This window comes from Urocitellus parryii, chromosome 11 (genome assembly GCF_045843805.1).
Source record: "Urocitellus parryii isolate mUroPar1 chromosome 11, mUroPar1.hap1, whole genome shotgun sequence".
In the NCBI taxonomy this organism is placed as follows: Eukaryota; Metazoa; Chordata; class Mammalia; order Rodentia; family Sciuridae; genus Urocitellus; species Urocitellus parryii.
The window spans coordinates 113,507,585-113,579,673 of record NC_135541.1 but is presented as its reverse complement, the minus strand read 5'-3'; the positions used below and the strand labels follow the sequence as shown (position 1 = coordinate 113,579,673).

At 38.0% G+C, this 72,089-nt stretch overlaps 2 pseudogenes; one reads left to right on the top strand and one right to left on the bottom strand.

The window, feature by feature from the left end:
* Positions 1-61,723: 61,723 nt before the first annotated feature.
* On the bottom strand, positions 61,724-63,292 carry LOC144249386 (dual specificity protein phosphatase 4 pseudogene; annotated as a pseudogene).
* A 7,073-nt stretch (positions 63,293-70,365) lies between these two features.
* Positions 70,366-71,211, top strand: LOC144249385 (ankyrin repeat domain-containing protein 33B pseudogene; annotated as a pseudogene).
* The last annotated feature ends 878 nt before the right edge of the window (positions 71,212-72,089 follow it).

Genomic DNA, 72,089 nt, shown 5'->3' with positions numbered 1-72,089 from the left:
TGTTAGGTTTCTTGAGTTCTTTTTTTTTTTTTTTTTATTGGTCGTTCATAACATTACATAGTTCTTAATACATCATATTACACGGTTTGATTCACGTGGATTATGAACTCCCCCTTTTACCCCGTATACAAATTGCTGTATCACATCAGTTTCCCTTCCATTGATTGACATATTGCCTTTCTAGTGTCTGATGTATTCTGATGTCTGTCCTATTCTCTACTATCCCCCCTCCCCTCCCCTCCCCTCCCCTCCCCTTTTCTCTCTCTACCCCTTCTACTGTAAATCATTTCTTCCATTTGTATTATCTTGTCTTACCCCTCCTTTCCTCTTGTATGACATTTTGTATATCTTTTTTTTTTTTAAGAGAGAGTGAGAAGAGAGAGAGAGAGAGAGAGAATTTTTAATATTTATTTTTTAGTTCTCGGCGGACACAACATCTTTGTTGGTATGTGGTGCTGAGGATCGAACCCGGGCCGCACGCATGCCAGGCCAGCGCGCTACCGCTTGAGCCACATCCCCAGCCCTCTTGAGTTCTTAATGTATTCTGGAGAATAAGGCTTGATCTAAGGTACATGTGGTAAAGATTTTTTCCCGTTGTGTAGGCTCTCTCTTCATGTTCTTGATTGTGTCCTTTGCTGTGAAGAAGCTTTGTAGTTTGAATCCATCCCATTTATCCATTCTTGGTTTCACTTCTTGTACTTTAGGAGTCCCAGTAACAAAGTGCGTTCCTAAGTCGACATGGTGGAAATATGGGCCTACATGTACTAGGATCAGGCCCAGGATCTCTGACCTAGTGCCTCCACCTTTGATCCACTTTGAGTTGATTTTTATGCATGATGAGAGAGAGGCTTTTTATTTCTTTTTGGTAGGTATGGATTTCCAATTTTCCCAGCACCACTTGTTTATGGGGCTGTCTTTTCTCCAATGTATATTTTGGGTGCCTTTTTCTAGTGTGAGATAACTGTATTTTTGTCAGATTGTCTCTGTGTCCTCTCTTGTGTACCATTGGTCTCTGTATGTGTTTTGCTGCCAATATCATGCCTTTTTCATTCTGTGCACCTCACCTGGAAAAAGACTGTACCTTGCTCCTTAGTCAGTGCATACTTTGCAGACAGTGACAGGCCCAAAGGGTCCCCACTCTGTGTTCCTAAATGCTAGCTGAGCGGGAGCTGGTCCTACATTGAGGGTATAGGTCAAAATCAGGGCACCATCCACATCTATAGAAGCTGGCATCCTTCATCAGCCAGAGCAGCCACCTCAGCAGTCACTTCAGCAGTGTTAGCTGGGCCTCTCAGGATTCATGATTCTCAGATTTTCTTTATCCATTCATCTATTGAAGGACATCTTGCTATTGTGAATTGAGCTTCTGTAAACCTTGATGTGGCTGCATTACTGCAGTATGCTGATTATATGTCCTTTGGGTATAAAGCGAGGAGTGGGATAGCTGGGTCAAAAGGTGGTTCCATTCCATGTTTTCAGAATACTCTCCATACTGCTTTCCATAGTGGTCATACAGTTTATAGTCCCAACAGCAATGTATGATTGTACCTTTCCCCCCACATGGAATCTTAGTGTAGTTTTGATTTGCATTTCTTTAATTGCTAGAGATATTGAACACTTTTTCTTACATTTGTTGATCGATTGTATTTCTTCTTCTGTTAGGTGTATATTCATTTCCTTAGCTCCTTTATTGATTGGGTTATATGTGTTCTTGGCGTTAAGTTTTTTTAGTTCTTTTTGTATCTTAGAGATCAATGCTTTGTGAGAGGTACATGTGATAAAGATTTTCTCCCAGTCTCTAGGCTCTCTTCTCACATTATTGATTGCTTCCTTAGCTGATAAGAATCTTTTTTATTTTAATCCATCCCATTTATTGATCCTTAATTTTACTTCTTGCACTTCAGGGGTTTTGTTACGGAAGTCTGATCCTAGGCTGACATGGTGAAGATTTGTTTCTACTTTTTCTTCTGTTAGGTACAGGGTCTCTGTTCTAGTGGCTAAGTCTTAGATGCACTTTGGGTTGATTTTGGGGCATGGTGTGAGAGAGAGAGGTTTAATTTCATTTTCCTGCATGTGAATTCCCAGTTTTGCCAGCACTGTTGGTTGAATCGGCTATTTTTTCCTCCAATGAAAGTTTTTGGCACCTTTGTCTAGTGTGAAATAATGTATTTATGTGGGTTTGTCTCTGTGTCCTCTTGTAGGGCATGACTTGTGAACTTGCTCCAACCCTCTGACCTTTATCCTGATTGGCTCCTGCACATTATATTAGCTGTGTGTACTTCCTCTATAAAGGAGATTCTGCTTTGACTGGTCTTCCTGGTGCTTCTGATTGTCCTCCAGTGGGGAGGGCTGGGTGGGCCTCGGGCCGACCCTCACCTTTCTTGATCCTTCCAGTTTGGGGCGTGCTCTCCTAAGCCTCTCTGTGGGACGGAGTGGATAGAAGAAGCTAAAAACCCCAACATCCTCTATTCTGTACCGTTGATCTACAAGTCTGTTTTGGTGCCAATACCATGTTGTTTTTGTTACTATAGCTCTGTGGTATGGTTTTACGTCTGGTATGGTGATGCCTCCTGCTTTTCTTTTCATGCTAAAGATTGCTTTGCCTATTCTGTGTCTCTTATTTTTCCAAATAAATTTCATGATTGCTTTTTATATTTCTGTGAAGAATGTCATTGTGATTTTAATAGAAATTGCATTAAATCTATATAATGCTTTTGGTAGTAGAGCACATTTGACAATAATAATTCTGCCTATCCAGGATCATGGGAGATCTTTCCATCTTATGAGTTTTCTTGACTTTCTTTAATGTTCTCTACCTTTCATTATAGAGCCATTTCACCTCTTCTGTTTGATTGATTCCCAGGTATTTTGTTTTATTTTATTTTGAGGCTGTTGTGAATGGGGTAGTTTTCCTAATTTCTCATTCAGTGGATTCATCACTGGTGTATCAGAATGCATTTGATTTATGGGTGGTGATTTTACATCCTCCGACTTTGCTGAATTTATCTGGTAGTTTCAGAAGTTTTTTGGTAGAATTTTTTGGATCTTTTAGATACAGAATCGTGTCATCAGCAAATAGGGATAGTTTGCGTTCTTCTATACCTACTTGTATTCCTTTAACTTCTTTCTTGTAATTGCTCTGGCTAGAGTTTCAAGGATGATGTTGAATAGAAGTGGTGAAAGAGGACATCCTTATTGTTCCAGTATTTAGAGGGGATGCTTTCAATTTTTCTCCATTTAGAATGATGCTGGTCTTGGGTTTAGTATAGATAGCTTTTACAATGTTGAGGTATGTTCCTACTATTCCTAATTTTTCTTGTGTTTTAAACATGAGAGTGTGCCGTATTTTGTCAAATGCATCTATTGAGATCATATTATTTTTGTTTTCAAGTCTATTCATATGATGATTTACATTTATTGATTTCTCCATGTTAAATCAACCTTGGGTCCTTGGGATGAACCCTACTTGATCATGGTGAACTATGTTTTTAATATTTTTTGTATGCAATTTTTCAGAATTTTATTGAGAATTTTTTCATGTATGTTCATCAGGGATATTGGTCTGAAGTTTTCTTTTCTTAAAGGGTCTTTGTCTGGTTTTGGTATCAGGGTGATGTTAGTCTCATAGAATGAGTTTAGAAGGCTTCCCACTTTTCCTGTTTCATGGAATACTATGAGAAGTACGGTATTAATTCTTCTTTGAAAGTCTCGTTGAATTTAGAAGAGAATCTGTCTGGTCCTGGACTTTTCTTGGTTGGTAGGCTTTTTAAAATATAGTTTTAGATGGGCACAATGCCTTTAGTTTATTTTTTATGTGATGCTGATAATCAAACCCAGTGCCTCACACATGCCAGGCAAGCACTCTACCACACAACCCCAGACTGATTGGTAGGCTTTAGATGGTGTTTTCTATTTCATTACTTGCAATTAATCTATTTAAATTGTGTATGACCTCCTCATTCAGTTTGAGTAGGTCTTATGACTCTAGGAATTTGTTTATGTATTCTATATTTTCTATTTTTTTTTAGAGTACAAATTGTCAAAGTAGTTTCTAATTTCCTTCTGCATTTTAGACATGTCCGTTGTGATATTACTTGCTTCATTTTCTTTTTCAGTAATCTTAGTTTTCTTTTTCTCTTCCTTAGCATGGCCAAGGGTTTATGTATTTTATTTATTGTTTCAAAGAACCGACTTTTTGTTTTGTCAATTTTTCAATTTTTTTCCTTTAAAGTTCATTGATTTCAGCTCTGGTTTTATTTTATTTTTTTATTGGTTGTTCAAAACACTACAATGATCTTGACATATCATATTTCATATATTTGATTCAAGTGGGTTATGAATTCTTATTTTTACCACGTGTACAGATTGCAGGATCACATTGGTTATACATCCACGTTTATAGTGTCTGTTGTATTCTGCTGCCTTTCCTGATTTTAATTAATTTCTGTCTTCTATTGCTTTTGGTATTGATTTGTTCTTCTTTTTCTCAGGCTTTGAGATGTAGTCTTAGGTCCTTTATTCGTGCACAGTGCAGTAAACTTTCCTCTTAGTACTGCCTTCCTAGTGTCCCAGAGATTTTGATATGTCATATCAGTGTTCTCATTTATCTCTAACATTTTTTTTTATTTCATCCTTGATTTATTTGACTATCCATTCCTCATTAATTAATGTATAATGTAGTCTCCCTTTGGTAGAGTAGCTTCTGTTTTTTACTTGAGCGCTGATTTCTAATTTCTTCCATTTTAATATGATAGAATGCATGGTAATTTCTTTGCTTTTTTAGTGTTTTCTAAGAATTGCTTTGCGGTGTAAGATATGGTCTAATTTAGAGAAGAAGACAAGTGCTGCTGAAAAAAAAGTATATTTACTCACTAATGGATGAAATATTTTATATATTTCTATTAAGTATAAATCATTGATTGTATTATTGTATAGTTTCTTTTTAAAAAATATTTATTTTACTTCTTAGAACTTTATTTTATTTATTTTATTTTATATGCTGTGCTGAGAATTGATCCCAGTGCCTCATACATGCTAGGCAAGTGCTCTACCATGGAGCCACAACCCAAGCCCCTCTATAGTTTTTTCATTTAGTTTTTCTTTAGAACAACTGTCTAGTAGTGAGAGAGGTGTGTTAAAGTCACCCAGTATTATTGTGTTATGGTCTATTTTACTATTGAAATTGAGAAGGATTTGTTTGATACATGCAGACATCCATTGTTTGGGACACAAATGTTTATAATTGTTATGTCCTCCTCATGCATACTTCCCTTAAGAAGTATGAAATATCCTTCTTTGTCTCTTCCAATTAAATTTGACTTGAAGTCTACTTTATCTGAGATGAGCATGGAAACCCCAGCTTGTTTATACAATTAATATGATGTTTTTTCCCATCCTTTCACCCTCAGCGTGTGGATGTCTTTCCCCATGAAATGAATCTGCCAGTCTGCATATTCTGATTGATGAGTTCAGGCTGTTAATATTCAAGTTTATTATTGAGATATGATCTGGGTTCCCACTCATTTTGACTTATATCTGCTTATTAATGTGACTTAGTTTCTAGTTTGGTTGACTATTTATGTAGTGTAGATCCTCCCTTTCCTGTTTTTTTAAAATTCATCCTCATGAAATATTTTGTTGAGAATGTTGTTAGGTGTGGGCATTCTAGTTGTAAATTATTTAGTTTTTGTTTATCATGGGGAACATATATCTGGCAGGGCTCTGAATGACACTTGTTGATGTACATCTCCCAGCAAGGTGCCCTATGGCCCTCAGGACCCTCGCAGTGGAAGCTGATGTCCGTGTTCACACACATGCCTGCGTGCTCACAAGGATTGCTGTTGGCATCAAGACACGAGCACCTGTGACCAGGACCCATGCACCAGCCAGAATTTCCACACATGCAGACAGCAGAGGAGCATCTGCTACTTACAGCAGCCCCAGAACTTTGGTAAGCTTGCTTTCTGCTTTTTCATTTGTTCAAATATATTCTTCATTTGTTCTGATCAGTTACACATGACAGTGGAATGCTCTTTGACACATCCCAAATCAGTGAAGTGTAATTTCTCCTTCGTCTGGTTGTCCAGGAAGTAGATTTACACAAATCACGTAATCATGTGGGCCCATGCATTAGTAATGGCCAAATCATTCTACCATTGTTTCTTTTTCTTTTTTTGTAAATATTTATTTTTTTGGTTATACTTGGACACAATATCTTTATTTAATTAATTTATTTATATGTGGTGCTGAGGATCGAACCCAGAGCTTCACACATGCAAGGCGAGTGCTCTATCACTGTGCCACAACCCCAGTCCCTCTACCATCGTTTCTAACCCCATAGTGTCGTTTTTTCAATTTTTTTTAAAGCTGTGTTTTTCTTTCTTCCTAATCAGGTATTAAACTTTTACTTAATCATTCACGTATACTATTGTAACACCAGTGTATTGAAAAGGTAATCTGCAGCTTTAACAAAGCATGCTTTGAACAAACAAAATCCAAGTAACTTTTTATTTTTCCATTTCTAAGTTATAATGACTGATGATATGCTTTGGAAGCTCCAGACACTACAAACAGTACAAGGCTGTGGTATATTCTTTGTTTCTAATTGTGTCTTACTCTTACTTTTTATGTAAAAGCTTAATATTTTGTTACTATTTTGTTTATTAAATTGGCCTCCTTTGTAAAGACAAATTTAATGTTAAGTGGTCTAGTTTGAAGTAAAGCTTTAATAACCATAGAAGTAATAATTAACAGTTTTATGAAAAATATTTTTATGTTAAGTTGTTTGTTTTTGATTTGGGAGTACCTGTTTTAAGTGCATAGTGGGTAAATTTTCAGGCATATCCAATTTACTTGCCTTTAAGACTTCTTCTACTTTAATACTTAATTTAGAAATGTCATTTAAAATGGTTCTTAAAGATCAAATGCACTCATACTGGAAAAAAAAGTCCCAGATTCTGTTAATTGAGTGCCATACTCTAACACCGATTGGTCCCATTATTAGAAACTCTAGGTTTGAATATAGAACTCCTCACTTTACTAGCTGTGACAAGAGGGATTTAAATTATCTGGATCTTGATTGTTTATTTGGTAAACTCAACTTTAAACTACCTGTTCTACTCATTTTATAAGACTTTTGTGAGACTAAAATGAAAATAAAGTATATGCAAACTAAAAAAAGGTCAAATGCACTCAGTATTTTGGTAGCTGTGACATTTTAAGAATCCTCCTATGTATTTGTTGCTAAGAGTATCAATTAGCTAATGTTCAATAGTGATCATTAGTGTCAGAGAGTGTGTTTGTCAACATTTCATTTTTACCATAAGGATTTCTTTAAATCAGTAGCTACTGTGGAAGATGTCTGGCAGAATATATGTGCTTAATAAATCTAGGAGTTAAATGAGCTTTTAAGACCTTAAAACTAAAACTGTAAGTGCTACAGTACTTTGAAATAGAACTTTAATTGAGTTTGATTAAACACAATTAAGCCTTCTCCCAAGCTCAGAAAACAATCTTTAAAAATATTAGCAGTCCTCAGGCAACATAGAGGCCTCTTATTTAAGGAATAAAAAGTGAGGTTGAGAATAAAATTTCAACAGTTACCAAGTCTGTTAATTTGCTGATTATTATGGACACTGACTGCATATGCCTTTTTGTAATTGACATATGCTATGGGTTTAATTAAATAACATGTACAGAATTAATTCTAATTAAATCTCTTATTTTCAAAATTAATCTTTTTATGTTAAACTTTCTAATTGAACTTCTGATTTTAATACCTTTTATTTTTTTTGCTTCCAGAGCCTTTAATGTAATTAACGGTTGGATTCTGATAATAGGTTTTGATGTTGAAATAGATAACATGTATACCTGTTTTAGAAAATGGAGAAATAAAAATGCATGTTCTCAAGGAGTAATTGGAGGTTACATTGCTATGTTCCATATTTCATCAGATTTTATCTGTTATGGAAGTTGTTTTTCATTCACACAAAAAGGCAGTTTATTCCTGAAATTCTTTTAGCAAATATGGGCTAAATTTGCTTTGGCATCCTGATAAAGGGTAATACCTCCTATATTTCTTAGGATACAAGACCTCTTGTGTTTATCAGTAAATCAATGTGGATCTAAAGTGGAAGTATCTATGTTATAGACTGAAGTGGCTCTGAAATGAGACTAAAAGTTGTGGTAGAAGAAAAATGCTGGATAAATTGTGTACTCTTACCAGAAGGAAATGCCTAGGCAAATTATAGTAAAAGATTTGTAGTAGAGATATTCTCCTTGCCTATAAGGACTCTAATAATTATCTGTCTGTATATCACTGAACCTTTCCTTTAGCCCCTAAATTTATAGAAAAAGGAAACTCTTTGTAAACATGCAAGTTCAAGGAAGAGTGTAATAAATGATTGGCACCATTGACACTTTCAGGTAGGATTATGTCATACAAGTTTCTTCTTGAAAACAAAGACCCTTAAGTAGAGCCTAACCTTACAGTAGTATTTTCTTTTTTTTTTATACTTTCACATTCTTTAAAACATATTTTTGAATTTTAATTTGTTTATATGACAGCAGAATTCATTATGATTCATATTCTACATATACAGAGCACATTTTTCATTTCTCTGGTTGTATAGAAAGAAAAGTCACACCATTCATGTCTTCATACATGTACTTAGGGTAATGATGTCCATCTTATTCCACCCTCTTTATGTTTGACCACCTCTTCATAATATTAATCACATGATGGCAAATGTAGAAGAAAAACTGACTATGTTTTCTCAAGCTTTGAAAGATTGTACTCTTCAAGTTCTGAGGATATATATTTTTAGTTGGTAAATATCTACAACAATGGAAGTATTATTACTTGTTTGGAAGAAAAAAATAGATGACAATTTCCACATGTAATTTCAAATTAATGAAATTTCTTTCTCTTCCTCTTTTCCTCCATTCTTTCTTATTATCTATGTTATGTCTATTTTACCTACATAGCAATGTATCCTACAGTAGGAAAGAAGAAAAAAATCCTGTATTAATTTACATATCAAAGTAAAACCAAAAGCTTGGGTAATTTTTCAAGTGAATTGTCAAGTTGTTTGTACATGTACATCTTGCTTTCTTCTATTCTCCATTTTCTGCATTTGATAATGATTGGAAATTGCAAAAGAAGGTACACAGAGCTTTATTGTTTTCTACCTATGAAAACAATTTAAAGTCAATTAAATATAGAATGATCAAAGAATGGGCTAACTGAAAAAGAAAAAAAATTTGGTCATTTTTCGGAAATAAATTTTGGATAAGTGAATCAGTTATTTATTCAAACTTGTATGTTGAGTATTTTTGTTACATTGAGCCATGCAATATATATCCTTTATATTACTAAATTTGGGATTTGAGCTTTCCTAAGTATAATATTGAAAAGCTAAAAAAGCCAGTGATACCTGTGTATCTACTTGTTTCCTTTATGACTGTGTTCTTTTGTTTCTTTGTTTAAGAATTAAAACTAGGTGAGCTAACCATGACTGGCAACACACAGGCTAGTAGCATCACCAACAATAATGACCTCAGGTCCATCAATTCCGGTGTTTTCATTGGCAATTTAAACTTAGCCATTGTCAAGAAATTTTGCATTGAAGTCATTTTTTTCAAAGTATGGGAAAATAGTTGGATGCTCAGTTCACAGAGGTTATGCATTTGTACAGTACATGAGGAGGGTGCAGCATGCAAGAGCTGCAGTGGATGGGGAAAATGCCAGGATCATCCAGGGTCAACTGCTCAGTAAGCCATGTTCACTTTCAGATTGCACAGCAGGTTTTTTTCTGCACACATCTTCATACACTTTCCTCTTTGAAAACCCAGAACCACCATAATATCTTTTTTTAACCAATCATGGTGCTTGAATATATACAGTTATGTTGTTTTCTTTTTCTCATTGTTTTGTATGTATTTATCATATTTTCTGTGCAAACTTATAAACTCTATATCAAGGCTCCTCTGAAATATGTGTTACTTCTACCAATCTTAGCAGAACCAGTCAAATAAGAAATTTGCATTACATGTAACATTATTTTCCTTAAAATGGTATTTTCCAGGAAACTATACACTAAGTAAAATAACTTTTAATATTATAATATTTGCTCAGAGTAGCTATTTTTTTTTTTAATCTCGAGTTTTTATTTTTTGGGAAGGAAGAAGTAGAATATAGTAAAAGGAAGCAAACTTTGTGGAACAGGAAAAGGCATGTTGTTACTTATTCAATTCTCTATATGTAGAAATGTTATATATCACAAGTGTTCAATCATGTACAATAATCAGATATGTGCCTTATGTCCAAGGAATAAAATTGTATTTTTTCAGAGCGAATAATATAGTCTGAAGTCAAATTGCAAGACAGGAGAAAATATTTCATAAATAATGTACGAGCAAGAATAAAAATTAGATAATCCTTAGATGTTTTCTCCCATATGGAAAAATACAATCAATATATCAGTGAGTCCCAAACATCTCTTGCTGTCCAGATTCACATCTCAAACTGATTATTACACAACATCTACTCTTGATATCCAGCAGGCATGTTAGAGCAAAATTCTCAATTTTCCACACCCCCACCCTGTTTTACCCCAAACTTCTCTCTCATTATATTTGGGATCCCTTTTACTTCACTGTTATTATAAAATCTTCACTTTCAACCCTGATTCTTCCCTTCCCCCTGCATTCCAAACACAATTCATCATCAAGTTTGTTTGCCAATATATCTCTAGTCACCTTCTAAGTCTGCATTGCAGGCCAGCTCATGCAGGCCTTCATCTTACATCAGTGGACTACTGGGAGAATCTCCTAGCTTTTCTCTCTCCATTCTTACCATGTGTCTTTTAAAAACATCAATTAGATTATGCTGTGTACCTACAATGCCCTACCATCACATTCTCAATCTCCTCCTCTCCGCCTTCCTGTTCCATTCTAGTAAAGCTATCTACTTGGATGTGCCTCAAACCTTCCAGAATGTTCCTACTTCAGTGGCTTTCAACTTGCTAGTTCCTCTAGTGTTTTGTTTTGTTTTCTTTTTTTTTTTTTTTTTGCTACCTGATTTACTGTATGCTGTGCTCAATGTTTACCTCTAAAAAGAGGCTGTTTTTGACTAGCTTATTGAAACAAAGTCTCCTTCTGCCCCAGCGCATTCACTATATATGCTGTGATTCAACTTTCATGCATTGTAGCCCTTATTAGTATATGATTATATATGTTTATGTTATCTCTGTCCTGTTCACATACATAAAACCAAAGGGCCATAGGAAACAAACAAAATTATTGAGATATCAAGTTTGAAGACTATTACAGTATAATGTGAGCAATATGAAATTTTATAAAGTACTTAAGAAAAATGTTTGAGAATTCATGGAATTCATAAAAATATGAATTAAGTCTAAGAAATAGTTTTTCAGAAAAAAAATCAAAAGATGCTTTACAAAAGTGGTTGTGATTACAAATCCAAAATTAATCATTGCAGGAATATGTTTTTTATTTACCTTATTCTTGTTCAGTTTTCCATATCTTAAAAAAGTTAACGCTTTTCATCTGTTAGTTTTACATTTTTCTCTTTGTTTTTCTTAATGTCTCCGTTTTGTTTATTTACCTTGATATTCTGACCTTTTTATTTTTTGTATGCTGAAATTTGTATTTCAAAGCCACATTCAGACCAGTTTCAGTGAAAACTCCACTTATTGCCTGTACCCTGATGGGTATCAACTAGCAGGTCCTTTTGATATGCATTTAGCTCTTTCTGATTTTTTTTTAAAAAAACAATGATTGCAAATGTAAGGCCAATTAAAAGTCTGGTTAACTTTTAAATGAAGAATTTAGCTAAATTTCTAGAGTTCTATTCCCTATACCACTCAACTGATCATTACCTTTTTCTAGAATAATGCAATGGATAAAGAGAAACATCCAGAGCAAAAATTTAGTTTCTTAATTTAATTCCTGAAAAAAATGCTAATACCACATCACTTTGCTTTGAGCAGCAGCAAGTTAAAATGCTCCATTAATAAAATGCATTTCTCATGTGCCCTCACTCCTCTTGGAGCCTCTTAGTTCTATGCTCAGAACAGTGTCTGGAACATATGTCTAAATCAGCCATAATCACACTTTGTGCCCAAATGCAAGTTAAATACTTTATTTTTGGTGGGGAGGAGTTACTAGGGATTGGATTTAGTCAGGGGAACTCCACTTACAATAGCCTCTAAAACAATAAAATACCTGGGAATCAACCTAATGAAAGACGAAAAAGATCTATATAATAAAAATTGCAGAACCCTAAAGAAAGAAATCAAAGACTTAGAATATAAAAAGATCTACCTTGCTCTTGGATAGGCAGAATTAATATTATCAACATCACCATGCAACCAAAAGCACTATAAAGATTTAATGCAATTCTAACGACATTCCTCATAGAAACAGATAGCAGTCATGAAATTCATCTGGAAAAATAAGAGACCCAGAATAGCTAAAGCAATCCTTAGCAGGAAGAGTAAAGCAGGTGGAATCAGTGTACCAGACCACTTAAACTATACTGCAGAGCAATAGTTAAAAAAACAACAACATGGTATTGGCACCAAAACAGGCTGGTAGACCAATGGTACAGAATAGAGGACACAGAAACTAACCCACACAATTATAATTTTTATCTTAGACAAAGGTGCCAAAAACATGCATTGGAGAAAAGCTAGCCTCTTCAACAAATGGTGCTGGGAAAACTGGAACTCCATATGCAACAAAGTGAAATTAAACCCCTATCTCTCACCATGCACAAAACACAACTCAAAATGGATCAAGGACCTAGGAATTAAACCAGAGACCCTGCATCTAAAAGAAGAAAAAGTGGGCCCTAAAGCTCTCTTCTCTACATTCTGTTTTCACCCCTCATCCAGGCTTGCCTCTGCTGCTAAGTTTTATTATTCCCTAAATCAATTTTGCATCATCTAAAGGAACAAATTCTATATTTCTCTACAGATTAGTAGCTATCCATCTCAGCAGTAACTCAATGATTGCATTTTTTTTTCAAACCTCCACATCAGAAAGACTTAGATGGGAAAGAATAATTTGAGTCAAGTCCAGGTTGTACCCCTCGAACTAAGAAAGTTAGGATTTCATGCCATATAAAGGAAATCTTTGTCATTAATTTATTAAACCACTTTTGAATTGACAGATATAATTGGAATGATCATATAAAGAAATTTTAATTCCCACTTTCTGATTCTGCTCCTTCTTTGTTCTTTCCATATTATTGCTTCTCAGTATTGTTATCAACTAGAAATTCTTAAATTATGACTGAAAGTGACCTCATTTCTAAAGCATTTAAAGTTATCACAGGTGAAATCTTTCTCAAGAGCTTTCAGTCTTTCAAATACATGGATATACAATCTATGTCACTAATGAATGCTGAACATTAAATTGACCTGAATGATTGGAGCCCAAACTTTTTTCTCAATTTTGTCAAATTTCTGACATAAACTTAGAATGTTGAAAAACTTAGAGTTGAAAAAAACTTAGAGTTGAAAAAAGCTATTAGAATAATGTACAGACTCTGAAAGGATTTCCAGGTAGCTACATTTTTTTTCTTTTCTAAATATAATGGAAATTTCCAATAATTTTTACTGAAAAATAATTTGGCTTTCTAAATTTCATAGTTTAAACAAAAGATAAAATTGTTAGACAAGCTGTAATTAATTCAATATAGGACTGAAGGCAAAATATCATGTACTTGATAAATGTATGTAAAGTTTCTTCTCTGAGTTCAACCAGCACTAAGATAAAATAGCTAGGATCATAGGATTGTGTTCTTTGTGATTCAGGGAGTTTACTTTGACTCTCTTCCTGACAAACATTGGACTAATCCTGCCTAGATATCCTGAACATCTCAATACAACAGTGAATGAAAGATGAAAGACAGATCAGAGCCAGTGCAGAGCCATCACAGGTACAATATCTATAAGTGAATGTATTACTAGTGTGATAATATAGGTACATATTTATATATGCCTACATGCATGGATATATATACACACACACACACACACTCACATATACATATTGTCACACATATACACATCTATTTACATAGTAAAACAATTCTTTACAAAAAGGAGCATATCTCTGTCTGAATGACAATTATTTGTTTTCATTTTAGTATTTAAAGCAGTAAAATTAAACCAGATTAACATTCTATTTGATCAATCATCAAGTTACACAATTTTACTTTTACAGGACTATAAAAATATTTGTTTCAGAGGGAGCAAAAGTTTTTGGCAGTTTCCTAAAATGCGCAACAGTTAAGCCTAAACTCTTCTTACTGTTTGGCAACTTAAGGTGTATTCTAAATTCATAATTTAAAAACTTTATGCTATTTATGTCTTAGTAACAACAGAAGTGACAGGTTTTCTGTCTGAAATATAAATCATTTACCATCATTAATTCTCCTCTTTTTACTCCTATGCATAATGCCCTGCCCAAAGCATTTATAGCAAACTGTTTGTTAAGGATATCTAATTAATTGTGTGTGGCAGAAGAAAAATGTTCCAAACTCTTGACCTACAATTACAATTTCTGGCAAACTTAAAAAATCATCTTTGACATTTATTTAGCATTTATGTCCCTGATTTCTATTGGCTCAGAGTCACAAGCATTGATTGAGAACTTGTAAAGCAATTTGTTTTGACCTCTGCTCTACTATTTGCCAAATTATTTTAAATTGAGCCAAAAAATTTCTATATATTTTATCAGTGCAATAACCCAAATTCTCAATTAGCCCATTAGATTTTATTTCACCATTTCTCCCACATTGTGTACACTAAGTTGTTTAAGATTGTATTGCTAAATTCCTCATTTTCCTGGAGTTTGTACTTGGAAGTTCACCAGGTAAACTTCAAATCAATAATACTTAATTAGAACTAAGTACAGGTGCTCTATATACTTCACAATGCTTAATTAACCTCCCCCAATAAAATAGTTCAATTCTATTTTCACAATGGAAATAGTATTATGAGTCTGTTTCAGTCAATTATTATGATGCTAAACTTCATTCCTATTTCTCCCTTGGGGAGCAATCATATTGCCTACTGTTTATCATGGCCTGAATTTTATGCCATGTAAATTGGTTTTATAAACTATAATTGCATATAGTTCATGAATATTCCATAAGTTTTCTAAGATCTGCCTACGCTATTTTTTAATTATCTTAGTATCCAATTTATTCAAATTGTTATTTTAAAATTGTCTTTTTAACACTCATGAAGTGGCTTAAGCCCAGACTATTTCATTCTAGATATAACATGATTGCTAATGTCATTAAATAATATTCAGAGACTCATTGTCAAGACAAGACCAAAAAAAGAAAAATACAAGAATGGATACAGTCCACACTTTATTCTTTTCACATTACTGTAAAAATTTGATTTGTCATAATGTTAACTGATTATTTGGAACACTGAATCCAATTGATCTAGTCACTTTACCAAGGAAAGAAGATAGTGTTAAACAAAGACTTTGATCAGATTGGTATGGAGCACTAAAATAGATTAATTAGTTTCCGGCACGTTTTAATAAAGCTGGTGCTGTGTACTTTCATAGATAAAATATGCATTCACACATAGAACAATGTTTTGTTGACAAACTGAATTTTCAGTTCTTCATAAAAAATAATCTTTGCATTCAGTGCATTCTAGTTTGGTGTGAATACTGTGTAGTATATGTCTGTGAGTCCTTCAAAGAAATATGAGAGATTGTATAACTGCCAGAAACCAAATTGTCTTAAAGCAGTTTGAGTCCTTTGTATCTGCAGTTTCCACATCTGTGGCTGCAATCAACTGCAGATCATTTACTATGTATGTAGTCTGGCCTCTCATGGCTGCAGCTGTACAAAATATGTACAGGCTTATTTGTCATTCCACAAACAATACAGTATGAAAACTATTTAGATACCATTTATATTGTATTTGGTTTATTCAGAATCCATAGATGACTGAAAGTACCAGGAAGTGTGTGTGTATATTATATGGAAATACTATTCCATATGGTTTAAGGGATTTCAGCATCAGTGCACATTAGTAAAATTCCAGGAACCATTCTGTACACACCAAGGACAACCATATATAAAATGAAAAAAATATTAAACAATTGTTTTGAATAACTGTATATGTAAGTAAATCTCATTCTTAATGTAATTATTCAAGATTACACTTATATAACTTCCTTTTTGTAGCTATGTTCGGTGTAATGTCTTTCTTACAGATAATGGTTGAAAAATTAGTTAAGTGTAATAGAGATGTTTTGGTTACTACCTAATAGTTCACTTGATGTAAAGGACAAGGATAAGTGTAAGTAAAGGATAAGGATAAGTGTAAGTAAAGGATAATGTGTTATCTAATATGATTTAAATTCTATTTGTTTTTTTCAAATGAGAAATAAAGAGTACACTTCGATTTTTAACAACAAAATCTATAAAACAGAATTTGGCTTTAATTCATGTTTGAAAACTAAGTACACAATATGATATAAAATATAATACCTGTGTATTTGTGTATATGTATGTATACACTCGCACCTATGTATAAATATAGGTACTTTGATTGAGTGATTGATGGAAGAAAGGTATTGCATTATTACTTCTAATTTACGAGCCAGTTTCCAACAATTAGCTGTAATTATTTTGCTCTTATTAGTTTCACCAAATCTTTTTTATGGCTACAGCCCAAGTTATCCTCTTCAGCTTTAAAGGAAAACACTAAATTCACCCATTTATTTGAGAAGATTTTTTTGAGAGGGGAAGTCTCCTATGCTGGGCTTCATAAGGGTAGAAATAATCAGCTTTACTAAAGTTTTTAAACTCAGAATCTATGTCTACACTCTATGGATAAATTGAGAATGAAATGTATACCTGGTTTATGCATGGTTGGCTGTAGCATATTGGCAGGGATTTCATACCAAGGAACCAGAAAAAAAATGATATCTATTCACAATATATAGAGAAAGAATCCTAGAATGCACAAAACCTCTTGGATTCTGCAGTGTCTCAAGTGCATTGACTTCTGAAGTATGTAAAAATCAGTGCAATTTATAGAAAAGTTGGAGCCACTGTTGTGTTCTCTGTGTGTGCTGTGGGCCATGCTTGTATCAAATAGGGAGCATTGAGATTCCATCATCCTCAGCTCATTTTCTAGTCAGTGCATCTTCTTTTATGTTCTGCCATGAAAGCAGCAGCACTCTGCCATTATCCTAGGTGGACCAGTTTCTTTCTTTTAGAAGGTAGTTCCCCTGACCTTCTGTGACCACTCCCTTAGGCCTCTTTGAGAACCACCTGGGACTCTTACATCTGACTTTCTTGATTTAACCATACACTTCATCACACCAGGCTGAAAAAGAGGGACAGGAGGAAAAGGATGAAGTGGAAGAAGCCCTGAAGGACTCATTAATGAGACCCGTAAGACATCCTCCATTTACTGTGAACTGCCTGATATCCACCAACATCCCTACTCCAATGTTGACCTCTTAGTGAGTATGAAGTCACTTCTCTTGATGCAGCTTGGGAGTAGTTCATTAAAAGAGAATTATACTGATATCAGTCAGATTTCTGTTGGGGTTCAGTGAAAATTCAGGATGGTGAACACAAGAATAACCAGAGTGGGGTGGTTGTGGAAACTGCAACAGTCCCACAGGCACCACTGATTCATGTGTGGAGCAGAGATCTACATGGTCTCGTTCCTCCAAGCTGTAACAGGTGATCTCTCCTATAATGTCCTTGCTAATTTTTGATCCTGAACAGTAAGTCTACTTTGAGGATTGTTGAGTGTACAAATAGGTTAGTTCTCTTGATTGTATCATGGGAGATATTGTTTGTATGGTTCCTCATGAATGTGTTAGAATTATTCCTGAAGGCCTGGACTGGACCCTGACACACTCCACTCCCTTTAATAGAATTTATTCTGTTTGCTCAGTAGCACAAAAGATCTTTCCTCAAGGAAGGTTTATAGATCCCACACATTATTTTAGACCCTGTAAATAATCTCAAATCTACAAAGAAACTAGCTTCTGAAGTAAGGTCTGAGTCTTGAAGAAAGTGTTCTACAAGCCAGTCTTTAAGTTTTTCTTGATCATTGGGATAATGAATAGTTTCAGCTGATCACCAGATTCAAAAAATAGAGTGTGATGCTATTAATTGACCAAACAAGGGATATCTGACCAGTGACTAAGGAAAGGACACCTTTCCATCTCTCAGAAGATATACCCCAAGAGTTCCTTGAGTGTACTCCTCAGAGTTTCCTTTCATCACATAAAGAATACACTCACCCTGTGAATAAATTGGTACCGGGTTGGTAACAGGACATAAGGATAAGTTTTTGTTGTTATTCTTTGTGTCTGAGTATATTTGCAGAAATTCAAAGCAATCTGAAGCAAAAGAGCCAGTGGACTCCAGGTAAATGTGAAAGTCATGGATAATGAATATAATGGTGATATCTTGAGATTGCAAGTCCCAAGGAAGAGCAAAAGTACAGAATGTACTTATTCCATCCATTTTGGTAACCAGGGAGGGGGCCCGTTGTTTCTTTTCATGGTTTCTACCTTCCATTAGTTTTTACCTTAGCAACCTAGAGACAGTCTTTCCCTGGTGTTAAAGTCAAGTTTCCTTCACTCACAGTGAACCACTATGCTCTCCTATGCAAAAGGCAGTTAGGAGGAGACACACATCATTTTCTGTGGGTTAGGCCTGAGTTTGTTGGTTTTGTTGAATTCCATAGCAAGAAATGTGACCAAACCACACCAAAGTCATATAAAATCAAAATATTAAAGAACAAGGCCTGAATGCCCAACATCTTTTGGAATCAGTAATGCCTCAGGAACTTTGATTTATTAGAACTTGTTCAAGGAATGTGGAAGAAAAGACTCTGGGGTTGTACTGTCTGTTATGGCTGTCATTGTGGTATGACATGCCTGAACCACATAGGGATAGATGAATCTCCTTCCTCATCAGCAATGTTACCTAACCAGTGAACTGAGCACCTGAAGGCCCTCTCTCACACTACACCCTCCTTCTCAAATTCCCATGAAAGTCAACTTGAATGAGGTGCTTTTGACTCATTCCAGCTGTCATGACTTGTCTCACTCTGTTGGCCTCCCAAGCAAGAGTCCAGCCTCCCTCTCTGAGAAACATGTGGTTTACTCTACTCTGGATGTGGCTAGTGAGTACGCTGCTTACAAAAAAAGGTTATGGAATGGGGCTGTAGCTCAGTGGCAGAGTGCTTGACTAACATGAGTGAGGCACTTAGTTCAATCCTTAACACTGCATAAAAAAAACAAACAAAGGCATAAAGAAATAAACAAATAAAACTATCCATCTACAATTATTTAAGAAAAGAGAGAGAAAAAGCAACTGGCTGAGGAGTGCAAGCTGGCAGAGCATTTTGTAAGGTGCCCAGAGGCCCTGCTCACAGGAAGCTGCTCCAAAGTGCCCAGCTCATGAGAGATTCCATTAGGCAAGTGATATTTGTACCTGCTCTCCTGGTATCTGCATTTTGTGTGTAGTCTTGAATGATGAGGACTGCCTCAGTGGGAGGACAGTACATTCTTCCAGTAGGTAGAGGTCATACTATCCCAACACTGTTCCTGTCTAGACCAGGCATGTGCCTTTTAGATACCTAGCATAGTTTCAGGAAAGATCGTGTTACAGGTGCAAGTTTGTGAAATTGAAAAGAGCGTGGCCTAAGAAAGAAAACTTTATGAAATTTGCAGGCTGATTTAATTGTGGGCCAAGGGAGATTTATCCTTTCTGGTTTATGTTTCCTCTTCTCAGAAATATTGCTTAATGCACATTGCATGATAGCTGTAACATTCAAATGGAGAATGTTTATGAGTGTACTTTCTAAAGTCACTCCCAGTGTTTGTTTTAGGGAGTTGAAGTAGTAAAATCTGAGGGTGGGATGTAGGGTACACTGCAATACTAAAGAGGTGAAATGGAGGGAATTTTCCCTTGTTAAGTGATAAAAGCAGTCCTGGAGGGTCCTGTGTAGTTTGCAGATGCATGGAGTGTCATGGGACAGGGTCCCTGAAGAGGAATGACTATGTTTTCTATGAAAGTCATATTGGGAGGTAAATCACTGTGCCTGGGAAGCAGCCATGTAACAGCAGGTAGGTACAGCTGGAGCTTCCCAAAGTTTACCAATGTTCTCCAGTTTCTGTTCATGTGGGGAGAAAAAGACATTTTTCCCTCTGCCCAAACAACTAGCATGCTGCTCATGAGATCTATTTTATAGGGACTACTCTGTTTCATGGATAAGAATACCTGGGCAGGCCATTTCTTTAAAGAAATGCATGAGATCTTTCTAAATTCATACCAATAATTTCTCTGTGCCATGATAGGCTACTGTGTTTTTAATGAATGCGTTAGAACTGCTTAATATCTAAAGGAGCTTTAATAAATTTGTTTGTAGGAAATAGTGAAGAGCATCATGATGAATAAAAGTATCACTTGAATCACTGGCCCCCTGGGAATCATCATGGGAGGGTAGTTATCAGACAAAAAGGAGCACACAAACAGGCCAAAATAGCTGCAAAGGTAAAAACCATCTGCTGGTGTCACTGGTTTACTTTGCTAAACCACTCTGTATTGCCTGTTTTCTGGTGAGCATTTTTGTCATCTGTCTGAGAAGACTTGGGGACTTTCTCCCTTAAAAAAAGTCAGTTGTTCCTTTAAAAGAACTAAAATGAGAATGACATGAATAACTTCTTTCTGCAGTGTTATCCCAAGATCCTGGACAGTTCTGCCATAGCAAAAACAGCAGCTACACAAACAACACCAGTATATCATATGATGTGAAAATATTGACAGGAAGAGGACTAGAAGGCATAAGTTCTCTGAGACTTTCCACATGCAGGAAGCTATGTTCACTTGATAGGAGAGTGTAAAATTCAACTTTGGTTATGCATAAGGTTGACTCACTCCTGTGGTTTTCACTCTGAACACTTTTCTGTATCCAAAGCTGCTGTCTTGCTCTTCTCTGTAACTGCCATACTGACGCAGAGCCAACTCAGTGTCCAAATATTATAAAAATTATCCTTTAAACACATGGTGCTGTCCCTGAATCACACACTTTGCAGGCTGTTTTGCCTTCTCTTCCCAGCTCCCTCAGCTCCACTCCCTCTTTCTCCTGTGAGGCATGGTCTTCGTAAATCACTGGCACATGGATGCTTTTCTAAGACCTACCTTTTAGAACAAGCATAAGTCAATGTGTAAGTCTTTTCTTCAGTCAACCTTTAACTTTTATACAAATTAAAAATTTTTAAAAAATTAAAAGTGACAGGAGCACTGATTACAAACCCTAGAGTGCAATGTGGATTATAGGTGGGAAACAGAGTGTTCTTAGGGTAGTTTTCTCTTCTTCACATGCAGAGTTATGTGCAAGACTCTGTATGTGGCACTTGTGGATTCATTGAAGGGGACACTAACTACAAGGCTTTAGATGACACTGTAAAGGGACTTCATTGTAATAACTGTGGTATGCAACCACTTTTATGCATTCACTGAGTGTATCCTGCCAGGTGCTTCAGTGCTTGGGCCCCCCTGGAAACTGTGAACACAGAGATGGGTCGAACATAATCTTAGCTTTTACAGAACTGTCAGTCTTGTAAACAGCAAGTGAAAGATTTGATAGTGGACTCATTGGTGAGTGTAGCCAATGCTGTATCAAAAAATGTTGGTCGTCAGGTTGATGCACCTATTGGTTGTTTCCAACAGGTCCCAGCATAATGATGTATGACTTCTCAGACCAACACCTGCTCTCCAGTTTGGCTCATAGAAATCCATATTCTCAAGATCTGAAGATGATTTTGATGACATCAACAGATACTGAGTATGTTCTGGCCAGCTGAAGAAAGAGGCAGGATAAGTAAGACACATAAGTTCTTCCTTGCGAAGATTATCGTGATTTTTCTCTAGACCTCAGCATTTTCTATCCACTTCAAAACAAACTAATATTGTCATTCCTCAAAGTTCAACTCTTGTTTTTACTCAAACTTCATTTCAAATGCAGGTAAATAATTGAAGTAATTTTCAGGCTTGCAGTCCAAAGGGAGGAAGGTGGGGCTAAAAGCCAGGCTTTCTGACATTCAAGTGGATGAGAGTAGATGACTCTTGTGTTCATAGAAGCAGAATAAACTAACTCCCCTGCTTTGCTCCTCAGTTTACTCTGTGACGTGTATAAAATGTAAAATCTCCATGTATCTAGAGAACTTACATTATAAGTGAGTTAAAGCAAGTGAATGCATTGTCTGAGGTCCTACAGATAAAGCACTGGGCTCATTTCCCTGCAGCATGCTAGGAAGGGTATCCAATCCTTACTGAAAAGAGCTTAACATATATGCTTCAGATTCAGCCATGGTTCTCAGTAGGTGAGAACATTGACTGCAGACACCAGTAGCCTGACCTGGTGAAGCGAAGATTGCCATGAAGAGCAGAGTCAGCACTGGACATTATCTGCTTTGGACTTAGTAAGAGGGATCTGGAAATTTTCTTCCAATGAGCGTCCCACAGTTGAGGGTTCACAAAGACTTAGCATGGCTCCCCTCCATGTTTCTATTCTGCTTTCCATGTTCCTATTGCCTGAGCCAATTGGAACTTTTGTAATAACTGAGGAATTCCTTCAGAGTCCTATACACCAACAGATGTCCCAGTGAGAGAAAAGAGGCCACAATAAAAATGGAGTATAACAAAATAATATTGATAGAGTGCAGAAAACTATTTCAAACACTGATGGTTTACTCTTTGTTCTGTATTTTTAGTGGATTTTGAAATAATGGCTGCATATTCAGAGAAGAACATTATGACTATGTTACATTGACAGTTTTGCATTGTTCCCTTGAGGAAAAGCCTTATGATCCACTTTATTATTAAGGAAATAATGAGGTGACCACTGGGTAGTCCTGTAGATAATTACTTCGAGGATTCTCAACATATACCTGTAGGAGTAATGTGAAATATGGTGTTTGGAGAAGGGAACAAAGAAAAGTTGGTAACATTGGCATGAGGGTACACAAGTACTGAGACTGCCCAATGAGTGGCGGTCCATGTCTGTAGTGACCTTCTGAAGAAACCAGTGGGTCAGCCATCATGAGGCCATTGGAAGGCAGAGGCTCCCACATTCCATGACATCTCCTACGTTCTGATTCTGTTAGACTGTTACCTAGCGCACTCAGCCCTACCTCCTCATTTCTGTCTTGAGTCCATGATATAGACTCAGGTGTGTGAATCCTTGTTTGAAAGGTGAAGGAGTTTCAAGTGTTGTGGACTGCTGAGTACTTAGTTCTCAACAGTAAGTGAATCATGACAGCTGCTGTCTTCCCTTAATCCCAATGAATTCTACTTGGGTTATTTTATTATTTTTTTTAATATTTGGGTCAGAAGCACTCGAACACTGAGCCACATATGCAGCCCTTTTTTGTATTTTATTAAGAGACAGGGTCTCACTGAGTGGCTTAGCACCTTGCCATTGCTCAAGCTGACTTCTAACTCTAGATCCTTCTGTCTCAACTTCTGAGCCTCTGAGATTATAGGCTTTTGCCACTGCAGCCAGCTCTTGGATTCACTTGTTTTTAACCCATAACATGTTTGGGTTTCCTCTTTGCAGGTCCTGGCTGTACATTTACTGTACAAACATGGCAGTATTCTTCAGCCCTTCCCCTGATGGAGGGGCTGAAATGAACCTTGACGGAGAGCCTCAGAATAAACTTAAAGAAATCATATGGGGACTACAAGCTGAATTACAAGAACACAAACTGAAATTCCGTGATCTGGAAGAAAAATTCATCTTATGTCAATCTACCGTGTATACGCTGGCCAACCAGTTCCAGAAATGTCGTAAGTTGCAGATAGGTTTATGGTCACTAAAGTGAGGTATGATTGTCTGTTTCCCCTCTGAGAAAAAGATTTTCTCCAAAACTTTTTCTCCTCTTTTTTTTCATCAAAAGGAAATCCATCTTTTCTAGAAGTAAAGATATTGTTATTTTGCCTTCAGTTTACTAACAATGGAATAATGAAACACAAAGACTATAGCAACTTTTACTTTACAAGGAAGTGTAGGGTGGGCATAGGTTAATTCCCAGTTACTGATTTCTACTGGAGACATGAAAATGCCTTTTCATCCTCAAGAATAGCTCAAACCTTTTTTAACAGTATTCTGTTGTACCATATCAGATCCACAGACATATAACAGCCGTGTTGGTAAAGGTCTGGGACTAATGATTCTCCATTGAGTTCAGGCTTCCCCTGTGTTTGTAGTGAGTGATGTAGAAACTACTCACTGACTGACTGGACTTTTCTGAATTTGATTTCAGGGAGTGGTGCAAAGGAGGAGAGTGGAAAAGAACAGGAATTACTGGTTCCCAGGTAACAATGAGTATTAAGAGCCTGGAAGAGGATGGGTTAAATATGAGGAGGGTCCCCAGATGAGCAAACCAAGAGGTACAAAGTGTCCACACAATTCACATGCAAAGGCAAACACAAGCTGCTGGTATGACTGCATTCCTCAACCATGGAAGAAATCCATCTTTTAAGGAGGTGTTTTTCTTTTCTCTCTTGTTCCTGTCTGTATCCAACTAGAAGTAATCAAACTAACTAAATGTTTTTTTACCTCACAGAATCTACATCTCTTGTCTTGTATGGGTCCATTGAGTATGAGATATAAATCGGGTTTCTTTCTGGTTGATAAGACTTTTTGGCAGGGTGTCATAGCCTTGGGTGGGGGGGATACACATACACACACACATATACAAATGTGCACACACACACACACATAAAGTCCATTTTCTGTGTGTGCTGTGGCTCATGGTTGTATCACACAGGGAGAGTGGAGTCTCTGTCCTCAGCTCTTTTCTAGTCAGTAGATTGAGCCCCTCTTCCTATCTCCTGTCATAAAAACATGTGCACCCTGCCCACATCCTAGGAGGATCATTTTCTTTCTCTTTGAAAGGAGTATCCTCTTGCCCTTCTGTGGCCACTCCCTTAGGCCTCTATTTAGACCAACTGGGACTCATATTTAATCCTCTCATTTAATCATATTCTTTATCCCTCCAGTCTGAGACAAGCCCCACAGGAGGAGAAAGAAATCCTGCAGGACGTATTGAATGAGGGCTGTAACACTTGCCCCGGTCACTCTGAATCATCAGATATCCAGCAGGCCCCCTGCTTCAGTGCTGATCTCTTGGGTGAGCATGAAGTCTCCCTTTGTCTACCTGCAGCTCATGACTACCCCATTAAAACACAAATGCACTCCCATTAATTATACTTCTGAGGGCCCAGTGACAAATTCAGGATGGTAAACCTAGAACTAACAAGAGCAGGGAAGTTGTAGAGAATGTAACCTACTCACAGGTACCATTTATGTGTGTGCATATCAGGGCTCTGCATGACCTTATTCTTACAACCTAGGACAAGTGATCTCTCCTACAGTGTTCTTGCTCATGTTTGATCCTTTGATTACAAGCACAAGCCTATAATCCCAGCTGCTCAGGAGTTTGAGGCAGGAGGATCTTGGGTTTAAAGCCAACTTAGAGGGCATGGGATGTGGCTCAAGTGGTAGGACAGTCACCTAGCATGCATGAGGCACTGGGTTCAACTCTCGGCACCATAAAAAAGATAAAAAATAAAGATATTGTGTGTCCACCTAAAACTTAAAAAAATTTAAAAAATTTAAAAAGCCAGCCTCAGGAAAAAGCAAGGTAGTAAACAACTCAGACCCTATCACTAAATGAAATACAAAATAGGCCTGGGGATGTAGTGCAGTGGTCATGTGCCCCTAAATTCAATCACTGGTACCACAAACAAAAAAGAGAGAGAACATTGAAATGGTTACTTTTGCTTCCATTAAAATGCTAGAATCAGGTGGTAGAAATATTGGTTTCTACCAGAACAGTTCTGAAAGAGGAATATCCTTCTAGTACACTGCCAAAGTTAACTTTGAGATCCTTAAAAAAAATCCCTAGTATTGAGAAAAAATGAGTCTCAGGGATTTTAATCCTCTTCATAGAGAATGAAAATGGTTCTGTTTGAGAATTATGAGGGGGCCCAGAGCCACTAAGTCTTGGAATGATCTTTGTGGAAGGAAGGAAGCTGAAGTTAGTGAAATCCAGAAGAACCTGGACAAGTATCCAGGGATCAGGAGACCAAAATGTATTTTGACTTTGTCCAGTTACATGAAGAGCATTCCATAATAATGATCCACCCAGTCAGAGATATTGTGCATGATGGATCAGCATAGCATCCCAGACCATTTCTTTAAATTCAGCATGTGAGTTCTTCCAGGTTAAGTCCCTTCGTTGCTCCCTGAATTATATATACATAAATTATGTCTTCTTCTGAGGGAGGTGTCTGTATTGGAATGTGTAAAATGGAGTTATTTAATGACTTCTACATTTCTGAATATGTTTACAGAACACCATGACAATGAGGACAATGATAAAGAAGAGTCACTTTATTTCAGGTAACAATGAATGACCAGGGGCTAAAAAAAAATGGGTAAAATAAAAGGGGTGCAGGAATCCTAAAAGTACAGAGCATGAGGTCAAATGTAGTCAAAGTTTCTTAAAGGCACAGTAGGAGTGCTGATTTCAGTGAAGTTGTTGATTCAACCCAAGATGATGGAACCCATTAGCAAAGTTCTCTGTCTTCTTTATGGTATTGTAAGAGTGAGTCTGCTCAAGGAGAAATGAGCAGCCTTGGGTACTTCTAGATCTTAAATAAAACATGTGTTCCCTTTGTAAAGGTCAGACTCAGGATGAGACCCAAAAATCATTTCTGTAGTGTTAGCCTGAGCTCATCAACAGGTATTCCATAGCAAGAAAAGTAGATAGAACAAAAATGATATCATGTCATAAGATGGCTGTGCAAAGAAGGCAAAATTTCTCTGAGACTCTTCAGTTCAGGAGACTATTGATCAGACACTTGTGTCTAAAATTCACCATGCTTTATGCACAAGATTGGCCCCTGCTATGCTTCTCATTGTATGACCCTTCTGTGACTGTACTTTATAGGCTGAGCTGTGCCCTCTTCCTCATCAGCTTGTTATCTTGTTATCAGTACACTGACCACTGGTGGCCCTTGGTCTCCTAAACTATGTCCTTCAGATGAAAATGGTTTTCTGGATCATTTTTGAAGGGAGGCACCTGTTTGGGACTCCACCCTTCAGCTTTGACTCGGGACCAGCTGGGAGGCTGTAACTTCTGAACCACCATGATTTCATCTTTTGTTCTTCCCTGCCTCAGCTGTCTCAGCAGTCTCAACAGTGAATTGAAGGAAGACGAAGAGAATGACCTCCAGCTGGATGAAAAATATTTTCGGTACTCTGATCATCCTGATTCATGTGACACAGAAGAACTTGACATAAGCTCTGTGTTGCCATCACATGAGCCTAATGTCAGCTCTACTGTGGATGGAACCAGTGAGTACTTTTATCCTAATTCAGATGGATGCAACTTGTCTCCCTGGTAAATCACAAATTCTCTGCACTCAACTCCACTATCTAGGCTGAGACATATGCCTGCAGAGCCAGGAGACCCATTTTGTTTCCCAGCAGGTGTAGAGGTCAGGTGGATCTGAAGCTTTGTTATTTTTCTTGCCAGGTCAGTTGATTTTTAATCCTGGTCTGCAATGTGCCAGCCAGAGTTGCAGGTAGACTGGAGTTAGGAGGAGGGGATTAGAAGCACCTCACAGACATCACTACAAGTTGTTCCAGGAGGGATTGGTCATACCTCAGTCTTTAAAGGGGTTAAATCATTCCTTCTGCAGTGTCCTTGGAAATTGCATTTATTTTCTAATGATTTCCTCTCTTCTTTTTATGTGATAGAATATTCAAAAATCATTGTGATGGTCTTTTATGGTTCTTGAGTGTTGACTCAGTTTCTCAACTTCCTCTGAGAAGGCTATCCTTCAATTAATCATTCCTGTTTCTGTTCCACCATACATTGCTGTAGATTTCAACCCAAAGGAGCACAAATGATTCTTTCCTCCAGAGATTAGATGTTGAATCATCTGTTCCATCTGAGAGTTATGTTCTCATGTAAATTGTCAATGGCCAGTGTACATGATGGGGAACTGACCCAGTTATTCAGACAACAGAGAGCATTTCTCTCCACAATTCCCAGGAATGTCACTCTTGTTGAACAAGAGCCATGAGTGATAGGAGTGATAGTAGCTTTATAGAGTATGTAGAGAAAAAAATATATTCTTCTTTCCTCGCTCTCAAGGTAGAGTTCAACTTTTCCTCAGATAAACGTTTTAAATTCTTGAGTCTTTACTCATTAAATCAGTTTTTAGGAAGAGCAGAAGTCTGTGATTTCTCACTGTATCTGAATGTTTTATAGTAAAATTAACTGACTAAATGTATTTTCCAACCCTTGCTTTAGTCAGTACCTTTTCAGGTGTGACCATCTTTTTCTTTTTCCCATTTCCACTGAGGTGCAGTGATGCAAAGGTTTAATCTCAGTGTCCCAACATTTCAGAAACAGAAATCAAATACATGTGGTGAACTGTAACCACTGCCAAGTGATCTCTGTATACAGACTACTCCATTAAATCCTCAAGAGACACTATCCACAGTTGGTGGTGTCTCTACAGTAGTGCTGAGGACACTGAGATTCAGCATGGTCACTGCCCCCAAATCTACACTAGTGTGTGGTGGGAACACAGGGCCCATGTCTGCTTGACTCCTCAGCCAACATATTTTTACTGCTGTGCAGCCTGATCTTTCAAAGACGAAGTGGGTTGGGTGTTCACCCATTCCTAATTCTGTATGTTACAAATGTTTTTGAGACAATTTCAAACAGAGACATTGCTTCTCTGGAACAAAGAATTCATAAAGCCTCTCACATGGGATGTTGAGCTATTAATCAGTATACTTTGTCCCTGGGAAGAGCCAGTGCCTCATCCATTCCCTCCAAATAGAGCTGGACACATTCACCTTTATACATGAATCTGATATGAAGAAAGAGAGCATTCTAATTGTACAAATATTCATCCTGTGTGGGTTCACTGACCCTAATGTGAATATTGTGAACAGGACACAGCTGTAACTACAGTAGTGGTGCTGACCTCTCTGCTCAGACCTATCCTCTGTGTACACAGAAAGCCCTGCAGAAACAACATGAATATAACTAAGCTACAACTTGATATTTTGTTGAGGACTTTCCCATCTTGCCCACTAATGGCATGTAACAATACTTTTAGAGTTTGATAAATGGCTCCAATAGTTGCAGAGGATCTTCTACTGTGAGCCTTGAAAAATGTCAGCAGGGTTCCTCCCTGCTAGAAGCAGGCAAGTGAAAACAGGACAAAATTCTAACCCAATTTAAAATAGTTATTGCAGATGACCTAGAGTGTAGACCTGGCTCTGTGGTCATTCACAGAAGTGATAGAGAGAGCGAGTCTACATTGAGCTACAGCCACCTTGAGACTAAAATACCCCAAAGCCCTTCAGTCTGAGTTCAAGGTAGTTTAAATGTAATATCCTTGTGGGAAGGTGAGACTTTCCCAAGGGACTTCACAGATTTGGCCACTTTTCATAATAGATGCTATATGTAGGAGGGGCTGGAGGTTTAGACACAGTGGAAATAAATATTGTACACAATGATTGAGGGATCCAGCCTCAAGGAACTGAAAGAAGTAGATTGAAGGGGAGGAGATTTGTTTTTGATATAATGAGACTAAATAGAATTTCCTGAAAAGGAATGGGCCAGGATTTCAGGGGTTGGACATATAAAAGGAATTTTCCTTCCCACCAAAATTATGTAACGACAGAGTGTCTGGTAGTAAGGATGCTGTACAAGACCTTTATGAAGAAAGTGTCCACGTTGCCAAGAGTCCACGAAGAGATTCTTGTGTCAGTGGCCATTTTCAATCTTTCAGGGTCGAATCTCCTTTTTTTCTCTGTTTCACCATTGCTTTCACAAACAGGTATATTGGTTTAAGATACTTTCTCCTTCAGGTCAAGAGGATCTCTCATGCATGTTACTGAGTGTTTTCAGTGACAGATGATTAATGATGGATGAACTGAGACTTGGGGACACAGAGTACATGACAGGCAGGGAGCAGCACCTGTAGACAAAGACCTGAATGCTGGAAGACAGTGAAGCAGAGTGAGAGTCAGGGAGGAGACAGCCTGACAAGGAAGGATGGTGTATGGGAGTGTCGGGATGTGATGTTGGGTAACCTTGTGGGGCCAGGAATGAGGACTTCAAATGCAAGATGGGGAGTTGGAATTATTCAGGGGGATGTAGGAATACAGTTTTCACAAGCAGAGTGGGAACATGGTAAGAGCAGGACATTGAGTGAGAAGGCTAGTGAGGCTGGGCTCAGTGGTCCCAGCAGGAGGTTCTCTCATGGCCAGGAGTGTGAGGCCAGCATGGGTAACACTGTGCAGCTGTATCTTAGCCAAAGTAAGCCTGATGAGAGAGTTGATCTTTGGGGAACTTCACAACCAGAGGAGGTAGTGAGGAGGAGAGTGGAAGAATCTAGACACCAGTGATGAGAGTATGATGAGGTGTGCTCTGAGGGTGAAGGAGCCAAACAGTCAGATTGAAGAAATTTTGAGAAAACTGAAACAGATCGTGGTGAGAATGAGGGATTTTCAAGGAGAGTGTGTGGAGAACACAGTAGTGGGCAGCTGGCCCTATTGTACCCAGTTCTTCCTGAGCCTGACCTGGATTGACATGAGGCTCCTGGAAACCTCCAGTCAGCTCAATCTGAGGACATCTATTCATTTCCCTAGGGACATAGAACTCAATTTTATCAGGAGGAATGTCCAATTTGCCTCTGCAGTATGTGGAAAATATAAGGATTATAGACCCGATATCTCTTCACAGTTTCATACAGTTGATTTACAATAAGTAGCCAGCTCCTCTGCTGCATTGCTTATAGCTGCTAACAGCCTCCAGGTGGCAACAGACTGTATGTGTATGGATTGTAGGTGGTACATAGGCCACAAGGAGTCATAGGCTACTGAAATGCAGAGAGGGTCCCATAACTAGGAATGTTATACAACCACTCGACACCCCTCTCCATGGTATCCTAGATTCTTTCCATGATCTTTCCTCCCTGGGAAGAGAGATCATTAACTCTTTTTATTTCAGTCACTTCATTGAGTCTGTATAGAATGTCCTCTCTACAAACAGTGATGGAGTTAATAATACTGGGAAAATAGCCTTGAACTCATTTTTTTCTTCAAAGCCATCTTAAGTGGATGATTTTTCTTCAGGGACACTCTTTTCTGGACACCTGCCTTTGTTGTTGTTGTTCTTGTTTAGTAACATATGACAGTAGAATGTATTTTGCAAATTACACATTAGTAGAGTATAACTTATCCTGTCGATGATCCCACTCTTTTTGTTTATGATGTGAATTTACCCTGGTTATGTCTTCAAATACAAGGCTAGTTAAGGCTAGTTAGGTCCAGTTAATTCTATTGTCTTTCCTGTTTCTCTATCCCCTCCCATCCCTTTATTTTCCTTCGTCCAATACAGTAGATTTCTATTATTCCCTTCCCCAAACTCCCTTGTTTGGGGTTAGCATCTACAAGTCAGAACATATAGCCTTTCGTGTTTGGGATTGGCTTATTTCACTTAGCATGATATGTCCAGTTCCATCCATTTCCTGCAAATGCCATTGTTTTATTTTTCTTTATGCCTGAGTAATATTCCATTCTCTATATACATTACGTTTTCTTTATCCATTCATCTGTTGATGATGTCAAATGGTGGTTTCATTCCAAGTTTTCTAAGGAATCTTCATACTGCTTTCCATAGAGGCTGCTCTAATTTTCAGTCCTACCCAAAATGTATGAGAGAACGTTCTCACCCCCTTCCCCACCAACATTTATTGTTACTTGAATTCCTTATAATTGCCATTCTAACTCAAGTGAGATGGAATCTCTGCGTAGTTTTAATTTGCATTTCTCTAATTGCTAGAGATAATAAAGAGTTGTTCATGTATCTTTGGGCCATTAGTATTTTTTCGGCTGTGAGGTGCATGTTCAGTCCTTTGTCCATTTATTTATTGGGTTATTTAATGTTTTTTTTTTCTTTTGGGTTTTTAGTTTTTTGAGTTCTTAATATATCCTGAGGATTGAATGCTCTTGTCTGAGGTGCATGTGGTAAAAATCTTTTCCCATTCTGTAGGCTCTCTCTTCACGTTATTGTTTCCTTTACTGTGAAGAAGCTTTGCAGTTTGCCATCCCGTTTATTGATTGTGGCTTCTTAGCATCCAGGCACAGAAACCAAAGGGGACATATCCATCACACTCATGATCTCTGTCACTGTACCTGAGTCACAAGCTGGTTTCCCCCAAAAGACAGGGACATAAGAGATGGGCATTCTGTGTGGGGGTACTAAAGAAAGAAAGAACTGGGATAGTTATGGAGCCCTCTTCTCCTTTTAGGTGTCACTGAGAAGGCCTGCCTCCATGGGCCTTTGAGTGGGCATGTGAGCCCCAGTGTGTCAGAGATGCAAGCCTCAGATGCACACCTGGATGTAAATGCCCAAATGAGTAGTTGTCAGGGGACAATGTTGGATCACCAGTTAATCTGTGGTGATGGTGGAGCCAGGCTGAGCCTTTCCTCTGCTACCGATATCTGTGTAGCCAACACTGACCCTGGAAAACAGTGGATGCTCTTCCCAGGTAGGAAAGGAAAGGGAATTTGTAAGCTCTGATCCACATGTTGGTAGTCAGAATATTGTGGGTGGCAGAGATAGTGGGCCTCTCCATGTTCTCTTGGTCAGACTGAAAGCTGCGATTCTCTGACATAGTGATGTGAGCTGGAGCCCGGGGCCTAGGGTTAAATACACTCTCAGGTCCTAGGCTGGCCTTTACCAAGTGCATATCTTAGGTGCTTTCATCTCTTTCTTGGTTCATTAAAATAATTTCCATAGTACCAGTTCAATAAAAATAAAAATTTTTTAATGAAAGCTTTGACTCTGTAATCTCAAATCCTCAGATAACTTCTGGTGATTTGATAAATATAATTTCATAAAAGATATTTTTATTTTATATAGAGCAATTTTTCAGTAATAGTATAAATCCTGGGCCCACAAGTCTGTGTCCTGACATATCCAGCTCACTTTTCACCTTTCCTCATCTCTTTGAATTAATGTGACACCTTCACACAGAAAGTGCACAAATTGGTCTCCCTGATTCCACACTGAGTCCATCTTCTCCATTCCTCTGTCTCCATAGCCATGTTGTCAGTGTCCTCACAAGGACTCAATTCTGCTCAGATGTGAAGACTGAGTTTCAGTCCCTCCTGCCCCCTTAATCTGGGTTGTGTTCATCTTGATTCTCTGTCTCCCTCAATATCAGCTTCTGGAGCCGCTGGTTGTCATGTCTGGTGCCACACTCCTCTGACAGATGTGGGCAACCTAGCCCTCATTACAAACCTCTGAGGGTCCTGCAAGAGAAGAAACACCTGTCCCTCATGTGGAGCACTCCCTGGCATGGGCTCAGTGTGTGTCAGTGGTGTGTAGTTCTAGAAGCAGATGTGATAACTTAAGGAGGCTCACCATCTTTTCTTCCTGCTGGACTCTACTGGGTGCTCCCACAATCCCAGTCAAGACTCAGCCTACAGGCTCAATTGGGTGATAATGTTCTGGTGTCTCACACGGAATTTTTGAGCATCTGCTTTTCAAACATCTCTTTTTTTCCCTCAGGTTTCTAAATTATTTCCGACTTCTAGTGGCTAGAATATTGATATTATACAATCCCACATGTAAATGTTTGTAATTTTCTGTTCATCAGATATATCCATTATATGTTAGGCATATACACTAGTAATATTAGTAATAATGCCTGTATGTAAAATAAGTCAGTCAGAGTAAGATTTAAAATATTCCAGGGATGATTCTTCCCCAGTTCTCTACTTTCATATAGTTTTCCTTCTACTATGATTTTGCTTAACTTTGATGATCTCTTCCTGACTAAAACTCTGCCTAGATCTCTAGTGGTATTATTGATTTTTATATTGAGGAGCTATAGGTGTCTATAACTTCCATATTTCTTGAATATTTTCAAGAATTGGAAGCACACTTGCCTCCTGTCAAGTTTATCATACTGGATATGCCAGAATCATCAACAAAATGAAAGTATCCGTCTCAATGTCTTTATTTTTATGTGGTGCTGAGGATAGAACCCAGGGCCTCATGCATTTAAGGCAAGTGCTCTAACTCCAAGCTACAACCCCAGCCCTGAAAGTATCAGTCTCTATAAGCTACACATCAATCCTTAGACTTTCTTGTGCAAGGCTGCTTTCCTGATTGGGTGACTCTTTCAGGTCAATAGTTGTGTCACAGAATAATAGTTCCTGTTTTATTTTCTTATTTTCAGAACTGAATTTGGATACTTGCATTGAACTGCAGAACCTTCCCAAGCTTGAGGGTAATACCCTTGGAGGCTTGGCTGTCAAAACACCTGGATGTGAGCTGCATGTCCTCACTGATACCATGAGTGTCCTGAAACAGAAGATCATGAAAAGAAAACAACTCTTCTGCAAGTGGAGAATGGCATGCAGATTCCCAGGACTTCAAGCTTCAGGTAGAGTGGTGACAGCTTCTGTGGCTCTGGGATCCACTTACCTATTTTAGCTCTCTCTATGAGGATGTAGCTCCTTCTGCTGTGATTTCTCTTCACCATTGGTTCTTTCCAACAGCAGATGGAGACTGTCTGGTCTTATGTCTCTATTTTATGGTCTCCCACCCTGAGAGGCCCTTCCATCTCTACCTCCTGTTTGCATTCTGAAGTCTGCTCTGTTCCTACATCTGCTGTCATGATATTCCCGGTAACTGACACAGGAAAGCCCAGCTTAATTGGGGGTCCTAATCCCATGAAGAGCATCTTTCAGACACATGCCACCTTCCCTGGAATCAAACACTGTCTAGGCTTTTGATCTACCCAGCTTCCTTGACTCTGCTGCCTCTTTATTCTGGGAACATGGCCTTCATAAGTCACTGGCACATGGCTCCTTCTTGGACCCTCCTTGGCAAACAGGACTAAGTCAACCCTGGATTCTTATCTTATACACACAAAGGAAATTTGTGAAAACTGATGAGAAAGATTATGACAGCTAAACTGCATCTGGGCTGTAGGTGACAGACCCAAACAGGTCTGGAATCATTTTGTCTTCACCCCTTAGCCCACTCCATTTTCCGTGACTCCTGTTTCTGCTCATTCCTGATTTAAATTGTAATAACTTTCAAGATTACCTGCAGATTCTTATTCCTGTCTAGCCAAGGTGACTGAAGAACCCACATGGGCTCTGTGTTGAAATGGGTGAAATAGCACTATGTAATGACTCCTGGATGTTTTTGAATTGTTTGCAGAAAACCATCGAAATGATGATGAAAAAGACCAAAATTCACTGAATTCCAGGTAACAACAAATAATCCGGAGATTGTAAGAAAGGGCAAAATAAGGGGTTAAGGATAACCTGAAAGAATAGACCATGAGGTCAAAAGTAGACACATTTGATGACCAAATGTAAAAAAGACTACTGTTGGCAGTGGTGATGTTGACTAAGCCCAGTGTGATGGAGCCCTTTAGCAAGGTTATCTTTTATCTGCCTGGTGCTGGTACAGTGAGTGTGACTGAGAAGAACTGCACAGTCAGTCTTGGGTATTTCTTCCTTTTAACAAAAATCACTTGTTTATTTTTAAGTTGAATAATCAGAATTAGAGGCATACTGTCTTTCTATACTATGGCCTGATAATCGCGGACAGGTATGTCATAGCAAGACAAACAGAAATGCGCTCCCTTTCTACCCCTTTCCCCCGCAAAAATAGTATTATGTCAAAAAAAAATGGATAGAAAAAGTTCTAGAAGGCGCACATTCTTTGGACACTCTATCGTACCAGGCTGTATTTGCTGGCCATCTATATGTAAGTGTCAATATCAGTCATGCCCTAGGTTCAACCACAGCTTTGCTTCTCATTGTATGATCCTTCTGTAGTTGTACTTTATAGATGAAGTTGAGCCTCCTTTCTCATCAGCTTGTTATCTGGCCAGTACACTGGACACTGGTGGCTCTCCCTCTCTCTCTCATACCATGGCACCTGAACTATGTCCATGAGTTGAAAATGGTTTTCTGGATCATTTTTGAAGGGAGGCACCTGTTAGGGGACTCCACTCTTCAACTTTGAATCAGGACCAACTGGGAGGCTGTAGCTTCTAAACCACCTTGATTTTTTCTGTTATTCTTCCTTGTCTCAGCATTTCCAATGGTGAGCTGCAGGAGAAGAAAAAGGATGACCTCTTGCTGGGGAAAACTTATTTTCTACCCTCGGATCCTCCTAATTCATCTAACACACAAGAACTTGCCAGAAGCTCTGTCTTCTCATCAGCTGAGCCGAAAGTCAGTTCTGCTGTAGATGAAGCCAGTGAGTACTCCTATCATAATTCAGATGAATCTAACTTGTCTCCCTGGGGAAGCAAAAATTCTCTGCACTCAACTCTACTGTGTAGGCTGAGATATATGCATGCAGAGGCAGGAGACCCATCTTGTTTCAGAGTAGGTACAGAGGTCAGGTGGATCTTAAGCTTTGCTGTTTTCCTATGGCCTGGTCAGGTTTATTTCATTGTTGCCTTTGCTGTGTCAGCCATATATTTGCATGTAGGTTGCAATTAAGAGGGAGCGCATCATGAGCACTTCAGAGACTCTGACTGATTCTGTCTTTAAAGTATGTCCCTTATGTTTGGCATGGGGGCTCAGGCCTATAATCCCAGTGGCTTAGGAGGCTGAGACAAGAGAATGATGAATTCAAAGCCAGCCTCAGCAACAGCAGGATGCTAAGAAACTCAGTGAAACCCAATTTGTAATTTAAACACAAAATAGGGCTGGGATGTGGCTCAATGATCAAGTCCCCTGAGTTAAATCCCTACTGTCTCCCCCCAAAGAAAAATATGATGTTCACCGTTTCTAGTCATGATCTTTTCTGCCTGTGGATCAAGATCAATAAATTCCTTTTTTTGTCCCATGCCCTGGTGTCTCTGTAGAATGTTCTCTCAAGAAATAGTGACTAAGATTAATTATATTTGGATAATAAACATGAATTCATTGTTACTTTAAAGCCCTCTTTGTCAATTGGATTACTTTACTTTAGGAACTTTTGCATGGGCACCACCCGCCCAAGAATACCTAGGCACATGTACAGAAGATGACATGTCCATTGGACACATGATTTCTGTCACTGTGCCTGGGTCGCTAGGTTGGGTCAATTGCAGGGACATAAGAAATGGGTTTTCCAGGAGTGGTTAGCAAAGGGAGAATTGGGATTGTTACTGAACCCTCTTCTCCTTTCAACTTCCTCAGAGAAGGCCCAAGGGCCTTTGAGTGGACATGTGAGCCCATACATATCATAGATGCAAATTTCCCATGCACAGGTGGAGTCAAGAGCCCAAAGGAGCAGTTGTCCATCAGATAAATATAGAGATCCCTCTTGTGTGTATTACACATTTTTTATATGTGCTTTTTCATATATAATGGGTATACGTGCAGTATATCATTATTCTGCATATTTTAAAATTCCTTAGGATGAGTTTTCCTTTCTTTAATAATGTGTTTCTCCTTTGATTTTGCTTGATTTTTATTATCTCTTCCTTCCCCAAAGCACAACCTACCTCCACTCTGATTTTCTAGTGTTTGCAAATATATCTGGGTGCTATTGGATTTTGCAAATCCTGTCTTACTTGCACATACTTACAGAGCATGTCCTCAATGATGCCACAGGTGTCTGCAAAGAAAAGATAATTACAAGAAAAATTCTGATGAGCAAGAGGAAACTAGCATGCAGATTCCCTGGCCTTCAGGCTTCAGGTATGTTGGCTCTGGGATGCACTTGACTCCTTTTAACTCTGTAAGATTGTAGCTCCTCCTTCTGCAGTGATTTCTCTTCCCCTATGCTTGTCTCCAACAGCAGATGGAGCCTCTGTTTGGTCTTATCTGTACTTCCCATGGCCTTGTAGCCCTGACCTGCCCTTCCATCTACATTTCCTGTTCACATTCTGAAATCTGCTCTGTTCTCATGCCTGCTCTCCTAATATTCTTGATAACTGCTGCAGGGAAGCTCAGTCAGATTAGGGTCCCAACCCTATGAAGAGCATCTTTCAGACACATGCTACCTTCCCTTAAATTCTATACTTTCTAGACTATTTTTGCCTTCTGTACCTGACTTCCTGGACTTCATTACCTCTTTCTGCTGGGAATGAGTCTTTCCTAACTTACTAGCACATGGATCTCTGTCTGGGCGTTTTCATAAGGAACAAGTCTAACTCAAACCTGGGTTGTTATCTTTTGTTAATATTTATTTTTAGTTGTAGTTGGACATAATGCCTCTATTTCACTTATTTATTTTTATGTGGTGCTGAGGATCAAACCCAGGGTCTTGTACATGTGAGGCGAATGCTCTACCACTGAGCCACAAACCCAACCCCCTGAATTGTTAACTTAGACATGCAAATTATTATTTTTTTTTCCTTTTTTTTCATTTTTTATTTTTTTTTATTGTTGGTTGTTCAAAGTATTACATAGTTCTTGATATATCATATTTCACACTTTGATTCAAGTGGGTTATGAACTCCCATTTTTACCCCGTATACAGATTGCAGAATCACATCAGTTACACTTCCATTGATTTACATATTGCCATACTCATGTCTGTTGTATTCTGCTGCCTTTCCTATCCTTAAAGTGTCATTTTTTATTATGTTTTTTATGACTTCTTTTTAGTTATTCATGAGAGTAGAGCCCATTTTGAGGTCATACAGAAGCATGGAATATATCTTAATCTAATTAGGACCCCAGGCTTTTGATGTACATAAAGGTGACATTCTCTGCATTGTGTTCCTATATGTACATAGCAAAATTATGTCAGGTTCATTCCTTTTCTTACCATTCATTTCCTTTCCTTACGGTACTCTTTTTCCTTCATTTCCCTTTGTCTAATACCTGGAACTTGTATTCTTCCCCTCTTCCCTCCTTAGTGTAGATTAGCTTCCAAATATTTGATAATTTGATATTTGTATTTGGGGAGACTGACTTAATTCACTTAGCATGGTAGTCTACAGATTCATCCATATACTGGCAGATATCATAAAGTTATCTTTCTTTATGGCTTAGTAACACGTGTGTGTGTGTGTGTGTGTGTGTGTGTGTGTGTGTGTGTATCTCAAAACCTAGGTTGACTCCATAGCTTAGTTATTGTGAATTGTGCTGCTAAAAACATTGATGTGATTATATCACTATAGTGTGCTGAGGATCGCCTCTTCAACAAATGGTGCTGGACAAACTGGAAATCCATATGTAGTCAAATGAAATTCACCCCCTCTCTCTTAAAACTGAACTGAAAGCATATCAAAGACCTTAGAAGTAGACCAGAAACCCTGCATCTACCAGAAGAACATGTAGGCCTACACTCTAACATCAAGGCTCAGGAACTGAATTCCTTAAGTACACTCCTAAACTTCAAGAAATAAAATCAAACATCCACAAATGGGATGGCATCAACCTGAAAAGTGTTAAAATTGATGAGCAATCATCCTGGATAAAAAGCTGTATTGCATACCAGAAGATGGTGAGATAGTGGAAAGCTGCATTACCTTGTCTCATGAGCACAGCAGCAGGAATATAGACACCTACTGAGGTTGAAGAAAAAGGAATTTCACAAAATATAATAGCGTACATTCAATTGGACTAGGGAATCAGAAATTTGACTACAAAAACAAAAAATAAGAATATATAGACGCCAACTCACCTGCCACATGGGTACCGAAAGCACCAAAGATTCCCCACAAAGGGAGGGGAGAACAGAGAGAAACACAGATTTAGTACAGAAAAACCTGAAATCAGAAAAGCTGCCTGAACTTGGTTGATTTAGAGGTTGCAGTATTTAAAATCTTAGCAATTAGAGAAATGTAAATCAAAACTACGCTGAGAATTCACTCACCCCACTCAGAATTGTAAATATTAAAAATAAAAGCAACAGTAAATGACGGCAAGGATGTGGGGAAAGAGATTCACTTAATACATTGCTGGTGGAATTGCAAATTGGTGCAACCATTCTGGAAAGCAGTGTGGAGCTTTTTTACAAAACTTGGAATGGAACCGCTATTTGACCCCATTATCCCACTCCTCACTTTATACCCAAACAACTTAAAATCAGCATACCGCAGTGACATAGCCACTTCAATATTTAATAGCAGCTCAATTCACAATAGTCAAGCTATGGAACCAACTTAGGTGCCTTACATCAGATGAATAGATAAAGAATTTGGTACACTTAGAAAATGGAATACTACTCAGCCATAACAAAGAATGAAATTATATCATTCACCAGTAAATGGATGGAACTGGAGACTATCATGCTTTGTGAAATAAGGCAGTCCCAAAACCCAAAGGCAGAATGTGGATGCTAACTCACAACAAGAGAGTGAAAGATTAGAGGTTCATTGGACTAGACAAAGGGGAATGAAGAGAAGGGGGAACATGTAATAGGAAAGACAGGAGAATGAATAAGACACATCTTTCCTATCTTCATGTATGAATATACAAACAATGAAGTTCTTCGTCATGTACAACCACAATAATGGGGGATCCTATTTTGAACAAGTTATACTTATTCTATGTATGTATAATATGCCAAAATATGCTATTATGTAAACATAATAATATTTTTAAAAAGAATTTTCAATAAAAATACTGTATTCCTAGATTTGGGGTTGTAGCTCAGTGGCGGAGCACTTGCCTAGCATGTGTGAGGCACTGATTGGATCCTCAGCACCACATAAAAATAAATAAAGTAAAAGTATTAAACAAAAATAGCTCTGCCAAAAGTAAAATACTGTATTCCTAAATATATATTGTAATTCCCACCACTTCAAGTTGGGATGTTAATATATTAGCCTACATAGTTGTCTCCTACTATCTAATTCTTGAAGTAGTTTTCTATTTCAGTTTGTTTTTTATTATTGGTACCACTGTTAAATACAAAACACCAGACAATAAGTAATGCTGCAGAGCTCTAGTAACAAAACAGCATGACATTGTCACAAAAATAGACCCAAAGACCAATAGGACAGAGTAGAAGACAGAGACAAATCCAATACTTAGAGCCCTCTGGTACTTAACAAAGGTGCAAAAATATACATTGGAGAAATGAGCCTTTTTAATAAATGGTTCTGGGACAACAGGATAATAACTATGTAGAAAAATAACACTAAAACCTTATTTCTCACCCTGCACAAAACTCAAATGAAAATGGACCAAACACTTAGGAATTAGACCAGAAACCTTACAACTGTTAGAAAAGAATGTAGTGCCAACATTCTACATATAATTGCTGGCACCAGCTTCCTCAAATGTACATGAACTGAAACTATGAATAAATAAGTGGGACGCCATCAAACTATAAAACTTCTTCCCAGCAAAGGAAAGAAAGAAGAGTGTGAAGAGAGAGCCTACAGAATGGGAAAAATATCTTGGCCAGCTACTCATCTGATAAGGGATTAATACCCCAAATATATAAGTAACTCAAAGCACTTCATACAAAAATATCCCAAATAACCCAACCAATCAATGGGCAATAGAAAAAATGAAATAGAAACTTCTTAACAAAACAAAATTACAAATAGCCAAATAGATGAGAAAAGGTTCAACATCACTACCAATTAGGGAAAGCAAATGAAAGCAATACTAAAATTTTATCTGACTCCAGAATTGCAATGTTCAAGAATATACATTAAAAAATGCAGGCAAGGTTGTGGGGAAAATGTAAACTTGTATATTGTTAATGGGACTGCAGACTAGTACAAGTCCAGAAACCACTATAGAGATTCATCAAAAAACTAGAGATGTAAACATCCTATGAGGATCTGCCCACTCCTTGGTATTTTGCCAAAACTTGTAAAATCAGCATACTACAGTGATAGCTACCTCAATGTTTATAGCAGCACATTTTACAATAGCTAAATGATGGAATCACCTTAATAGATTAATAAATTTTATAATTCTGACGCATATATATGATATGTGTGTAAACACATACACACACACACATAAACACTGGGGTTCTTCAAAGGCATAAAAGAAAATGAAATAATGGCATTTACAGGTAAATGGATAGCAATGAGAATATCATGCTGCGTGAAATAAGCCAAACACAAAAACTCAAAGTTGAATGCTTACTCTCATGCAGAAACTAGAGTAAAACAAAGGAAATGGGGAGGGCAGGATAGGATATCATACAGATAAAGGAAAGAGCAGTAATGGAGAAGATTCAAAGGCAGAGTGCAGAGATGGTAAGGGGAGTCAATGCAGATGATTGTTTTGTTGTTGTTATAGATGAACACAATATATTTATATATATATATATTTTAACCTGGTGCTTAGGGTTGATCAAAGGGACTCAGGCATTTGAGGCAAGTGTTCTCGACTAAGCCACAACCCCAGAATGAATTCTTAAAAAGTTGTTATGTGGACATATAAATATACCACAGGGACTCCACCTTTATGCATAGGTAGAAAGAAGCAATGAAATATAAATTAATAGATGAGCAAAAAAGATGTCTAGTAGAGTAGATGAAAGAGATTTGGGAAATGTTAGGGGGAATGGGAGAAAAAAAAGAGAGGGAAGGGGGGCATCATGAACTGAAGTCAAATTGCATGTGTGTATGATTTTGTCCGAATGAACCCACTACTATGTATAACTACACAGTTCTAATTTTAAAAAAGAAATATAGGTAAGAAAATCATTATGAAACCTAAAAAGGCAAAAACAAATTTCTGTGGAAGTTTGGCTATAGGTGGGAGACACATACTGGCCCGGAGTCTGTGTTTCCCAATGTCATTTATAGTAGGACAGGTTTTACTATATTTTTATATTTTACATGACCCAACTGACAAAGGGGGCACTGAGACATTAACAGACAAGCTGGGTTTACAGGGCTTAGAGACCTAATCAGGTGCTTGGCCTTTTAGTTGGCCTTCCTTCCACCTCACTAGGCTCCATCTCAGTATCACAGACCTTCCACACTCTCTAGAATGGCTTCCTTTTCTTCACCTAGGGGGGGACCTCAGTATGTGGCACAATGCTCCTGTCCCTAAGGAAACCAGGGCTGTGGAAAGGTGCTGGGTGGCAGGCACATTTATTCTACGTGGTACACATCCACTTGTGCCCCAGTCTCTTGCCTGCCTGTTCAGATAAGCATGTTCACCAGATTTCTCTGGCTCTCTTCCATATCCAGCCTCTATCTTGCCTCCCTAGTTTTCATTTGAGTGTTAACAGAGGCCCCACTCCCCAGCCTCTTGACACAACATTCCACTCTGTGTCTTCTGTTTTGTCTTTTGGGGGATACCAATTAATTCACCCTCTCCAATAACCTGCATGGCCATATCCTCAATCACTTCTGCTCAGGTTTCTCTAAGTCTGAGCCTTGAAATTCTCATGCCAGATATTCTTGGGTCATGTTAATCCTTATTTTCTCTGGTTTCACTGAATACTCAATTTTCAGATAATGACCTGAAGTGTCAGATGAAAGTGGACAATTTCATGGACTTTTTATTGTGGCCTGTATTAAGATATATCTGTAAACTGCTAAGCACAGTACCCAGCTGGCAGGAACTGCTCAGCATACATTAGGTTGCTGCCTTGCCCTTTTGGAGCTGCCATGGTGGGTGTGGTGTTGAGTCTCCTCTTCACTTTCTCCTGACAGGGCTTCCCTGTCACTGCTTTCCCATGTACCAGCTGAGATGCAGCAGCATGGCTCAGGCCCTGCTCTTCCTCTTGTTCCCAGCTTCCAGAGGCCTGAACTGGAACCTGGCAGTGACTCACTCTCCTTTTACCAGGAACTTCTTTTATTGATAGTTTACATTTTGATCTACTTTTGTAATACAGAGAATTTGAACCCAAGTTCTTCTGTGTGTGCCAGACCTGCCACACTCTAAAGAGTGGTTTCTTTTTCTTCATTCTATCACTGAACTGCACCCTAGCCCTTGATAAATATTTTAACATATACATATTTCACATATATGCCTATGTATGTGTATTTTATATATGTATGTGATTTTGTGCATATTTACGTTTCACTACAAGGCATTGTACTAGAAAAGAAAATTATACTCAAAGTTGGTTTATGAAATTGTACCTAAGAAGTCTTTACTGGAAGTTACATTCATGTGGAATATCCAGACATCAAACATTTTTTTTCTAAATAATAGAAACATATCAATCTGTTGACTTTTGCTTTTCTATGTGACATATGTAGGCTAATGATATGAGAGGGAAGTCCTGGCACCTTAGATCTTGTGTGGTGAAGGCTATACTGTGCATGATTTGGGGTGCAGGCTGTTTGTGATGTCCTTGAGACTGGTTGCTTTTACTCCCTAGATTCAGGTATTTCCTCTGTATTTGGGGTGTTGGCATGGATTTTCTAACTCTGGTCCTCCACAGCTCTCCTTTCTCTTCTCCTGGTTCAGATTACTGTCATTGTCACCAGGACAAATGGTATAAATATGACAACTAAAGGGCTTGGACACAATGAAGGAAAATTATTAATGCAAATAACTGTTGGTCCTCTGTAAGTGTGTCATGTGAATTTAGAAAATTTTCTGTGTGCGACATCCTTTTTCCTCACAGAGAAAGCATCATCCATGTTCCTTGAGTCTTCTGTGGCTGCCTTTCTTCTCATTCTTCTTCTTGCCACAGTTGTCCTATTGTTCTGTTTGGGTCATTGCCCTGTACACATTCTTATTCAATTGCCTGTGCCTTTTCTATACAGAAAACTTTCATGTTTGTAATATTTTCCTGAATAGCCCACTTGTCAATGAAATCGAATTATTTTTCTGGAAAGTTTATCATTATGTAATGATGTAAGAAAGATTATAAAAATAAAGAAACCAAAAGGTGTCTATGGGCTTGACCCACCCTGCATTTCTGAAGGCTGCCTTTCTTGAACCTGGGCTCTTTCACTGTCTCTGCACTGGTGAGAACTGAGGATATTTTCATGAATAACAGCAGATCTTTATTATTGTGGCTTTCTTTTTCAGAGCTGGATTCAAATGATCCTTCAGGAATGAAGAACTCTCTGAAGCTAGAGTGTGATACTAAGGATGGCTCCTTCGCCAACAATCATGGCTGCCACATCATAGGCCACATCGATGACTATACTGCTCTCAGAGAGCAGATTGGGGAGGGGAAACAGCTGGTTGAAAAAATCCAGTCTCTCCTGAGGCCCACATGCAACTTCCTGGGCCTTGAAGCTCAGGGCTCAGAGGTAGTCACACCTGCAGCTCCTGCGTTCACCCTTTCTTTGTGCCCTTCGTCCTTAATTCTAGTTTCTTCTCCCCTATTTATTTTTGTGGCCTGCATCTCCCAATGACAGAGAAAGCATCTTCCAATTATTCTAGCCAAGCCCTTGCTTCCCTATCTCCTGATTCATTCTATGTTCTACTCTGTGGTATAGGAAGCCAACTAGATATTCTGCCTCAGAGCCACAGAGATGTGTGTGCAGTGTTGCCACCATCCTCAGTAAAGTATTTGCTAAGAGTTGATGCCCATATGATGTTGAAATCTGCACTGTCCCATGGTTTCTTTTCTGTTACACTCATGCTGACCCATGTGGATTAAAATCAGTCAGATGGACAGGTACAAAGGGATTAGCATCCATAAAGGCCTTGTGTGTGGAAAGAGTAAGAACCTGGCAAGGGGAGGGAGGCAATCTGCAAATGCTTCTCAGAGTACATCTCTTTTGAGAGACAACAAGGGCCAATGGCTGTGCTGTCTCAGCCACCAGAGACCCATGGATGTATAGACAGAGCCTTGCATCCAGGTAACCCCCACTTCAGGGCAGGATACACACCCCTATTTATAAATCAACTAATGGGCCACAGGCCCAATGTGAGAAGTCACCTCTGTGCCTCTCGTTCACTGGTGCAGAGGGGTCTTTTATTGCATGCGAGGAAGGTAAAAGGTCTGTAGAGGACATGACATGGGAATGAGCTGTGACAGCCTTATATAGGGTGTCCAGGTGAGGAGTCATTCCAGGTAAAAGGAGCCACACTTCAGTCCTGGGACCTCAAAGGGATGAGCCAGGGTTTCCAGGTTCAAGCAGCCCATGCTTTGTGCCTCATGATAAAGGAAGCTTGAGTCTTATGCAGGGCTGCAATGTCCTGAGCCCTGAGATGTCTCAACTTCAGTGATGTCCATGGCTCCCTCCCACCTTTCCACAGGCCCCAGGCAGCAAATGTTTCCATGAGCTAAGAAGCAGTGCTCATGCCCTGCAGCACACCCTGGAGGAGTCAGCCTCGCTCCTGACCATGTTCTGGAGAGCAGCTTTACCAAGCTTCCAGGGCCCTGGGCTGCCTGGCAAAGTGGTAAGGGGCCAGGGTTGTCTTCTGGTTTAAGCCCTGCTCTTCTGACCCAGGAGATTCTGTATTCTCAGTTCGAGGGCTTTCTGAGGGTCAGGAGCTACATAGGTTGTTAGAATGTGCTGGATCTTAATGTAGCATCCTGGAGGGAGACCCCTGGTGATCTTTTCATTGAAGCTCTGATTACCTTACTTTGTCCTCACACCCCAAAACCCAAGATAATAATTCAAAGAGAAGAAAAGGAAATGGAGAAGCACAGACATAGATGCCCTGGTAATCTATAAATCTCTGCTTCCAATAAATCTGAAGTTTGAGCTGAAATTCAGGGGCCTTTGAAGCTTCCCCATTCCTCAGGGCTTCTTGGTCAAAAGATCAAAGGAAGTCACTGTGATCCTGCAGCTTCTTTCAGTCATGCTCCTAGAATCCCAACACACCTTTTATCTCTGTTCCAATCTGGGGAAAAGGTAGAGCCCCTAAAGAATTGTCCTGCTTTGGTTGGGTAGTCTCTGGATCCCCTCACTATTTTTTATTTCCATATTAATGTAACTGGTATATGTGGGGAAAAAACTATGCTAATCACAAGGAAGCACTTTGCCATCTTCAGGTTCGTACAGACATTTTGAAATGTGAACACTGTCATCTCTGTGTCCCAGACATAGTATCTCTGAAATTCCAAGTCCTTCATGGATGGGAGAAGGGTGAGAAAGCTTCTTCAAGGACTGATTTGGAGGTCTTGTTCACATTTGGGAGTTGCTGTGGGTCTGGAGTCAGGGTCTCCTTGATCCTTGATGGGGGCTTTCAGGTTCTAAACATTCCTATCTGTTGCCTTTCTCTCAACTGTTCTGAAGTGAGGGATTGAGAAGTTATAATGAAGGGAACTCAGTCTGGAAGTGCTGAGAAGATTATAGAGTTCTGCTTCTGATTGGTAGGAACCACAAAGAACTGGATACATTCGGTCTCCAAACTGTTGTCTGAGATCTTGTCCTTCTTCTCCAGGATGAATCAATGGAAAGGGAGCTCCTGGATCTGCGAGCCCAAGTATCCAAACAGGAAAAGCTCCTTGAGAGCACAGCTGAGCGTCTGAAGACTGCTAACCAGCAGAAGGAGAACATGGAGAACTTCATTGTCAGCCAGCGTAGGTTCCCCTGAGCTGTGGAGCAGCAGAGGAAAGGGCTGGTCTTGCAGATGTCCCACTTGTGCTGCAGATAAACAGTGACCACAGAGGCACTGGAATGTTGGAAGGGGAGAGTCTTAGGCACTGGAATGTTGGGAGGGGAGAGTCTGATGCACTGGGCCCAACCCTTCTGTGACATGAGCAATTTTGGTTGCAGAGGGAGAGAGGGGACAAAGGGGTCAGCAATAGGCCATGATTGAGGGGTGAGAAGAAAATGCTCTAGAAAAATGCATGCCCAGCAAGTAGGGCCCAGCTGGAAATTCCTTCTTTCTGGGGCTCTTTTCTTCTTTCAGTGACCAGGACACATGATGTTTTGAAGAAGGCAAGGACTAACTTGGAGCTAAAGCAACGATTGCATCTTACACAGTCACAGAGCCTGCTTCAAATACATCACCATCTGATATCAGATCTGTAAGTGACCCTGACCTCCTTTACCTTAGGAGATATCTGGTCCACCGCACAGGTCTTATCTCTTGGATAGCCTCCTCTTAAGATTCCATCCCTTCACCCTCCTGCCCGCTCACCTCCCTACCCTGTTATTATTCTCCTCTCGTCACCATCTCTCCCCTTTAGCCCAATTTTCTCTCCTTGATGTCAGTCAAGCAAGGAGTCAGAGAAATGCAGTTCAGTTGGTCCTTGAGGGAAGAAACTTTCAAAGTCTCTCTGTGAATTAGTTGTCTACCAAGAGATCTTGAGGCCATATGTTCCTTCTGGACTTTCCTGAACTACTTTATTAAAAACCAAATAAGGCATAACTTATAAATTGACTTTAGTGCACAAAATTAGGTTAAGAACAGCATTTTATTTTAACACCTCATTTTCTTTAAAAAACATGAAGGAAGATCCACTTGGTCTCCTGGATATAAAAGAAAAAACTGATAATGTAAAAAAGATGTATGAAAGATGATATGTCATGAGCTTTTGTAATGTTTTGAACAACCAATAAAAAAAATAAAAGAAAAAGAAAAAAGACACTTTAAGGGAAAAGTTTTAAAATATATATATAGCAGATATTCTCTACATTTACTTAAATGCTGTGCTAATAATTCCCTAGAAATCCTATTAAGAGAAACTTTATGTGTAACTGATTGTTTTAAATATGAGAAATTAAACCTTTAAACTTATATGGTAAACATCAGAGCAGTTGAGCCTTCTGGGAATGTTCCTAAGTTGTACCCTGAGAGCCTTGACACCCACAGTGTGATCAAGCATGGGATGTATATTAACTAGCTCTTGTTTTCTAATTCCCTTTGGTTCTTCTCTGAGGATTGCTTTCTTTCCTGAGCCTCTTATCAGAACACTTAGAGGATTGGCTCTGTACAGCCTCTTCCTATCCCTGCCAAGTTAACCCACAGCCTCCAGTTCCTGCTGGTTCCCTCCAGTGTGCAGCCCACCCTCTTTTGTTCCAAATTTCTGGTCTCTAACTCCAGGCTTAATGTTAACTGGTTGTATGCCTTTGGCTGGCCCCTTTGCCTCTGTGAGCTACTACCCTTCATCTGTTAAAGGTGGACCTAGACTTAGATCATCTCTGAGGTCCCAGCCAATTTGACTTCTCCTTAAGAAAAATGAGACACACACTTAACAGGGGAACTTGCCCCAATATGTCCTCTTCAGTACAGGCTGTTTCTACATGAGCGTGTTTCATGCTTCATCCTTCTTTCCCTGGAATATGACAAGGCCTTTATTTTTCTTCAGACCACATAACATGTAGTATGAACTGGGTAATAAAAGGACAGTAGTAGGATCTGACCATGTGACATGCAGTAGGGCTATGGCTGGGGCACCAGGGATTTGGGTGCACAGGGAAGCTTATCCTCTAAGCTGGAACCTGGAATCTCCTCCAGACCCAGTGCATCCCCTTGACTCATTCTTTTTACCACCTCCCACCATGTTTATGCCTTCCTGCATGCTTTGCCCTAATTCCAGTTTCTGGGCATCATAAGTGGGGTCTAACAGTTCCATCTGAACAGGATTCTTTTGTTTACTTGCAGGTGATATCCTTAAGGGTCCTTCTGTGTGCTCCAGCATTGAGACTCTTGCCTTCCAGGAGCCACAAAAGAAGCAAAGCTACCACAGATCCCTTAAACACGAGGAAGCCTAGGCCTAACCCCCTCACCACATCTGAACAACTGTCTATCTGCTAAGGAGCACCTGGGCCCTATTCCTTCAAATCTGGTGCAGGTCTGAAGAGGTGATCAGAAATGTCTCCTACTTGGGTAGGCAGAAAGACAGAATGACTTCCTGGCAGTGATGGAACACCAGTAGTCAAATACCACCAGGCCTCTCACTAGACAAAGTGCACCTAAGAATGCATGCTAAACCTCGAGACACTGCTTCTGAACAGCCTCAGTGACACAGCACCTGTCACAACACAGTTCTCACCTCAGCAGCTCTCCTCAGACAATCAACTCTGGGGAAATTGTTGCCTCCTACAAAAGGGTCATATGGTTCCAATGTAGAGCTCCTTGGCAGTTCTAGAAGCACCCTAGTGAGCAGCAGGGCCCTGCTGGACAGTGTCAGTGAGACTCAGCTGGCACCTTTCACAGATCCACACCTGACCAGGTAGCTCCTCTAGGCCAAGCCAGGCTGGACTTTGCACTGCACCTTCAGGTCTGACCACTTTGAGTCCATGTGAGGAAGGAAATTGATGACTTGCTAAGAGGCACTCTCATTTATAGCCTAGCACAATCTGCTTCCTTTATTCACTTATTCTCCAAATTTTACTGCCCCCACTCCTCCACATTAAGTATGCTGCACCATTTTGCTAATCTAACTTCCCTCAGGGAATATGAGACTGATGTCCACACCAAGCCTATGCAAAGTCTTGCATATGGCAGCCTCTACTTGTTTCTTAGTGGTGTGGACCAAGCCCCAATTGTACTGAAGCCTCCTTTGTGTCTTCAGAGTACTCCTAGGACCTGAGTAGGTATGCGTAAATGTAAGATAGAGGTTTATTTATGTTGCTGTAGCCAAACGTTGAAGACCGACATCACTCATGGCAGGCAGGGTGAAACTGTAACAGTCTTTTGGTGGCTCTTTTTTTTTCTTTTAAAGCAAAGTTTGTATAAATAGTTTCTTTTTTTTTTTTGTCTTTGTTTCCCATTTCTACACCAGTCCCTAGAATAAGTGTTAAGAATAGAAAATAAAATAAGCCAAACCCAAAAAACCAAAGACTGAATGTTTTTGCTGATAAGCAGATGCTGATCCATAAAGTGGGGTGGGGGGAATGAAGGAACTTTGGATTGGACAGAGGGGAGGGAGGTAAAGGGAGGGGTGTGGAGGTGTGAAGGATGGTGGAATGAGAGGGACTTTAATACCCTATATACATTTGTGACTGCACTACTGGTGTTGACTCTGCACCACGTTCAGCCAGAGGAAGTGATCCATTTGTGTACAATACTGTCATGTATAATTAATTAGAATAAATTTAAAAATTAAAATTAAAAAATGATAAAAATCTTTAAAAGAATAGAAAATAAAACTGTCATGAAGAAATTTATTGGCTAATTCTGAGGTCTAAGTTTAAAAAAGTGACAATTTTTCCTCTTTGCCATTTTTCAAGAATTTCTAAGATAAACAAGTGATTCTTAAACTTGATGTGCCTTTACAGTTTCACAGGGAAGGACATATTTTGCTGTTTGTTCTGCAGCATTAAAACTCAGGAGTCAGTATGGCAATGGAGAATTGGTTTCTTTCCATCCTGGGTTTGAGCAAGATAGAGAAGAACATTTTCTTTGACAAGTCTTCATCTTTGATGACTGTGAGGCATGGAAAGCTTTTATAAAAGCAGGACAAAGTGTGGGGGAAAGGCAGGCAATGCCCATGTGTGTATTTAGCTAGACTATTAATCAGGAACCTGTCTCAAAGTGTGTGTTCCCCTTTGCAGTGCCCAAGAGGGCCAGGCAGTCCATCAACCTCCATCATCAGTTTAAAGATCAAAATTAAAAAAGAATTTGAAGATTTTCATTTCAAAGGGGGTCTGTTTCACAGTCGGCTATGGGGATTGTGGTAGAGACTCCCTGGGCTGCAGTATAAAGCACTTTAGTGGTTATGGGACTCTAATCAAGGATCTGCCTCTTTATGTAAGTATCCCAGGTGATAGTGATGCAGACACAGTTTAACAAACTGATGATTCTGATACAGTTGGGCCTCAGATGACAGTTTAACATACATTGTGCATGTCATTGAGTCACAATACATTTATTTAAGAACCTTAATTGATAATGATCATTTCATAAATTTTGGAATAAAAAATTTTTCAAATAATCCTTCAGGAAATTTTTGTGTTCTTTCTCCTTGCAGAATTAAAATAAAGCTATTAGTCTATAGTTATTTCCTAGAAATAGTTAAAAATTAACAAAATGACAGAACAAAAACTTATAATCATTATCACAAAACCATCACCATTACCAGCAGCAACAACAGAAAACCTTCAATAGACCTCCCTGTGTAGAGACATGGCCACTCCCTTGGGAAGATATGAAGTCAACCTGTGCTTTACACTTGAGTGTTTTAAGTATTTGCATGAATGATTTTTGCTTTGAAATACAGAGGAATTTGCTGGCAGATTTATCTGAATGGTTGGAAACTCCTCAGATCCATTACTGAATCTAAAAATAATGTAGTCAATGGTAAGAAGGTGCCTGTATAGTTTCACAGGGAAGGGCATATTTTGCTGGTTAAAAGATACTATTATGTATTTTAAGCACTATAATAGGTAGCACTTTTCTGGCCCTGAGTTTATTGCAGCAAGCCTGCAAATTTTCTTCTTTTACTTCTGAACTTCAAGGGCTGGTAGCCTTGATAAAATAATCAATGGTCACAGGACAACTCAAATATTTCTACTTAGTAAGTCAGCTTACTATGAAGCAACTTTATGATGACAACAGCAACATATTATCTCTTGTAAGTCTGAGACTGGTGGATACAGTCCCCAGCTACTTTTGGAGGAAACTTTTGAAAGCTATTGTATTTCTCCATTTATGATTATAGAAATAATTCAAAATAGCTGTTTGAATTAATTTTTTAAAAGGCAACAGCAAAAGGTGGAGTTGTAGCTCAGTGGTAGAGCATTTACCTCACAGTGTGAGACACTGGGTTTGATCCTAGCACCACATAAAAACAAAGGCATTGAGTCCATATACAACTGAAATAAATAAAAGGTGACAGCAAAATATCCTTGAGGCAGATTCTCCAGTATTTAATTTTTTTATAGTTATATTCTATCCCTGTTGTGGCAGAAACACAGCTCATTCTGTAAGAAATAAAAGGAGGGGGAGGCTGGTGCAGTTCATATAGTTCATATAGTGCTAACCTTTGCAAGCACAAGGCCCTGGATTCAATCCCCAGCACCAGGAAATTAAAAGAGAAAAAGAAAAAGGAAAGGACTAACACTGTCTTCCAATTTTTTCTAATTCAAATAAAATCCATGGAGAATTCTTTGAGGAAAATAGAGTGAAAGTCCATAAAGGGAGACAGAAAAGAAAATAGGACACGTACCTATTGTAGCACTTAAAATAAAAAATACTATCTCTTGACCTGCTGTCTTAAGACCTTCAGAATTTACAGAGAATTCATCATAGGGTTAGGGTTAGGGTTATGAAATAATACTCTATTTTTAATGGTGAAGTAAAAAAACCTGGAGAAGAAGGAGGAGGAGAAGGAGAAAGAGAGGAAAGAAAAAGGAAGAGAAAGAGGAGAGAAAAAGATGAAGAAAAGAAGATGTGCTGTGTCCTTGGAAATCTGCTAGGGGCTCCATTGCCTTCCAAATGCCTCCAGGATTCTAATAAATATAGTCATCTCCCCCCTCAATACAATGGCATCCCTTTTAGAACTAAGTCCATCCACCCCATGAAATTACAATTTTCTGCCCTGAAATTACAATTCTGCATTTTTCTCCTTCGCTGGCTCCTTCACAAACAAGTCTTCTAATCTAGTTCTGAAATCAGGAAAAAGTAAAACAAAAAACTCATGCTTCATACTTTAGAAAATTAATGTGGAGACACCTCCAGTATTGTGGTTTCCTATTGAAATAAAACAAACCACAACTCAATGAAAACAGAAGAAGGAAACTCAAGATTAATCACTAGACACCAACAATTAACTTGCAAATAAGAGCTTTGTAGTTGGAACAATCAAATATTTTGTCTTTTTTTCATTAGCACCTTAAAATTTATTTCCCTTCCACCCATTGAGTGGTGCCCTGATCCCCTGCCAACTGAGCTATTAACTTATGTTAATAAGTTCATGAAGTGCTTACCTTGCAAGCACAAGGCCCTGGATTTAATCCGTAGCTCAAACAACTATTTAAAATTTTAATGTGACTAACTCTTTCTTTGATTCAAACAGCAAAAATCTCATCTTCCTGTTTCTTATGTTAGCCAGCATCTTTTTTTCCTGAATTTTCATTTCTTACAATCTGTGCTGTGAGGATAAGAAACAAATGACCCTGAAATACTACCAGGTTGGACAAAGAAGGATATGCCCAGAAAACCCACATCTAGTGCTTTGAGAAATAGCCCTGAATCTGCATACACACATGCACATTTTGTTCATGGAAATGGCACAACCAATGATGCACTGTTCTATAGCCTTTGTCTTGCAAGTTTCAGATTGTTATAACACTTGAACTACATTTCCTCCCCTTGGTGTATAATCCGGGAGAAAGGTTAAAAATCCAACCAAATAAGCAGGGAAGATTCACCAACTTTGCATTTTTAAGTCAATAGATAATTTTATGGTTATTCATGGGGCACAAAATGATAATTTAGTACATTTATACAATGTGTAATAACCAAAATCAGGGAGATTACCATTTCCATTTCCTAATAAATTCAACAAATTTTTAAAATACTAATTATGTTTACTGAACACAAAATTATGTTATAATTAATAATAGGTATCTATAAAATTCCCATATACTAGAAAGACAAATAATATCCTCTTAAATAATACAAATAAAAAAAAATCACAAAAGTAAGTGGAAAATTCTTCAAACTTAATGACAATGAAAGGAATATATTCTAAAATTTGCAGCCAAAGTGGTAGTGACAGGAAAATATGTAACTTCATGTTGACATCAGAGAAGACAGTTTAAAACCAATGATCTTAATTTCTGTCTTAAGAATCTAGAGAAAGACAAGCAAATAAAATCCAAAGTAAATAGGACAAAGAAATAATAAAGAACAGATATCAACCCAATGGAAAACAGATAAACTACAGAAAAAAAATCAAGTTTTTGAAAAGATTAATAAAACTCATAAATACCAAGCAAGAATACTTGAGAAAAATGACAGACAATAAAAATTATCTTTAGGTGGTATCCATAGATTCTAAAAACATTAAAAGTAAGATAGTCATGGACTATAATGAACAACATTATATCCAGAAATACAATAAATTAGGTGAAGTGGACAAATCTCTTGAAAAATAGATTTCTCAAGACAGCAAGATTATCCCTCTATGAAAAAAATTTCATTTATAATTTGAAAAAAAATTTCAATATTTTGGTTTTTTAGTTGTAGTTAGACACAATAGCTTTATGTTATTTATTTATTTTTATGTGGTGCTGAGGATCAACCCCAGCACTTTACACATGCTAGGCAAGCACTCTACTGCTGAGCCACAACCCCATCCCATAATTTGAAAATTTGACACAAATAAAATTCTAACTCTCAGAGATTTCACAGATTGAATTCTTTCATTTATTTAAAGAAAAAGTGATACAAATATTCACAAGTTAAGGGCTGGGTTGTAGCTCAGTAGTAGAGCACTTGCCTAGCACGTGAGAGGTCCTGGGTTCGATCCTCAGCACTACATAAGAACAAATAAACAAAATTAAGGTATTGTGTACAACTAGAAAACAAATATATTTTTAAAAAATTTCCCAAGTTAGAAAATAAAAGGAGAAAAAAATCTCCCAACTAATTTCTTAGGTAGACATAACTCTGATACCAAAACCAAATGGAACATATCTAATACCACAAGATCTGATAACAACAACAAAAATATTGCACAACTATTTCTCATAAACATTTGTGCAAAAAAAAAGTCCTCTACAAAAGCAAGCCAATCATATGTAACAGGAACAATACAACCCAAACAAGTTTAGTTTGGGAATGTAAAATTTGCTCAATATTTGAAAATTAATGAATGTAATTTACTTCATTAACAGAACAAGGAATGAAAAATAGATATACAATAATTTCAATAAATTTTAAAAAAGTATTTGACAATCGAAACTCATTCCTAATTTTTTTTTTGAAAACTAGGAATAGGAGGAAATTTTTCTCACCTGACACAATGTGTCTATGAAGAACAAACAACTGATACATTTAGTAGTGAAATGCTGAATGTTTCCCACCTAACTTTACGAACAAGGCGAGGATATCTCTCCATGTTCACTTACTCCAATGCTGGACATGTTAGTCCACAAAATAAGGAAAAATAAAGACAAGCTGAGAGGAATAAGTGTGGAAATGAAAATAAGAAACTACTTTCATTTGAAAAAAAATCCTAAAAAATCCTCTTCAAATTGTTTTTATTATTTTGTGATATTGACAGGGTCATAGGATTAAAAGTTAATGAACAAACACCCAAACATGGTGACAAAGGAAGAGACCTGCACAGAGAAGAATTGGAAGACTTTAATGTTACCAAATAAGTTATTCTTCTCTTTACATCTGCTAAGTTTCCAATATTAGTTGAAAAACTTCTCCCCAAGGCCAATGTTATACAAATACTTTTAAAAATTATCTTGAAATTAGTGTTTAAGTTATTATTATTTTTATTATTATTATTATTTATTTGGGGCTTACATTCATTTAGATTTTTTTTGTCTGATGTGTCAGTGCTCCAGCATGATTTCCTTCCAGAACAGATTTTTTTAAAAGTTATCATTTCCTCGGCTGATTTGATATATCATTAGCTTATTTGTTTATATGCCAATATAATCATATTTTTCAAGTTCAAGGATTAGAATGTTTTATTCAGCTTTGTGTCACTGTGACCAAAATACCTAGCAAGAACACCTTAGACGAAGGAAAGTGCCTGTGCAGCTAAATGTAAATGGAATAGTTTGTCATACATTCTTTACTATCTGACTCCTTTTGCGCACCATAATATTTCTAAGATTCTTTTATGTTATTACTGGTATCAGTAGTTTATGTTTTTATTGTGGAGTTTTATTCCATTTCAAGGATTATGATAACTTGTTTTATCCAGGCACTTGTTCATGGACATTTTGATTGCTTCCATTTGGGAACTACTCTGAGCATAGCAGTTCTGAAGTTCATGGGAACATGTACTTTTCTAGTTTTATGCATTTATGTCTGGTGACAGCATTGACAGGTCACATGATTAGTGTATGCTCATCTTCATAAGCAGCCACCAAACTGTTTTTCAAAGTGATCATAACATGTATCCCTCTCAACAACAGAGGATGGAGCTGCAGTTGTTCTAAATCCCTGCCAACACTTGGCATTGTCATTTGAATTTTAGACATTATGATGGATGTGAGTTGGTCTTCATTTTTGTTTTCCTGATGACTCATGCTCTTGAGCAAATTTTCAGGTATTCATTGATGTTTACATTCCTTTCTTTGTGTAGTATCTGTTGAAATATTTGATCCTTCTTTAAGTTGCTTGTCTTACTATTGCCAAATTTGAAGATTTCCAATGACCATAAATCTTGTCAGATACCTGAATACTGTTAATCTAATAATAATAAAATTTATTTTATTATTATTAATATTGTAAATATTATATGTGGCTTATCTTATCATTTTCTTTTTCTTGATGGAAAATTTCAAACAACAGAAATTTAAGATTCAAATAATGTTTAATTTAACTCTTTTTTTACATTAATAATTTGTCCTCTTTATCTCAAATATAAGAAATCATTGCCAATATAAAAATTCAAGGCCAGAAATTTTTTTCATCTTAGTTTTCTTCTCCAAGGTTAGAGTAGCTTTTATTTCTAATGCAAAAACAATGAACTAGCACACTGAGAGACCAAGCTGAAGTCTGTCTCTAAATAGAGCACAAGGGGTAACAGCATCTATAACAAGAAGATAAAGAAGTATAAAAGGGAGGCTAAGGTAAATGAGTCCCAATCTGACTTCTAGAACAAAAAAAAAAAGACATATTGGGCGAGCACAGATAAGAAAAAATAACATAAACATAAGAAAAATGTCCTGGCTTGTCTTCAGATACAAAGACATATAAAACATTAAAGAAAAGTTTAAATCACACATACATATGTGTACACACACACACACACACATACACATACAGGCATACCCCAATGGAAATTTATCATTTTAAAGTGTTCCATAACCAGAGTAAAAAGAGAAAGTACAGATTATTCACAAAATTACAGAGGAATTCACAATAGTAGTACATAATGAAAAATACAAAGTAAGATCTTATTATAAAGTTACTAATAATATTTCTGTGGACTTGATAGCAAATTTTTAAAAGAGGTGCATAAAATAGAAGCATGAGGTAAAGTATGTTATTACTAATCTCTTAAATAAGTTTCACATAATGCCAACAAAATTGCAAGATGTTGGAGAAAATGGTAACAAATTATTGTGTAGAAAAACTGTGTTACCCAAGGCAATTTTTACTACCCCAGAAAGCATTTCAAACCCATGTAAGAGGGAAATATGAACTGGCCAAGGCTCCAACTGTTCTTTTCACCATGTGTCAAAATGAGAAATCACAAACTGGCACATTTCACTGTTGATGTTTATTTATGTTACTATTTTCATGGCTGGTCCCTAAGATCTGAGTTGGCAGAGCCAGAAGCTCTATTTTTACAGACCAACATCCCTAAATTATAGAAAAAAAGTACATTTTCTCTTTTCTTATACTTAATGCAGAATGACTTTTGTTCACCAAAATGTGTGAGGATATTTGATCCTCTAACAGTCAGTCAGTTCTCTAGTGGATCCCCTCTGGGAGCCCTGTAATTCAATTCTATGCTGACACTTCTTAGAGAATAGGGTTAGATCCCACAGTTTGAGGGTGATTCTTATGAAGCTGTGCTCCACTTTGGATTCCAACAGCAAGCATAGGCTGTGACCTGTGCTAATGTATGTGGTGTGTGTGTGTGTGTGTGTGTGTGTGTGTGTGTGTGTATTTATATTTTATCATATAAACATTTTATTTTATAAATCTATCTATTATATGTATAGATGGTAGGCTATAAATTGGGGTTCCTAATCCCCTCCTCAATTTTGGTTAATTTGCTAGAGCAGCTCACAGAACTCAGGGAAACACTGTGTTTGCAAATTTATTGGTCTATCAACAAAAGATATTAAAGAATAGATTGACATGAAGCCAGATGAAAGAGAGAACAGGTAAGGGAGAAGAGGTGCAGAGCTTCCATGCCCTCTCTAGGAATGCCACTCTCCAGGAACCTCCCCATGTTCCACTACCTGAAAGTTCATTCAAATCATGCCAATTGCATTTTTAAGAGTAAAACTGAAAATACTTTAGATGAAAGTATGTAGTGTGTCAATGTCTATGTCAGTCCTGACATGCCTGGTCATATTACTGGAAAGCAGTAAAATGTTCTGTGCTGGGGCAGAGTATTATGAGTCCTTGACAGCCTGTGGATTTCCAGATTTGGGCAGGTGGGGACTGGTGCTTATTGTAGTAGACTTGATATGTGTTGGGTGTGAGTTGAAGTCAGAGCTCTAAATTAACAGTTGGCCTGAGAAGGGCAACTGCCAAGGCATTTGCAATAAGAAAAAAACTGCCACTGTTCTATTGACTGGGTCCTCCTTTCTCTGGGGAGCAGGCATTTTAGGAAGTGTCCACAGTGGACCTGCAGGAGAGATGAGAGGACCTGTCCAAGAAAGAGCATGTGCCCTTCATTCTTTTATTGGTTCCTTTCTCTGGCTGTTGTCTGCAATCTTCCATTTTTCAGGGTAAGGATAGGAAAATATCTTCAATATACAAAGATCAGAAAACCAAAAAAGATGTCCCATGCTGAAATTTAAAGACACCCAAGGTGAAAGTAAAACCAAATCAAAGAGATGTAAAAATATAAAAGCTACCCCTATGTATTCTGTAACATCAGATTCTATTCTAAACAGTGCCATCAGATTCTATTCTAAACAGTGCCATCAGATTCTATTCTAAACAGTGCATCTTTAGGATACTTCCCTTTGCTCTACTCAACATCTTGACAATATCAGTGACTGCTCTTTTCTTTAGGCAAAGAATAGTGTAATCTACTTAGAAATTATATATATATATATATATATATATATATATATATATATATAATAGATAATTATTATATATATATAATAGTATTCTAAATAAACCATTTGTGACAGTCACTATCAAGAGTATCACTCTATACTGACTAGACTAAAAACAATTGTCCTTTGGGGCTGGGTCATGACTCTGTGGTGGAGAGGTCACCTGACATGTGTGAGGCCCTAGTTTGATCCTCAGCAACACATAAAAATAAATAAATAAAATAAAGTTATTGTGTCCATCAACAACTAAAAGTCTGTTTAAAAAGAGGAAGAAACACAATTGTCTCTCATGAAACCTTATTTTAGGGGGTACTCCTATAAATTGGTAGTCCACCAAAGGTTTTGATTGTGTGCTTTTCATTCTCATTCACTTTTGTATAACAATTCTTTTAAATATGATTTTCCCCTACATTTTCATTAGTAAGTAAATTTGCTTTTCCTTAGAATCTTTGTCAATCTGATTTTTAAAAATCAGCTTTCTTGGGGCTGGGGTTGTGGCTCAGCAGTAGAGCACTTGCCTAGCATGTGTGAGGCCCTGGGTTCGATCCTCAGCACCACATATAAATAAATAAATAAATTTAACAATATTGTTTCCAACTATATCTAAAAAATAAATATTAAACAAATTTTGAAAATCAGCTTGTCTTGTTCTAAAATTGAAAAAAATCATGTTGATATTCCTTTTGAAATTATAGTCTTTTATGAATCTTTTAGGCAGAAGAAAAAATTTAATTATATTGTCTTTCTAAGAAAAATCAATTCAAGTCTCTTTTTGTGCATAACTTAGTATGTTAAGTCATCCTTCCAATGGATTTTGCACATCTCTCTTATGTTTTTTTCTAATTATTTGGTTTGCTGTTGCTATTATGAATGGATCCTTTCTTCCTTCACATGTTGTGGTAGTTGCTGTATATGTAGCAGTAGTGATAATAATAGAAAAATGTACTGAATATTAACCATGTGCAAGTCAATTGTTATAGTATGGACCTAGAAATGTCCCCTAAAGAACTCAAGTATTAAACAAGGCAACCATATTCAGAGGTGAAACAGTTGGATTACAAGAGCTGGATTGATCCATTTGATGAATTAAAAATTTGAATGAACTATTGTTTGGTAACTGTAAGCAGGTGAGTCATGATGGGAGGAAGAAGGTCAGAGGGAGCATGACCTTGGGCTATATATGTCCTGGTCCCATCTTCTCTCTCTCTCTCTCTGCTTCTTAGCTCCCATGTGCTGAGCAGCTTTCCTCCATCACATCCTTCCCCCATAATATTTCTGCCTTGGAACCAGCCAGTGGTAGTCTAAACACTCTGAAATTGTGAAACAAAGTAAATCTCTCCTCTAAAAGTTGTTCTTGTCAGGTATTTTTCATCAAAGCTCATTAACATAGCAATGGCATGTTTTTAGGTCAATCAACTCAATCTTTACAAATAAGGCATCAGCCAGGTCTTATATGCAGAGAGTAGAGTTCCATCCAGTAATTATATAATTAATTACATATAATTATATAATATAATGCAATTATATTACATTAAGGGATATATTCAAGATATTTCCATAATTTATAAAATGTCCAGGAAGGACAGAGACCTCTGTTTGGATTCTGCACAGCTAGAAAAAAATGGAGCCAGGAGGAAGGTGCAAATACAGCACAGAAGTATTCCAGTGGACACTGTCCCCACAACTTGTGCCACTTAACACCTTGCTGCCAGGAACCCAACTTCAAGGGACCCTACCTCCTGGATGCACAGAGCAATTCCACTGGACATGCACTGACTTCAAAAGAACACAAATTACCTACATGCCACTCCTACCCTGAATTGCCCATATGCACATGTAGGTTTGTCTCACATAAATTCATCTCATTGAAGAATCAATGCCAATTGGAACTCTTACTTCAGATGAGACTGGGAAACTGCACTTGTCTATGCAGTAGTAGAAGGCATGATAAATGGAGAAAAAGACATCTGCCATAGTAGACATTAGACTCATTATGTACTCTTGAAACAAATTTATATATTGTTCAGTCCCCAAGAGGATCTTGCATCCCTTGCTGGCAGCAACCTTGGTTTTAGGGGTTAGGTGAGTGGCTCCGAGTGCTGGGGGAGGTAGTGCTGAGGCTGAGAAGGTCCAGCAGTCGGCTGAGGGTGAGTGCACACCCAGGAAGATAGGGAAGCTGAAGACAAATTGTAAGGTAAGGGTGGAGATGGGCTTGCAGCTCCCCTAAGGGACCTGAAGGGCTGGCAGGCCTGGAGGGGCAGGATGTGGCCAGCACCTGGGACAGCTGTTCCATGCAGCTCAAGGCCTTCTCCAGCCTCAGATGCTCATTCCTCATTCCTGCTAAGCCAATCAGATGGTAGCAGAGCACACGATGCCCTTTTAGCAGTGCACCATCCCTGGACCGCGGCAGTCCTTCACTGCACAGTCTTACTCCATGGCTTCCATGAACCAGGAGCCCATGTTGGACTTGTGGTTGTCTTCCACCAGATGTGTTTCTACTGGTACCATCCTTCCATGTGGTTTGGGCATTCGGAGGAGATATTCAACAGGGCTGTGATCCCTAAGGCATTCAGCATGTCTATCCAGGCAGCATTGTAGGCACCCTAGAAGTAGAAGAACCAAAGAATCTCCAAGGGACCCCTCTGCCTGGATGCGCAGAGCAGTTCCACTGGAGCTGCAGCCCAGGTGACAGGACTCAGTGGCACTGGTGGGATGTCTGCCGGGTCGTTGGTTTTGGAACATAATTCTGGGTAAGCAGAGGAAAACTTCTCACAGTCACGTTTGAGCAAGCAGATGTCTGCTCACTGGGGCTTAGGATGGAGTGCCTGCACTACTAGGGTCATGGTGCAGTTCTCCCTGAGCCCTTGGCATATGAGCTCCATTCAAAGTAGAGGATGACAGCCAAGTAGAGGCTAGAGCACAAGAGGGCGCACTTCCTCTTGGGCGTGCAGATTGGACTCCAGACTCAGGGAGTCTTTGTTCCGCCTATTGTCCTGGGTGTTTTATCAAAGGAGGTGGACCAAACCTCCAATAGGAAAGGTGTGCAAAAAATCGAGCAGCACGCGTTTGCTGGTGCTGCCCAGCCCCAGGGTTGGGGGCTGCCCCTGCTGTCAGCCCAGCTGCCGCCACTCACTGCACCATCCACCCCACCCCTCAACCCTTCGCAACCACCAGCTCCCAACCTCTGCCTTGGTGGTTCTCGCTTAGCTTCATCAGCCTTTTGAGCACATTGCCATCCATCTCTCCCAATTAATCAATCGTCACTATGGAGTGTAGGAACTGGGGCGATAGATAGTCATCCAGGCCAGCCAGGCAACAGGAATGGGCGAACAAGGGTTAAGAGAAGGAGTCTTCAGAAGTGACCACCAACTTGGTCCCCTGAGGCTTGGGCGGCCAAACCTGTATTGGGTCACCTTCCTTCTGCATGTTCAGGTTACATAGCAGTCCTAGCAGCCTCAGGTGCCTTGCATGAGCTTGCACTCACTAGGGTGTGGCAGCAGAAGTGTGTGTGTTGAAGGGAGACTAGCGCTGGCTCCTTCCTGTCATTGCCTCAAACGTGTTTTGCTGCTCCTGCACCTTGGGTTGCAGCCTGCTCATTGCTGCTCTTCCCCTAGCACTCGCCAGAGTTCTGGGCACTGCATCCACTTTTTCTTGGAGGAAGTTTGATAATTGGTTTGGCAAGATGCTTGTCATTTATGTTGTCATTGAGATAATTGTTTTTCATATCATACATCATTACAAGAGTATACATAGTACTAAGTTATTGTAACATCATAGGATCAATTCAGATAACTTTTGTATTTGGTATTGCTCATTGTGCTTTTCTATCTTACTTGGTCTTGTCCTCATAAAGTTTAGTGAACTTTTTGAGAAATTCTTTTCTGTTTTCTTATTTTTCTTTATGGTGTCATCATTTTCTCCTGTCTTTATTTTACCTGGAAAAAGATAATAAGGGTAGGCCCTTATTATCTTTTTCCATCCACTTTATTCTAATTTCTTCCCTCTTGCTTTTTTGTTTGTTTGTTTGTTTGTTTTTATTTTGTTTTTGTAACTACTCAAGGTGGATGATCAGAGTCAACATTTATTTTATCCATCCATATATCTTTTGCTAATGTAAGCAAGTTGAAGTAGAAGCAGTACTTTAAGAACTTCTTAAGACGCATCCTGTTCCTGTTGATTGGTTGAATGTCAGTTATCTTCTGCTCAAAATTATTTCCAAATTTCCTTGTAAGTTTTATCCCCCAAATGTATATTTTACTAAAATGCTTTGGTTCATTTCAAAACTTTTGGTGATTTTTCACAAGGTTTACTTTGTTGACTCATCATTTAGTTCTGTTGTCAAATCATCTACTCTGAACAACATCCTTAAGAAAATTTTGAGACTCCCTTTTTGCTTGTATTAGGTCACTTGCCAACACAGTGACAAAATACCTGAGATAAACAATTGAAAAGAAGGGAAGATGCATTTAAGATTTCCAGGAATCAAGGAAAAAGTGGGAATGTCCAAGAGTGCTGTCTGTACATGGGTCCACTGCCCAGAAACCCCAGCCCCTTTATGCTTTTCTTTCAACCCACTGTTCAGCCACGCAGCTCCCAGGGAAGCAGGGCACCCATGCAAGGGCACATGTGGCTTTTCTGAAAACAGTAAGCCTCACTCAATCATGGGGCTTTGAGACAGGCAGACAGGATGAACCATGCCAACGCAGGTTATGGTTCATGGAAGCACATGTAGTGAACCTGGGCCTGTTATTCTGGGTGAGAAAGCGCATTCTGTCCTGATGGTGACATTGAGGCTTGAAGTCATTCATGAGTGAACAGAGATGTTTATTGCCACGTAGCCTCTTCAAGGGCTTTAAAAATGCCCTCCTTTCTAGCCAAGTTTGAAAGGACCTCTAATCTGGCACTCAATGACAACACTGTTAAACAACACTGCAAATGAAGTAACTTTTTTCTTCCCTGCTCCCCAAGCCTTTCCCAAAGAAGTACATTCTTCTTTCTCCAAAACCATTGCTCCTTCTGGAATGGCTCCTTAAAATGGCTTTAGTCCAGGTCAGGCTTCAACATGGCTCCCCAGATGCTCTTCACAGGAGCTGTCACCAGGCAAGGACTCTGTCCCACCCCTAACTCTCTTGCACTTCTAGAATTCAAGGAGACCTGAACAGTGGAGTCCCCATTTCAATCAAAAGAGACTCTTTGAAAAGAGTCTCCTAACAGGAGTTTAATTATGCAAGACTATATTAATATACTTCCAGTAATCTGCCTAAAATTAAAAACTATAATATATGCAAGAGAGAGAAAATGGTGCTTCCAAGCACAAAGGATTCATTTCAGGTCTATGCCTAAGTAATTGCTTTCCTCCATGATCTTGCCAGATAATTCACTAAAGAAAAATCTGAATTGTACCAGAGTTTCCAGGAACACCTTATGAAATGTGGCCTGTGACACAGAGAGTGGGAGTGGACCTAGAAGAAAAATGCTCCAAAGACCAAACCACACATCAGAGAAAAAAAAAAAAAAAGTTCTATGGTTGTGGTCAATGTGCCCAGGATGCAGCAGCACAAACAATAGTCCTTTCCCTTCCTTTCTCTTCCTCACCATCCTGCCTCTCAGTGACAACAAAGTCAAGATCTTCAGCTGACCTGTGCACATCTGCAAGACACCATTCAGCTCCTGGCCACTTGCACATCTGCCTGCTATGGTGCTGCACTCTTTATGATCCCATGTTGGTATATGCTACATCCACTGGCTCTGGACTCCATGTACATATCTACTCTAAACAAATTCTTAATTATTATTAGAAATAAATTATTATTAGTGCTTCCCAAGTTGCATGATCAGAGTCAACATTGATTTTGTCCCTGTGTCTTTTCTCTAATGTAAGCAGGTGGAATTATGAACTGCTTCATCAGCCTCCTATTGCTTTGATTTGTTGAATCTTTGTTATCTGTCATCTCAAAAGCATTTCCAATTTTCCTTGTAATGTTTTTCTTTACCCCATATATACTTTTTATAAAAAGTCTTTGCTTTATTTGAAACTTCTGGTGACCTTTCACTTATTTTTTATTGTTGACTCATAATTGAATTCTATGTTCAAATCATCTATTCTCAATAAATCCTTGGGGAAATTTTGAGTCTTGCTTTATGATTGCATTTGTTATCTTGCCTTCACTGCTTCAAAATACCTGACAAACTTTTTTTTCCCTTGTACTTTTTTTATTTTCTATTATTATATATTAAACATATATGTTTCCAACTGTATATATGGCAGTGGATTTCCTTTAGTTATTGTCAACATTTCTCCATATAATATTCTTTTTTACTAGGTTTGTGTTCATTTTTTCATATGTTTTATATGTATTTTCACATGCATATTATTTGAATATTCATGGTTTTATATATATATATTCATACCCTAACTTTCACCTTTACCCTACGCAATATTTAATACTAATCCTAAATTTACCCCGTTTCTAATTGAACATTAATACAAAAGCATATATAGTAATATGAATATTCTTGCATACATATTCAAATATCCAATTGATAATTGTATACACAAGTATTTATATATGTTCACATATAATTTATCTGTACAATTGGAAATTAATAAATGTGTATTTATATATCTCACACCTTTTCCTATCTCAAAACATATATATTTCTATGTATTTTAATGCACATTTTTACATGTATATTCTTATAATTAAACATGTTTTTCAATATACCTATTCATTGCCTAATTTTTATGTGTAATTTGACTTGCATTCAAATATCATTGGTATATTTTCATATATACATTTTTATATACATATATATACATATATCTGCTTTCACAAATTAAAAATGTGTCTTCCTAAATCTCACATTGAACTCTTCAGAATTTTAAAATATCAAAATTGCACATGTGCATTCTTAAAATATTCATATTTTTCAATATACTTATTCATTCCCTAACCCTAATATATACAAAATGTAGTACTAACCATTGTTTTACCCCTATAACTACCCTACATTCAGATAAAAGCATATATACTTGTATGAATACTCTTATGTATTTATATTTACATACACATTTATCACTTATATTTGCAGAAGTGTTATTATAGGTACATATATAAAATTTATCTTTGCATTTATATATTTAAAATTTGTATTTATATCTCATATTAACCCTTCCCTATTTCAAAACATATATTTATGTTAATTTTTATGCAAATGTTACCATGCACATTCTTAGGTGTATTTATGTTTCCAACAAGTATATTTATTCCCTACAGATAAATGTAAGTGTAAACCAAAATTTTAAAATGATAATAATCCTATATTTACTTGTATACTTAAACCTACCTTTAAATAAATGCATATATAATAATTTTAATATTCATTTGTAAATAATTATGTATACAAGTATCAATGTTATATTAGAATATGTATAAGTATATATTCATATATAGTAAATCTGTGCAGTCCTATTTTTAAAAATCTGTGTTCATATGTGTCATTTTAAAACCCCTCTTAGGTCAGGGCTGGGGCTGGGGCTCAGTGGTAGTGCAATTTACTGGCATGTATGAGTCACTGGGTTTGATTTTCATCACTGCATATAAATAAATAAAATAAAGGTCTATCAACAACTAAATTTTTTAAAAATAATAAATAAAAATTAAAACCTTCCCTAGTTCAAAACATATATATTTATTTATATTTCATACTTATATTCATCAGTTATTCTAATGAGTATTCTTGGTTTTTCATATGCATTTCTTTTACTAACCCTAACCATTACCCTACACAAAATTTAACACTAAACCTAAATATAACCTTATACCTGAATCTACATTAATATAGAAGCATACATAAAATTGTGAATATACATGTGTAATGAGACATATACATTCAATTATCAAAAATATATTTGCATATATATTATATATGCATATTTATTTGTGCATTCACAAATTTAAAAATGTGTATGTATACATCTCACATTAAACTCTTTTCTATTTCAAAAAAATATATCTTATATATGTGCATTCTTAGAAATATTCATGTTTTTTGATATACGTATTCATTCCATAGCCATATTGCCAACTCTTGCCATAATTTAATACTAATCCTATGCATACCCCTTTAATTAAATCTAATTTTACATAAAAGCTTATGTATTTACATAAATGTTTTTGTGTATTTTGATACATATATTCAATTATCAATGGCGTATTTGCATATTTTTGTATTAATATATATTTTCTGTTTCTGCATTTGCAAAATAAGAAATGTATATTCATAGAACTCACATTAAACCTTTCACTGTTTTAAAGCATATGTGTTTATATATTTTTTCATAGATTTTTCACAAGTATAAGCTCATTAATATTCATGTTTTCTGAAAAACTTATTCATTCCCAAACATCAACACTAACCTAAGCCATAATTTAATACTAACTCTCACAACACCCTTATACCTAAACTTATTTACATAAATATATGTGCAGTAATATGAATGTGTATGTGTATTTCAACTTAGATATTCAATTACAAATGGTATATTTACATATATATTATTGTATATACATATATAAAATTTATCTCTACAATTGCAATTTTAAAATGTGCATTTATAAGACTCACTTCCCTATTTCAAAACATATACCAGGGGTATAGTGACACAAACCTGTAATCCCAGTGACTCTGGAGTTTCAGGATGATCTGGAGTTCAAAACCAGCCTCAGCAAAGCAAGGCAATAAGCAACTCAGTAAGACTCTCTAAATAAAAATTGACATAGTGCTAGGGATGTGGCTCAGTGGTCAAGGGTGCCCCTGAGTTCAATCCCTGGAAACCCCCCCCAAAAAACCAAACCCATATACAGGGATATATGTTGCCATACAAATATAATCATGTACATTCTTATGAATATTCATGATTTTCAATATATATATTAATTCCTAACCCTAAACCTAAAAACAATAGTAATCCTAAATTTAACAATATACCTAAAAATATTAATATGGCATCATATATAATAATATGAATATTTTTGTTAATTAGACACGTCCATTTCATAAGTATTAGTACATATTAATATACATTCATCTGTGTTTACAATTTTTTTTTAAGAGAGAGTGAGAGAGGGGAGAGAGAGAGAGAGAGAGAGAGAGAGAGAGAGAGAGAGAGAGAATTTTTTAATATTTATTTTTTAGTTCTCGGCGGACACAACATCTTTGTCGGTATGTGGTGCTGAGGATCGAACCCGGGCTGCACACATGCCAGGCGAGCGCGCTACCGCTGAGCCACATCTCCAGCCCTGTGTTTACAATTTTTAAAAAAGTGTATTTATATCTCCTATTAAATCATTCTCCATTTGAAAAATGTACATTTACATATATTTTCATGTGTAATTATATTTTTGTTTTTGATTTACATATTCATTCTCTAACTTTAACCCAGGCTATAATTTAATATTAACTCTCAAAATATCTCTATACTTAATTTTACATGAATGTGTATGTAGTAATATGTTTATGTATATTTTGACTTATATATTCAATTTTCAATGGTATATTTGCATTTATATATCAATGTTTTATATAATTTATCTTTGCATTTGCAAATTAAAAATGTGTGTTATGATTCAAATTAAACCCTTGCCTATTTCAAAACATATATATTTTCATACACATTTTCACGTGTACATTCTTATGAATATTCATGCTTTTGATATATATATATTTTCATTCCCTAGCCCTATGTCTAACCCTACACTATTCCTAAATTTAGTTCTGTACATAAAACTACATTAATATAAAGCATATGTAATAATATGAATATTCATGTGTAATTAGACATAAATTTAATTAGACATAAATTTAATATCAATGGATAAAGAGTGTGGCATAGGGAGGCAACTTACATGATGATCAGAGAGCAGAGAAACTCTTTTCTCCATATTCAAAATGTATACCTCATACACATGGCTCCAATGAACAACTTCCTCCAGCCACACCCCACCTGCCTTGAATTTACCACTCAACTAATTCACTGATTAGATCAAGACAAGCATTCAGTCATTTCTCCTCTGAACCTTCTTGCACTGTCTCACATATGAGACAGTAATTTTCTTTGTCTTCAACTTCATTGATTGGCATGAGATAGACAACCTTTTGCAAGGCCTCACTGACAAAATATAATTCAACTTCATCTATTTGTGCTTATCTTCCTAAGTTATGTCTCAAATATGAAATGGTGATCAGTTCTGCTAACACTGAGTATTTGTTTCACTAATATCAAATTTCTACCCTGCTGCTCTGTTTCCATGCTTTTCTGCATATATAATAAACTTGAGTAATAGGGTAATATTTTTGAAGCCATTTTACAATGCCAGTCAAACCTGGCATTTTTGATATTAATGACATGCAGATCAGTCAAGGGGATATCACTATAAGCTGTAATTCACATGTGCACAATCTGGGATAATTCTGTGACTATCAACTGGTTGGTGGTAATGAGATACATCCCAATTTCAGACAAATTAAAATGTGAAGAAAAGAATACTCTGGCAGAAACCCACAGAATCACTTCTGATGATTCCTTCTATCTTTCTGAAAGTGATGAGAAATGCAGTATGGTGAGTATGGACAGCACCCTGGAGGACGTCCTGGAGGAGGCCACCTTCCTGTGCACTGGCTGTGCCAAGGATTGAGGGCTCCTTCAAGCACTGGTGCAGTGGGGTCCTCGAGATGAGCAGGTGCAGGGGACCAACTGCAGTGCTTGATGGGCCTTTTTGTTGTCTGCTTTGTGGACACTGTGGTGACCTTAGCAGAGTGCGCCCATAAGAAATCAACTGGCAAGGCAATGAGGAGAACATGGCCCTAATCACAGCTGTGCCTGCAGGACACCCCACCATCACCAACTACCTGTTGAACTATTTCTCTGGTCTTGATCTTGAAAGAAGGGACATGCTCAGCTTCACTGCCATGATGAAGTCACCATGTAGGGCTAGATGGAGTGTGCCAGAGTCCTGATGCAGGGGCAGATGTACATGGAAGGGAGACCCGTCATGAAATATCCCTCCAGAAGTGAGCCGCTTACATAGGCTGGGTGGAGGCTGCGCGCAACCCTCTCCCTAACAGTTTGGGGAAAAGTACAGGCTAGAGCTGCTGCTGGCCTCTGAGGACGTTCTGAAGCCTACAACCTCCAAAAATGCTTGCAGAGACTCACTGAGTTTGTGTGGTCCATGCTGACCTAGCACTCCAACTGGGGCCTGGAGGATGGGAGCATCCTAGACCATATGATCAGGATGAGCATAAGCTTTTACAGTCCAACTGTGGCCATCATTGCCAAACTGTGAGCCCTGGGGACCTTTCCTGTGGGGAAAAAGGCAGCAGGTAGTAAGGAAATCTTAGCAGCTAGGGGAAAACCAGGACACCCTTGCCCAAGAGAGGGATGAGGAGGAAGGCACTGAACAACAATAGCAGACTTCTGAGCCCATGAGAGCCTCCAGAGAGGAGGTTCCAAGAGTCAGCACCCCATCTCTTTACCTTCCAGGGGCCCAGGGGTCAGCTTCTGCCAGGTGGAAGGCCAGCCTCCTGCCCCACAAGCTCCTGCATCAGAGAAGTGAGTGGCCAGGTGTGGTGGTCCTCAGCATCCACATCAGCAAGGTGCAAGCACCCACCTTCCAGGGGGACCAGAAGGGCAACACCAAGACAGCACCCACCTGCAGATCCCCAAGTGGCAGGACAAGAGTCCAAGAAAGAAAAGAGGAAGGCAGAAGGGGCACAGAGGAAGCACCAGGCAGAAGCACAGAAGGAAAGGGATGGGCACCATGCTGGAGGAAAAGGACATGAAGGGGTCTATTGAGCAGAGGACCTGTGTCAGGCTAGCAGCTGTGGACTTGGTGCAGAGCCCCAGCTAGGAGGTGGGTGGGGTCATGCAAGAAGTTGAGACATGCAGTGATGGGGAGAAACACAGGGGAGGGGGCCCCAAGATGGGTGCACAGAAGGATGCACAGGGCTCCTACAGTGCACTCAGCCAGTGCTGCACAGCCTCTCCTAACAGACTTCTTCCCAGCATCTAGGAGGTGATGAAGCTGTTTCTAACTGGGAACAATACAAACTGATTTGTCTAACACCCATTCTCCTAGCAATCAATACACCTAAAGGACAATTTACCTAAATGTCACCATTTATAGAACCTCAATTAAGAAATTTTTAAAAACCAATTTATCAA